General features: G+C 44.4%; 3 protein-coding genes and 1 long non-coding RNA gene across 21 annotated transcripts; 3 read left to right on the top strand and 1 right to left on the bottom strand.

Moving 5' to 3' along the window:
* Positions 1 to 5,516: 5,516 nt before the first annotated feature.
* Positions 5,517 to 15,941, top strand: LOC120665519 (uncharacterized protein C1683.06c-like). 15 transcript variants are annotated; one of them, XM_039945099.1, is made up of 13 exons: positions 5,529 to 5,881; positions 8,592 to 8,771; positions 8,936 to 9,046; positions 9,766 to 10,101; positions 10,875 to 11,051; positions 11,142 to 11,429; positions 12,009 to 12,131; positions 12,984 to 13,181; positions 13,275 to 13,510; positions 13,606 to 13,810; positions 13,922 to 14,227; positions 15,265 to 15,601; positions 15,753 to 15,941. In XM_039945099.1, the coding sequence occupies exons 1-12, from the start codon at positions 5,669 to 5,671 to the stop codon at positions 15,553 to 15,555; spliced, it is 2,664 nt and encodes an 887-aa protein (XP_039801033.1). In that variant the 5' UTR covers positions 5,529 to 5,668; the 3' UTR covers positions 15,556 to 15,601; positions 15,753 to 15,941. The 15 variants fall into 15 exon arrangements, 13 of the variants coding, with proteins under 13 accessions (XP_039801045.1, XP_039801044.1, XP_039801043.1 ...); XM_039945103.1 differs by adding an exon at positions 8,255 to 8,378 and having other exon boundaries at positions 5,532 to 5,881; positions 8,524 to 8,771; positions 15,265 to 15,892; XM_039945106.1 differs by adding an exon at positions 8,255 to 8,378 and having other exon boundaries at positions 5,584 to 5,881; positions 15,265 to 15,892.
* An 8,031-nt stretch (positions 15,942 to 23,972) lies between these two features.
* On the bottom strand, positions 23,973 to 26,437 carry LOC120665518. Of its 3 annotated transcripts, none has more exons than XR_005671194.1 (3): positions 25,807 to 26,437; positions 24,658 to 24,968; positions 23,973 to 24,534 (listed from the first exon to the last, which is right to left on the bottom strand). It is a non-coding gene; the product is annotated as an uncharacterized LOC120665518 (long non-coding RNA). The 3 variants fall into 3 exon arrangements; XR_005671195.1 differs by having other exon boundaries at positions 24,886 to 24,968; positions 25,807 to 26,436; XR_005671193.1 differs by having other exon boundaries at positions 23,973 to 24,968; positions 25,807 to 26,436.
* Positions 26,438 to 38,059: 11,622 nt separating this feature from the next.
* Positions 38,060 to 65,974, top strand: LOC120665515. Of its 2 annotated transcripts, XM_039945094.1 has the most exons (10): positions 38,060 to 38,167; positions 39,657 to 39,992; positions 58,050 to 58,226; positions 58,314 to 58,601; positions 58,959 to 59,081; positions 59,656 to 59,853; positions 59,952 to 60,187; positions 60,272 to 60,476; positions 60,591 to 60,896; positions 65,505 to 65,974. In XM_039945094.1, the coding sequence occupies exons 1-10, from the start codon at positions 38,060 to 38,062 to the stop codon at positions 65,745 to 65,747; spliced, it is 2,220 nt and encodes a 739-aa protein (XP_039801028.1). In that variant the 3' UTR covers positions 65,748 to 65,974. The 2 variants fall into 2 exon arrangements, with proteins under 2 accessions (XP_039801028.1, XP_039801029.1); XM_039945095.1 differs by lacking the exon at positions 58,050 to 58,226 and having other exon boundaries at positions 38,061 to 38,167.
* Positions 46,180 to 48,986, top strand: LOC120665517. The gene is made up of 3 exons (XM_039945096.1): positions 46,180 to 47,955; positions 48,025 to 48,204; positions 48,289 to 48,986. Exon 1 carries the CDS (start codon positions 46,395 to 46,397, stop codon positions 47,631 to 47,633), a length of 1,239 nt encoding a protein of 412 aa, XP_039801030.1. The 5' UTR covers positions 46,180 to 46,394; the 3' UTR covers positions 47,634 to 47,955; positions 48,025 to 48,204; positions 48,289 to 48,986.
* Positions 65,975 to 71,730: the final 5,756 nt, after the last annotated feature.

Below are 71,730 nucleotides of genomic sequence, written 5' to 3'. Positions count from 1 at the left end.
AACTGAGTGTGGATTGGATACAACAAAAGGTCTTTGTCTTGATGTCTCAACTAGATGGAATTCGACTTACATGATGCTGCGAGATGCTTTATACTACAAGGCTACATTCATGAGGTTGAAATCATCAGATCGACGTAGGTATGAGAAAATCACTCCATCTCCTAATGAATGGTCCATGGCATTGAAACTCTTTCAATGCTTAAAGAAATTTTTTGATCTCACTGAACTTCTCTCTGGTACTTTATATCCAACTGCAAATCTATTCTATAGAGGGTTTTGTGAGATAAAGATCTTACTTGATGATTGGTGTGATATTCAAGATACCACTATTAGTGCAATGGCTACTTCTATGAGCAAAAAGTTTGAAAAATATTGGAAAAAGTCCAGCAGCACCCTTGCTGTTGCATGCTTCCTAGATCCTAGGTATAAGAAAAGGCTAATAGAATTCTACATGAGAAAATTTCATGGTCATGCATATCAGTCCCATGTTGATGAACTTGTGGATGTTATCAAGAATTTGTATCAGTTTTATTGTGCTTCACAACCATCAATTTCAAGGGCTAGATCGGGGAGTGAACATATGTCTAGTGATACAATAGATATGTTAGTGGATAATAATGATGAGGAGCTTGAAAACTACTTATATGAGTCAAGTAGACCAGATGGGGCTGAATTGAGTGAGCTGGATAAATATATGGCAGATGCACCTTTGAGAATTAGTGGTCAGTTTGATATTTTGGCATGGTGGAAGAATCAGGCGGATGAGTATCCTATTTTGTCCCAAATAGCACGAGATTTGCTGGCTGTTCAAGTATCAACTGTTGCATCTGAGTCTGCATTTAGTGCTGGTGGCCGTGTAATTGATCCATTTCGCAGCCGTCTGGATCCTGAGATGGTTGAAGCTTTAGTATGCACAAAAGATTGGGTTGCTGCAACAAAAAGGGGTAACAATAACTCCTTAAATTTAGTTCTTGTACATGAATTTTTCATAATTGTCCTTTGCTGATTTTTATCTTTGTTTATCAGATAAAAGAGTTGGTTCAATTGTTACTGATTTAGAAGTTATAGAAGCCCTTGCTGCGAAATTGACAATTTAGGTTTACTGATTTACTATATTGAATATATTATACTACTTATGCTACTGAAGTATTGATGTAGATTTTGTAATTGCAATATTATAGGATGATGAAGTCGCAGATAGTGATGAGGAGGCCCATGCAGACGACTTGGACTTTGGCTTGGACATCTAGGTTTTTGGATTGGCTCATAAGATGTCTTGCTGCTGCTGTTCAAGCTAAATGGTGTATCCAGTGTTCTTGTGTTTGTGTGTGTCGGTGTGTGACTGTTTGTGGACAGTGGACCTATTCACCTATTATTTGTATGAGTGTGGATTTTTGTTGTGTTGACTGTGATGGCATGTTATCGGTTATGACAGTACGAGACTATGTCATGTTATTTGTTATGTGAAGGCTTAATGTTATGTCGTGGTGCTATTTACCTATCTACGGATTATAGTTTTGCTTCCTTATGTATTATGTATGTATGGTTGAATCTATTGCGTCGAGTTCTACGTTTGAAGTGGTTACATGCATTGATGTTCCCGCTTTTAAATACCGCTTCCCGACCGTTATCGACATGCTTCCGATCGAATTATTTCGATTTCGTTTTCCCGTGTATTCGATTTCGTTTTCCCGACCGAGCTCTCCCGTTCCCGTACCCGTTCCCGCATAAAAATATGAAAACGAAAGTGGTTAGAGTATTTTCCCGATGTTTCCGACCGCTTTCATCCCTATACGGCTGTATGGATATGTTCAAACAAACTACCCTATTAGTAAAGAGACGGAGACGATGTGGCAGTGTGAGAGCCTCACCTTCAATTTCTCAGCGGCTCTCCTCTATCTGGACCAGCACGAGCATAATTCAGAGACAATTGGCAAAAAAAAATGAAAAGCCTAGAGGATCAGCATCAATAAAAAAAATTAGTAGCATATATGTGATGCACCGATGCTCACCCAGAGTACCATGCGAGCGGCGAGAAAACAGGAAGGAAGGGGACGGGAGGATAATACGCGACAGCCAGTGGGGGCACGATCGAGGCTGTGACCGTCAGGGCAGAACGCAGTGGAGGGGAGAACGACGCGCACACGAATCGAGCAGCTGGGCCGCAGCTCCCGATTTGAGCTGCTGGCGCGGGCAGGTCAGCAGTCCGGCCACCGGTCCAGCGGCCGCGCTCCTCGCTCCTGACCCGCTCGTCCCGGCCACACGAGCGCTGCTCGAGGATCCTTAGGGTCCGCGCAAGCCGACTGCGCTCCGGCTACGCGAGCGTCGCTCTTGGGTCGCGCTCCCGCCGGCTCTCGGGGCTGCCCTCCGCTGCCTGCCCTCGCCGCCCGCCGCCGCCTCCAGGTGCCGATGGGGTTGCGCGTTGGGGGAAAAGAAGCTGGGTTGGGTTGGTGGTGAGGCCTGTGGGGGTTACTGCGTTTGGGCGGTGGGCCGTGGGCAGGTTTTTTTTATCCGACCGACCGGACCGAACCGCCGGCGCCCGGTTCCGGCTAACCGGTCCGGTTTGACCGGTTACCGGTAAAAACCGGTCAAACTCAAATTTGAATTCAAAACCCGCAGTTATACCGGTTTCGGACGGCTAACCGGCCGGTTAGACCAGTTTACCGGTCCGGTTTGACCGGTTACCGGTCGGTTTGACTGGTAACCCGCTAAATTCAATTTTTTTTCTTTTTTTGTTTAAATTCAAATATCCGCAAAGTATACTAAATGAATGTTTGTATAACATGTTTTAGCCTAAATGAACCCTCCAACACTTTTTTGTACTACTTTTACATTGTATTTGTATACTTTTGTATGCACGTTTTTTTTGTTTAACTTCAAATGCTCGCAAAGTATACTAAATGAACGAATATTTGAAAAAATTTGACATCATTAAATTCGTCGCAACTTGAAGTATTTTAAGATTTTTTGGGGATTTTTCCATTTTTTAGAATTCAAATTTAAAATTTGAATTTGGGCTGGTTTAAAACCGGCCGGAACCGGAACCGGTCCGGGCCGGTTAGACCGGTAACCGCGGTAACCGGACCGGTTTCGGCCGGTTTGGTGAACCCTGGCTGTGGGCGGGTCAGGCGCGCGGGGTCGAGAGCCTTGTGGGTCGTTCGCGTGAGCTTTGGTGGGTTGGATGCTAGGTGTAGATGCTATTCTACACATAGGGTGTAGAATACCACACACACACACATATATATATATATATATATATATTTGTAATTAATTCATAGCTAAAGTTTGTGTGATTTAATTATAGTGAAAATTTTATGATGGTCTAGATATTACATTCTTAAGCTGTAGTAAAAATTTCATACTCATTAGATCATGCATGCTTGAGTTATATATTTTTTTAGGTAAACATTTGAAAAATTGTAGTAAATAACAAACAAATGATAAAATGGAAAATATATTTTTTTGGACTCCACATGAGTAGATCTATATAGTAAAAATATTATATGGTATAATACGGTACAAAGTTCTTGCAGTAGATTTAGATATATATATTTTTTTGTAATTAATTCATAGCCACAATTTTCATCATAGAATTATGGTCAAATTTTTATTATGAGCTAATCGTTACATGCTTGATCTATAATAAAAATTTGATTCTCATTGGTTCATGCATGCCTGAGTTATAGATTTATCTAGGTAAACATATATAAATCTATAACTCAAGCATGCATTATCCAATGAGCATGAAATTTTTATTACATGTCAAGAATTTAATGTTTAGCCCACCATAAAATTGTCAGTATAATTGGACGACACAAACAGTAGCTATGAATTCATTATAGAAAAGTATATATTTAAATATATAGAAAACATTTTGTACTAAAGTATATTATATAATATATTCACTGCATAGATCTAATCAGGTGGAGTCCAAAAAAATTAAAATTTCTATTTTACAATTTTTATATGATTTACTATAATTTTTCAAATATTCAGCCAAAAAAATATAAAAGAAAAGGAGGAAAACGACCTAGGAAAACCAATCAAGGAGATAATATGTCCGGTATTGCGAGTTCGAGGAGTCCAAATGGACGGTTTTGTGGTCCAAGGAGGAAACACGGACTCGACCCATAGTCCAAGGATGTAAAAATGACTTTTTCCTTTTCCCTAACGTTTTGAGCTTTCAGGGTGTAACTCAGCTGGTAAGGAATTTTTGTGGAATCTGCCCAACCTGACACAAATGCTTCTATTAGCTGGATTTATTTTATAAATTAAACATGACTATTCTCTCAGTGGTAGGGTAGGCGTCGAACGCCTTTGACAGCAAGACGCATCTCTTGCTGTATTTCATAAAATATAAAATTAATTGCACAAACCCTTCTTAAAGAAAAATAGGACAAACAAATGGTAATTTGGTCTTTCTTTCAACCTAAAGTCTGTACTCTGTAGCATGGTGTCAAAATCAAGATTCCAACGCATGATTTTTCGTCTTTACAATATTTTTTTGAGGGGTTTGTTTCTATAATTGTAACCAATAAATTCTGTGCTTTTGTGATTTGTACAAATGATTGCAGTTGCCTCCTATTCGATTTGATTCTACTCTTGTAGTGCACATAAAACCGATATTATGTACTCCTACTAGATAGAGACTACCTTGGAACTCTAGTATGACTTTGCCTCTGCGAAATTTAGCACATGAGCCATGCCTTCGGTTATTGACTAGTGGTCAGAATAGCACACGTCAGTGACTATGTTGACACCAAAAGTCGAATACACGTGTATGAAATGCTGCTTTTATAATACTACATATTCCATTTTACAAAAAATAATAATTTGTTTTGCGACAGGGCGGGAGTGATAAGATCAATCTCAATAGAAATATTATATGAGTGCTATGAGTATTAAATTTGCTGACATGGTAGAATTATTTTTAAAAGAGAGAAGGAGAAGTTTCATGAGATATGAAAGAAGTGTCATCACCGTGATACTCTCGGCTCGGTTTTCACAATCTTAATAATTGTGCAATAACACTATTTACTGAGGCTGGCCTAAATTTCGAGGGGGAAAAATACAGGTCCTGATAATCGGTTATTTGTCATCATCCACCAGAACTGAATTTAAGACGTCAAGTTTATTGGAGGCTGGACAAACAATCATCCAATAATTGTACATGCGCGGGCCAGTCGTTTCGAGCCCGGACAGGCAGTGCCGGAGGAGCACAGTGGTTGCCATACCTTGTTTATTTCACAACAGCCTAATACTCTTATAATTTTAAGCTATCTTTATTCATTTGTACTACGTTGCCGCCGTGGATAAGTATTAAGCGCTGATGATCATTGACTTCGCCATACCTTAATTTTTCTTCGTCGTCCTCCACCACTGTGGACAGGGACCGGAATAGCAACCTCGCCGGCCGGCGGCATGGGCAGGGATGGCAGGACCACCAAGCCACGGGAGGCACGCGCGCAATAAACATGGTGGCCTATCCTTGTGCCCACAGGCCAGCGCTCGCGCCCTCCTACTCATTTCCTGCCCTCATTTAAAGCTCGGCCCGGTGTGTTGGCTCAGCTCGCACGTCTCCCGCCTGCCGCAGCCAATCAAGCTAGCCCTCTCCATCCTCTCGTCGCTCGGCATGACTTGCTCACGATCGAGCTAGCTCGATCATCTGATGGTGAGCGGGTGGACGAAGAAGAAGATGACGACGATGTCGCTCCATAAATGGAGGGCGGCGGTTCTGGCGGTCCCCTTCGTCGTCGCCGGCTGCGCGGCGGCGGAGGCTGGTGGTCCGCGGCGGATCCTGGTGGACACGGACACGGACACCGACGACCTGCTGGCGCTGCTCTACATCCTCAAGCAGAACCGCTCCGAGTTCGACCTCAAGGTAACGTTAAACATTGTGAGGTCTTATTAGCAAGTGCTAGATCGAGTTTTTCGACATCGTGCAGAGCGAGATCGCTGGAGACAGGACTCCAAGGTCACACCATGGATCAGCAACGCACAGATTTGTATTACGCGTACAGGTCTATCATTCTGACCATCTTCAGCTCGATCCCAGTTCTCAACGAACCCTTCCGTGCTTATAGCTAGTTTCCATACGTACAGGACTCCTCACGTTCTAGCTTCAGCTCGATCCCAGTTCTCAACGAACCCTTCCGTGCTTAGCTAGTTCCCGTACGTACTTAAAGAAGTACTCCGTACTAGTAGTACTCCTTGTATTTGGATATACTCCACTATATTCGTTCCAAATTACAATTTGTTTTGACTTTTCTAAATACATATATTTTATTATACACCTAAATGTACATGCACTTAACCCCCTACTCATTGCAGTTGGACTACTTCACCCCATATTATGAAACCGGTTATTTAACACTATTAACTTTGTGAAACCATTCACTTAACCACCTTTCCTGAGTTTACTCAGTGGTTTCGTATACGTGGCGTGGTGAGGCGGATAGAAACACCGAGCTATATCATTTGATACGTGGGGTCCGCTTGTAAGTGACACCTCTTCTTCCCTCTCTTCTCTTCTATCACCTCTCTCGGTCTCTCCCACCCTTCGATGCCTTTCTCCCCCTCATCCTCCGACAAATTTCCCTCGCCTACCTCCTCCACGTTGCACTCATTGGCTAGTGCCGGGCCTTCTCCCTCATCGTGCCCACGAGTGCTGAGCTATAAAGAGAGCCCAAATAGGAAATTTACTGTGTACCTCTAGAATATTCAAGGAATATAGTTGTTAGGGTGCATAAAGGTGTAATTTACGAAGGATTAGGTGAATGCCCCCTATAAATACCCATGTACTGTAACTAATGGGTCATATAATATAGAGCTCGCTAAGTATTTCTCTGAGTTCCGAAGGTGTATTTGGCGGTTCATTGCGTCTCGTTGCATTCTCAGAGGCTGTTGTGGTGCTTATCTGCTTCGGAGGGTACTTCCCCGTCCGCGGCAATGGCTGCAACTGATGGGCGATGCCGCGTTCCGAGGGGGCAGCAAGGGAGGCGACTCGGCACCAGCTGTGGTAGGCGAGTCGGCGTGAAGGAGGTTGGAGAAGAAGAGAGGGGGGAAGATCGAGAGAGATGAGCGAGGGGATAAGGTGCCACTTATAAGTGGGCCTCACGTGTTAGATGGTCGACCTCAGCATTTCTACCCAGCTCCCTTCTTAGCACACCACATATACAAAACCACTCGACAAAACTAGAAAAAAGGGTTACATGAATGACTTTCGCAAAGTTAAGGATGCTAAATAACCAGTTTTATAGTTTAGGTGGTGAAATAGTCCAGCTGCAACTGGAGGGTTACATAGATTTCTTTAGAAAAGTAATGAAGGTACAATCACCTGACAAGCCCTGCAAGCTAGGCTGCAGCTAGGTGAGGTTGCATATGGAGTGCATGTTTGCATGATCGCATTACATTCCCTAAGCATGTCCTTTCGTACGTGCCAACTGTTGGCCGTCAGGCAAATGGCCAATCCTCCAGTGGGCTGGTATATAGTGAAAAAAAAAGTTCAATTCTGTAAGAATCTGGAAAAAGTTCTCCGCATTTAAAACGAATCTTTGAATGGTTTCTTCACTACTTTAGCCTAGTTAGAGTTCTCAACACTGAAAAGCCCAGTTTTAGTTCCGAAATGTGGGCTCAAGGTTGGGCTTTCGCGTAGGCTCAGGTACACACATTCATGGGCCTTATCGTTGATGGGCCGGCCAGGTGAGGGTGGGGGATGGCATGCCGCCGCGGCGCCGCCGCAGCCGGCCAGCCGCCAGGCCGCCGGTCACCCGCGCGGCCGGCTGGTGACGGTGCGAGTCGGAGTGCCTTGCGAGGCAGAAGCCGGCTGCGGGGCACCACATGTGGCGGCGGCGCGGCGCGGCCTCGGCGGCAGGCGAATCCAAATGCAGTCGCTATGGTGCGCTTTGCCTGCGCCTCAGCGTTTTCTCAACGAATACCAGTGGCACCCGCGGATGGACGAGGACCGCCGCCGGAGCGGGGTGCTGCAGAGGCCAATCGGTTGAAGTGGCAGAATGGTGAGATACCGAGGAGGCCTCTTCTCTTCTTCACCATCCCCGTCATCCCCCGCGAGGCAAATAGAGCTGCGATGTTACAAATCAGATTGGGATCTTGTCATATGAGGATAATGCACTTAGTCAGCTACTTTGCCGCTTGATTCTGCTTATTTCTGATGATATGGATGGTGGACTGGTAGTGATGGTGGACTGTTGTAGACTTGTAGTCCCTAAAAGAGTGTGGTGGTCCTCTATTGCAGTAACCACGACCACGATGGTGCTGTCAAGCTTTGTTTGTTGTGTTGATGTCAGAAGAGGTTGTGTCTGGAGGCTTTGTCAGGCACCACTAAGCTGGTATAGGCTTTGCCAGGCACCGCTAATCTGGTATGTTAGTTGCATGTTTCTGTTTTGTTTCACTTGTTTGTTCCAGTAACCTCGCTGCATGTGTGAGTTGAATCTTCAATGTTTCTGTTATCAGACCCTAGACATTGCTTTATATCACTATGTCTGCTTCTGTCCTTTTTTCAAGATAAACTTCAGAGCCGGGGCAACTTTTCCTGGACTCCATTTGTTCTAAAATGCATGATACATAAGCAGGCAGTAACCATCAATGCGAATGCGTGGAGCGATGCTGGACATGCTGTGAATCATATGTATGATATGCTCTATATGATGGGCCGTGATGACATTCCGGTTGGAGTCGGTGGTGATGGTGGAATATCAAATTCTGACACCATACATCCAAATGTCGGTGGTTATTTACCATTGATTGATCAGGTATGAACTTCTATTTTACCTTCCATTGTAACTTTGTAATCTAGAGACCTACCTCTCTTTCAAACGAAGAGAAGACTATTCATTTCTCAAGAAAGGGGATTTATCATTTATCCTATTGTTTTCTTGTTTAATTCCTAGACACTAATATGAACGCTAATATTTAGGGCATGTCAAGAATAGGAGGCTGCCGGTACAGGCAAGCTATTCCACTAGAAGGTGGTGGACGGTTGGATGTAAACACAAACTTTGGAATCAGAAGGGGTTTCCTTCCACAGGTAATGCATCGCTTATGTGTTCCTCTTGTCGATGACATCTCTCAGAATGAAAATGCAGATGCTAGCAGAGTCAGTTGTTCTAAAATTAGTCAATTACTTCATCACTGCATCATCTGACAGCTTATTTGATTTTCTAAAATAAATACAATAAAGTTTGGCAGGTGATGTGCTGCTATCACTTGAAAAAGATCCTTGTCCATATGGAACATGTGTCAAACACACTTTGGTATTTGGTCCTATGTTCCCTTTTATTTTCACTAGTTTAGGCATTTCATGCTGCTAAATGGAGTTAAACTATTTTTTTGAAAACTATACAGCGGGGGAAGCCCCTGCTGTGGTATGGAGTTAAACTATCACCACGAATTATATACCTTAAGAGCTTGCTCTGCATTATGGGTCTTGATGTCTTGGGCAATCATTCATGTTTAGCTGGTGTCTGGTTGGTTTTAACTTTGAAGATGACCTGATCACTAGGAAGTTATTCGCACTCAGGAACAGCTCAGCATTTATATTTGCAGTCTAGGCAAGACAGGCTGAGGCAAAATAAAAACCAATTTAAGAATACTTGTTGCAATGTTCAGTGATCACTTTAGTGTGCTTCATGGAAGACAAATATGTCTACTTTGATTAACTTTTTGTTTTTGTTTTTGGCAAGGACTACTTTGATTAACTTAGTATTTGCTATCACCTCTGTGTAACTATTTTAATCTGTAAAACAGGGTCACAGAAGATACACACCACTTCACCAACCTACAGCACAACAAGTAATGATAGGCACAATATCTGCTGGCCCTACAGCTGTTATTCTCATAGGAGCACATACGAACTTTGCCATTTTTCTCATGACACATCCACACCTGAAAAGAAATGTGGAGCACATATACATTATGGGTGGTGGAGTGAGATCGAAGAATCCTACAGGTTGCTGTCCAAAAAATGCTACCACATCATGTATGCCAGAGCAGTGTGGTGACCATGGTAACTTGTTTACTAGTTACTCTACTAATCCAAATGCAGAATTCAACATATTCGGAGATCCTTTTGCCGCATACCAGGTATAAGCTTTACATTCGAAGGACAATATCTATCATACACTCTTCATGGAAGTTTGAAAGTGGATGTTGTAATTTCATTTCAACTTCTGCATTTCTTAATTTGGGCCCCTATTTCTCATTTATCTTTTATTTTTTATTTTGTCTACCCTCTATGACAAGTTTTTTTCTGAGATTATAAATCACTTGTTAGTTGTCACTTTGGTACTCAATTTAGTTTTATGGTTAAGTGTGCTGTAAACTCTTGTGTACCTATATTTGCTTAATCTTGCATATATAAAATTCAATAATGCATGAATCTATGTTTAGTTCATTTTTATTTCACTCCAAGTAACAGATCAGCTAATCAGCTATAGTGGATTCCTCATATGCCAGTGTGATAATTAACCAATCTGCCACCAGATAAGTCATGCTCCCTTTTAAGCCATCACTTTAAAAATTCTATCCCCTTCATGCCATTGCTGCCACTTCACTATTAATTTTTCTACCACGTAAAGCATAAAGATCATTTTTACTCCTCATTATTTCCCAGAAATAAGAACATAAAAGAAGACAGGCCCCACTATGGCACTACAATGATATTCTTCTTGCTCTCACGCTCATATTCTTGCTCTCCTGTTTACACTTGGACCCCCCATCATAAATATCCTTCCCTTTTTATTGAAAACCCAGCCCACCCCACCCCACACACATATGGTGGCAGGTTGTAGATTAAAGAGCTAAACAATAGCATAGGATGTTTTTTTTTCAATTAGCTAACATATAACCCTCATCAGGTGTTTCATTCTGGCATTCCAATCACACTGGTTCCTCTTGATGCGACCAATACAATTCCAATCAATGAAGAATTCTTCAATGAATTCCAACGTCACCAAAGTACCTATGAGGCACAATACTGTTTCAAATCTTTAAAGATGGCTCGAGACACTTGGTTCAATGATCAATTCTACACAGTAAGTTCATGCCATTTACGTCATTTCATTTTCCACATGTTTTTTTTTCACTTTTCCTTGTTATTTTATTTTTTATTTTCTCTGGTTTAGAGCTATTTTATGTGGGACTCCTTTACTTCTGGTGTTGCCATCTCCAGCATGCGCAATGATAAGAACGGTGAATTTGGAAATGATTTTGCTGAGCTTCAATATATGAACGTTACAGTTATAACTTCAAACAAACCATATGGTGTGCATGATGGCTCAAACCCATTATTTGATGGCCGCACCACTCCCAAGTTTGGTCTTCAAAAAGGCGGAGTTCATAGTGGTCATGTTCAAACTGGGATTACAGATAGCTTCTGTCGAATCAAGGGAAGTAATAAAGGAAGATGTGAGGTACTCCAATATAGCCAAATTGTCTTGGACAATTCGACAATTCTTTTTCCCTGATAAAAAGCTGTTGCTGGTATTGATTAAATTTACAAAAAATTCCATTAGCTTCCCTCATGTGCATACCTTTATTATCTGTTATATGATGCATCCAAGTAGTCAATAGACAAAATAGGTATTTGTGATCCATGCATACTTAACTACAGATCAGCACACACAAAAAAAAACTGCCGCTGATCTTGGGAGGAGCCATGGTCCCCGCTGCTCCCTCCCCCCCCCCCCCCCCCCCCCCGGCTCCGCCACTGATTGTGGTCACTTTGGACCTTGATGATAAATTTAAAAAGTTTAAGGACCCTGACATGCAATTTCAAAGTTTATGGACATGGATGATATCCCATAACAAGTTTAAGGACCACTCATGCATTTCAATTATTTAATGAAGAAGACATTCTGCAAACAGTGCAAATGTTTGCTATTTAGTATTGGACATTGGAAAACCTACTCTTTCACTTTGCAATTGTATGAGATGGATGAAAATATTACTCTGTAGGGGGAATGCAATTTCTGATCAATTGCTTTTCTTAGGATGGATACACTAAGGAAGTCTCTGGTCCAGAATCAGTCAACATTCGTGTTGCAATGAAGGCTAAGCCAAACGTGGATACGAATAGCTCTTTGGACAGGGAGTTTTTCAAGAGCTTCCTTGAGGTACGCTTTTCTGTCTTTTGGCCCATGTTACAAGGTTTCCATCGTATGTTCTTGCATTGTACCTATTTTGCGTCTAGTATGTAAGTTGAAATGATCTAATAAGCTTTTTCTTTATTTATCGCATATGCCAGTTGCATTTTTCTTTTCAAGTGTTGCATTTCTCACGTTTTTGGTAGTGCCAAACTATTTACTCAACATCATCTTACCATTCACAGAATTACACCACCATTAGCCTGTACTTTTTTCAACTTGGTGCTTCCATTGGATAAGGTTACTCCCTCTGGATCAAATAGATGTATTTTAGAGTTGGGCACAAGAACTTAGAAGGTAGTTGAAATGACCATCTTATCCTCATCTACTCCTTCTAAAGTGTTCCTATTAATTGTTATATGCATGGCCGTTTAATTAGGTGAAACAACAGTGGAAATGAGACATGCATAGGAAAACAAGTTAGTAATGATGATGCTAAGAAGGGATACTGGAAAAAATGGGCCAAATCTGTCTATAAGTTGTAGAATGATATGTATTTTGAAGATAGTAGAAGAGGCTAAAACAACATCTATTTTGTCCTAGAGGGAGTGCTAAACTTAAATCTTGTGATCAGTAGTCTACTAATAATATAATGGAACCTTATTGAACATCTTATTTTGCCCTGCAATCTTGCATGCGCTTTAGCCTTTGGTGCTCAGCTGCTCTTTGGGTAACTGTTTCCGTCACACAAAGTTTTACATGAAGGAGTTAATGCACTTACATGCATGATTGTTAACCTATGAAACTATAAAACGTTGCTCCAAACATTCATCAGCATCATTTATGTGGGTTCTACACTTATAACTAAACTATGACATGCAGGCACTGAATGGTCTGGAGAACTCTGGCAGTTTTGACTTTAAAGCGCAATTCCCATTTTACAGAGAGATTCTTTACAAACCAGACTTTGAACACAAAAATTTGGGCAGACCTGTTATTGTTGACATGGACATGAGTCCCGGAGATTTTATGTCCCTAATATACCTCTTGAAGGCACCTATTGAAGTAATAGATGTAAAGGTATGGTTATCAGGACTCGCACAGTATCCATTTCATTTAAACATTGGTCCTGTATTTATTTCGGCAAATGTAATTTTAATATAATGGTTACAGGGGATTTTAGTTAGTGGCAATGGTTGGGCAAATGTTGCAAGCATTGATATTATTTATGACATTTTACATATGATGGGTCGCGATGACATTCCTGTTGGACGTGGTAATACCACTGCATTAGGTACTCCAAGTCTTGGTTGTCACTATGTCAGTATTATTCCCCAAGGTAGTGGAGGACTTATTGATTCGGACACTCTCTATGGACTAGCTCGATCATTGCCAAGAAGTCCTAGAAGGTATCTTTTTCTAGTCACCAGATGAACAGCATATAAGTTAGTGCACATGGCCTAGATACTAAAAAAAATGAAACATCTATGCTTTCCATTTTTAGGTATACTGCTGAAAATTCAGTAAAATATGGTGCTCCTAGAAACACTGACCATCCAGAACTTCGGCAGCCATTGGCTTTTGAAGTTTGGCAAACTATCAAAGAGCAGCTTGATCCAAATGAGAAGATCACTATTCTTACCAATGGACCTCTTACAAATTTGGCCAATATCGTGCTCTCTGACAGGGATGCAATTTCTGTAATAGAGGTCAGCTGTTTGAAACCTTCTTCTTCTATGCAGTTCCAACTGTATTTTGATCTATGCTAATTTCAGTTTTGTCACTGTTAGTATTGATATGCAAATGTTCCTTGTATGCAGAAGGTTTATGTTGTTGGAGGCCATATCGTAGATAAGGATGATTCCAAGGGAAATGTGTTTACTGTTCCGTCAAACAGATACGCAGAGTTTAATATGTTTCTTGATCCGCTAGCTGCGAAAACAGTCCTGGAGTCCTCTCTGGATATCGCACTGATTCCTCTTAGCTGTCAAAGAAAAGCTGCTTCCTTTGCTTCTATCCTAAAAGCTTTAATGCATGCTGATCACACTCCTGAGTCAAGTTTTGTGCACCGCTTGTTGCTTTTGCTGCATGATCTTCAGCTGAAGCATCGGCTTTATCGCCACATGGTAAATATCTACAATTCCTTCTATTTTCTCCAACAACTAAATCTTGCCAAGAAAAGGAGAATCGTAGGAATTTTATTCATTTATACAGTATAAATGACTCCAGAAGGATTCACAGATCCATACTCTGCAATGCCTTGCAAACGGAACTTGCCTATTGGGCGCCCTAGAGCATTTAGCTGACTCAATCATCCAATTAATAGCAGGGCACTCAAATTTTCGGTCGAGAAAATAACCAAGAGCTTACCTTCTTTTTTGCTTAGATTAATCTGAACCGAGCTAATTTCCAATTTAATGGCCAAGGAGTCTCATAACTGGGGATTATTGTTGAGTTACTGCTTGATTTCCTGCCCTACACCAGGCATTTTTATTTCCTCAGATTTTCTTTCAAACATTCAGCAACTATCAAATACTAGCATCTAGATGATAGAGTGAACAAAAGTACCAAACGGGTGCCTAGCCGGTTTGGTTAGATGACCTCAGTAGCTCTCCTTAGGTCCTGGGTTCGACTCCTGGTGGGAGCGAATTTCAGGCCGAGGTTAAAAAAATCCCCTCGCCTGCCTACACGTCAAAGCACATAGAAATAGGTTCCGGCTCACCCCAGCCCGCTCTCACACAGAATACGGTACGAGTTACGGCGCCCCTGTGTAAAGGTGGGGTAGGGGCTCGGGGGTTTTCTCGGCCTGCGTGAGAGATCTTCTTACATTAATGCTCGGGGGGCAGCTTGCCCCTCGCAGGTCAAGATATTTCACCTTTGTTTGTGTGTTTTATTAGCTTGTGGCGCTCCTGTTGTAATGGTTTAAACTTGTTTCTTTACTATATTTTTCTTCACTAATAATATGATGCGCAACTCTCCTACGTATTAAAGGAAAAAAGGATACTTTCACCTAGAGCTTTCTAGCATTTGTATTCCTTGTCCCAAGACCTATTTGAAACAGAGCCTAAAACTATACCTACGGAAAAATATCCTATCCTAACTTTCGTAGTTGATTCACTACTGATTGCGCTTTTTGGGGTTTATATCATCGTAATTATTATAGGATATGTTTCTGGGAGAAGTCCTTGGTGCTGTTTACTTGGTGGAGGGATTGAATATAAAACCATATTTGCGACCAAAGCCAATAAGCATTGTTGCCAACAGCACAGCAAGTACGAACGGGCAGATTTTTGTCGACAAGCTGAGTGCAAGTTCAGTGGAAGTATTAGCTGATTTCAGTACTGAAGAATATTACAGTCGGCTCGCCAATTCTTTAGGCAACAAAGAGCAATCTGCCGTTATTGGTAGTTTTGAAGAACAGACTGCAGTCTGGAGCAGGCCACCTCAGAATTGAACATACAGCATAGCTCTTGTGCAGCAGTGCTGGTGAAGCACAAACAGTTAAGTTTGATTCCAGAGTAATACCTATCTTGCATTCTTTTCTCTCTTTCTTCTTAAGTCTTAACACTAAATTTGAGCACACAAATACACAGATACATTAGATTTATCCTGTTTATTTCGGCACATGTAAACATATTTATTTCTCTTCAGGTGTAACGACCATCATTGTTCAAGAGTTTATGTTTATTTACCTTCTACCTCTGGGAGATAAAAACCCGCTTACAGGCCTTGTTTAGATGCATAAAAGTGAATCTGTAAAGCACGGTAGCACTTTCGTTTGTATTTGGTAATTATTGTCCCGTCATGGGTTAACTAGGCTCAAAAAATTCGTCTCGCAAATTATAGATAAATTTTGTAGTTAGTTATTTTGTTTAGCTACATTTAATACTTCATGCATGCGTTCGAAGATTCGATGTGATGTGGAATCTTGTAAAGTTTTGAAATTTTGGAGGAAACTAAACAAGGCCTTTCCCAAGTTTGGTTTGTTCCTTCCATTTTCTATTGGCCTCTTTAAGAAAACGACGAAGCATTAAAATATTTGATCCCATGATCAAATGTTGAAATTACTGAGGGTTCCAAAGCTATAGTGTTTCAAGATCGTGGTGTTATTTTGAACAATTGACTCTGGTCATTTGTCTCAGCAGAATGAAGAAATTACAGTCTTGATTATGTAGCAGAGGCTTGTGCTGGTGCACAGTGCACTTCAGTGTATATACTTCCACACATTTTCTTTTTCCTAGAGGAATGATGAGACATCTAACACTTGAGAAAATTTCCTATTTGATATAGAAAAAATGATTTATTTTTACTTTGGCCCTAAAAAAATTTCCCTTCCTTATTTAACACTTATTTTAACCTTTTTTTTTCCTGAAAATGATCCCACCGTTAATTCCGTTAGCCGCTGCCGTCTATCACCCGGGCCATATTGGGGAACATGCCAATTATTCAAGAGGCAATTCCCTGCAAACCATTAAAAAAATTTCCAATTCCCTCTCTACCATTAAAAAACTTTTCATTTCCAACCAGCCATTGACTTAATTTTCTTTGGACTCCTATGCCACTGTCGTTAGCTTTTGGTAGAACAGTAGCTAACGGTAGCTTAAAAGGTCCCTTTTGCCCCCTCTTACATGTGGACCCTGCACGTCAGTCTTCTTCCATCTCTCTCGCTCGCTCCTCTGGCGACGAGCACCGCGCCATCGCAGCCCCTACTGGCCGCCACCGCACACGCACACGGCCAGGCCGTTGCTGACCGCCATCGTGGCTACCGAGAACCATAGCTACCCCTGCCTCGTTCCCCCCCTCGAGATTCAGATTTGGCAGCTCCACCACCCCAATTTTTTTTGGAATGAACGGCATTCGACGAATACATTTTTATTAATATAGTAGAAAAATATAAGACTACGATCCTAAAAAATTATAAATAAAAAAATAAAAAGAAAAAAAACAACAAACTCGCTCCACCACCTCAAATTTGCAATGCCTCCCCCGCTTGTTTTGGCCGGAATCGACTGCGCTGGTTCGTGACGCCAGCACGCTGCCTCACATTCCGTGCGCCCGACAGCTCACCTTCCTATTTTGATCCGGGTTTCGTGCTCGCCACCACCGCATTCCGATGGTCTCTCCCCTCCCCGGCTGCCGAGGAGTGGGACACCGCGGCGGAGGTGGTTGAGCGCTGGGAAGCCCCTTCCGCCGGCGACTGGACGGTGGAGGACGCTGAATAGTACCTCGCCGCGGCCGCCTGCCTCGCTGACGCGCCGGGCCCGCGCGTCAAGGCCACGCTGCAGGCTGTGATGGCGCGGCTCGAGGACGAGTTCGGCCACCTGCTCATCCGCGGGGCCTCGCCGCTCGCCGCCGAGGATCTGCAGGCGCAGCGGGATGCGAGCGCGCGCAGCTCGAAGGAGGAGGAGCAGGGCGGCGAGCGCGAGCAACGTGGCATGCGCAGCGGCGGCGGCGGCCTCCGGGAGCGGGAGGGGAAGAAGCCAAGGAGGGCGGCGGCCTCCGGGAATTGGGTTGGGGCGCAGCGGCCTCGCCACGGCAGGGCAACCAGGCAGCGGGGGCCCGCGCGAGCGGGGAGAGCTTTGGGCGGCGGAGGGAGGCCAGTGCGTGCTCATGGCGGGCGGGCGGGGCGAGGTAGAAGGCGAGAGAAGGAGGGAGGGAGGTTGGATGTCGAGGGAGAAGACTGACACGCAGGATCCACCTGTAAGGGTAAAACGGATATTTTAAGCCACTGTTAACTGCCGTTCCCCTAAAAATTAACGGCAACGATATACAGGGGACAAAAATTTGGAGCAGCGGCTAGTATGGCACTGTATCTTTCTAGTGGTGTAAAGCAAATTGAAAACTTTTATAATGGCTCACAAAAAATTGCCTCATTATTTAAGATAACATATCACGTGTAAACCAATCTCTTCGTACAAACCGTGTAAACTTAAATCTGGATCATCGGATCAACTTTTTTTTAAAAAGACTAACAGACAAAAATACTCTGACCGAATTACTCTTTTGGTCTTTCCCATTCTCCTCTACCTTCTCTTGCGTACAACTCCCTGACCCGCAATGGAACATATCTGGTGGAAATCACAACCTTCGTAAAAACTCGTGCAAATCACGACAAAAAAGTCCTAAATTCACCAAAAAATCACATGTAAATGATATAAATGATACACAATCTTGTAAAATATCTTATTTCTATATCTTACAAATGAAATCGAGTTTGGACAATATATTTTATAAGATTGTGTATCATCATATCATCTACATGTGATTTTTTGGTGAATTTAGATGACTTTTTTGCCGTAATTTGCACGAATTTTCACGAAAATCGTGATTTCCACCGGATATGTTGCCGACCCACAAAACCGGCTTGGGCCGACGGCGGCGATTGGGACCGGCGGCCTGAGCAATGGGAAAAATAGATGCGGAAGACGTAGATCCGGACGGCAGGGTCCTTTGTTAGGCTACCCGCACCGACAAACTGTAAACCGTCCTCCAGTTCCAAAATGCAGTAAAAAGAGCTACAGCGGCACCCTCTATGTGATATGCTACCGAAGCGGAGGCCACCGTTTTCGCCAAATCGAGCGGACTCCGCGGAGCACGCTACATCGCGGACGTGGCGTAGGGCCCGCCTCGGCCGTTGCTGCCCCGCGGCCGGGGCCGCCGCTGGGAAGCCGAGGAAGGGAGCTGGAAGAGGGAAGGCGGAGAGGAAAGGGAGGAGAGGAGAGGGAGGAGGGCCCCAGCGGCCGAGCTTGAGATCGTGCAGGGGAGGGAGGGAGGAGGGGCGCCGTCGGCCGAAGTCGAGCTCGAGCGCGCCGATGGAGGGAGCAGGGGCCTCCGCCGCCGCACTGGCGAGGGGGAGGGAGAAGCACCCGCCGCTCGAGCAGGGGCAGGTCGGCCTCGGCGACGACCGCGTGGGCGAGCGGGCCTGGCTGCCGCGCGCAGCGGCTCCGCCCAGCAGCGCAGCGCGCGCCGCCGCGTTCCGCCCTCCACGACGTCGCGTGCCTCTCGCGGCCAGGCCACCATAGCCCGGCCACCGCGCCGCGGCCGCTTCCTTGCCACGCGCCGGAGAAGGAGGGGAGCGGGAGAGGAAAGGGAGAGGCCCGCCGCGCCGCCGCGCGCCCCGTGCCCGGCCACCGCGTGCCGGGTGCCCGCGTGCGCGCCGCCGCTGCCAGGCCGTGCCCGCGCGCCGTGCCGCCAGATCCTGCCGCCGTGTCGCCCATGGCCGCCGCGAGGAGCTGAGTGGGAGCAGGGGAGGCGCCGCCGCCGTGGTTGCCGCAAGCCGCACCTCCCCCCGCGCGCCGCCGCTTCTAGGCCCCGCCCGCGCGCGCGCCAGCCTGCCCACGACGCGTCGCCCTCAGCGGCCGCCACTTGCCGGACCGCCCGCGCGTGCCGGTCGTGCCGCGGCCGAGCTTCGCCGCCCCGCCGGTCGATCCGCCGCGCCGCCTGTCGCGCCGCTCGCCGGCCGGAGGGAGCAGGGAGGTGGGTGGGGCGACGGGGTGGGTGGGGAGCAGGGAAGGGTCCATGCCAGTCGCCGGCGGAGGGAGCAGGCAGGGAGCGGCCGGCCTCGCGTCGCCGCGGCTCTCCGCCTCGCCGCTCGCCGCCTCGCGCGCTTGCCGCCCCCACGCGTGAGCAGAGAGGGAGGTCCGGTGGCTTGGCCGGAGAGGGAGGCCGGATAGAGAGAGAGAGCAGAGGGAGGGGCAGAGGAGGGCGGAGAAGAGGAGGAAGAAAATAGAGAGAAAAGGAAAAGAAAAAAAATGAGATGATAGTTGGGATGAATGGATAAAATATGTGGTAGTTGGGATAGAATAGAGATATAGAGAATGAACGAGTGCAGCGAAACTGGACATAGAGGAGAGAATATTGATTAACAAGACAAAATATTCTTTTTAAAGGATGGATTTAGAGTACCACGAGTGCAGATAGCTTTAGGCGTGTGGGTCGGGTGGAGGCGCGCCGTCAGGCGTGCGGGGTGGATGGAGGCGCGCCCTCCTGCGCCGGCGACCCCCGGCCACGCGGCGACGAGCCTCGTCAGGGCGAAAGGGTGCCGCGCCGCGGCGGTGGTGGCTGGCCCTAACGGCCGTGGTTGGCGCACGCAGCTTTCCCCTCCTACTGCGGAGACTGCGCCCAGCGGCCGCGTCCTCTTCCTGCAACAGGCCACTGCGTGCCTCGTGCGCAATAGAAAGTGCGAACAAATATCCTCTTGTTGGGATATTTGGTTATAAATGATGTAAACAAATTGGTGCAAATTTGACTAAAGATGATGCAAAAAAATCGATGCAAAGAATTAAAAAATTGATCAATGTATTCATATTCATCAATCAAAATATAAAAGATGCAAAAAATCTTTGGAACAATACAATTACCTGGTCTACATGTGCAACAGAAGTGCTATAAGTGAAACATACGAGGGGCGAATGCCTCTTTTCAAGTGCATTTAATAGTGTTAGCCTAATATGTAACAGCAATGTCGCTTTAGGGATGAAAGATGAAAGTTGAAGTGAGTGTCAATGGAGTAAGGGAAATAAATTTTGTAGAGCCAAGGAAGAAACAAATTACTTCTTGGTGTCAAATAAGAAATTTTCTCGTCCGGATTCTCAAGGGCTAATTTCTGGAAGGGGACCCCAAGGCAAGTAGCTGCTTAGAAATCAATCGGGAAAATTAGATTCATACCATCAAAAGATCCAAATTTTAGATATATAGCATTAAAAGAATCAACTATAGATATATACCATCAAAACATAACACTTCTTAGAATCTTACCATATCTGTGAACTCCACGTTACCTGTGACCATAGTACCCTTGGCCCAGCGTCTTCCTAAATGGTTAACTAAGCTTCTGTGCAGTTGTTGAACTCTTTTTGTTACGCAACAAAGAGCGTGAACTTCTCTGCTCCTCTAGTCCTAACTGTTGCGCTTCCACCAGAGTTACTGATTTCTCTTCTTGTTCCATCTTGCAAATGTGCTCGCTGTTCCTGCCTTCCTCTATTTTCTTTTGGGAACTACAATGCACAATCAGAGTAAAACTTGCAAGCAGCGCAAGTCAGGCGGAGGGTGAGGGAGTATCGGCCGCTCGATGGGCGTGTCGCCGACTCGACGGAGCGACCACATGGAAGATGCTCCACCTGCTACTGGAAGCGCATAGCCGAGGGGAGGGCAGGGGAGGCAGCCGTCCCCAGAGCGTTCGTAGAGAAGATGCACATTGCCAGTCGCCCTATTTCTTCGCACGGGAGCGTTCAGAATGCTAGGCATGCATTTTAGGCTCAAGGGCAAAATCGGAACTTGGTAAATATTGGATGTGCCAAAAAAGTTAAAGCTAGCAACAGAAGCTAACGGAGTGGTAAATATCAGTAACTTGCTATCTTTTGATGGTATATGTCTATAGCTGATTTTTTTTGATGGTATATATCTTGAATCTTTTAATGGTATGAATCCAATTTTCCCAAATCAGAATGGCAGGCAATAACCTTGTTTGGTTTCCTGGAATTCCAGAAATAGTAACACTTTGACCGCTAATGCACTCTGCAAGGTATCAGTTCGTTTATCTCAAGGCAGACAAGATTGCTCATTGCAGATTGACATAAAAAGAACAGCGTCAACAAATCAAGCTGAACCATAATGAATTCTAGACCTCATGCGCTGCTCTACGCAATATTCTTGTTCAGTTTAGAAGAGGGGTATAATAAAGGACTCTTCCATGCCATATAAGATAGGGATTCAAGTGTGTAATAATGATTATTTCTCGATCACTCGCTTAACCCATTTATATTTCATTTCTTTTGCTTCAAAATCCAGATTAGTTCAATTGAATGAGTTTTTTTAGGTCAACCTAGTGGCGCTACAGAAAATACTGATGATCTACCCAATAACACATTTCTACCAGCGTTCTGCGAACTGCCTATAGCTCAGCGTCAGTGCAAATTGTCTATTTCTATTAGCGGTTCCACATGGGATTCGTTTAAAGACCTGCAAGTAGAAATTATTTTTCCACGCGAATCTGTGTAGAAACCACCCTTCTTTTTTTTTTACCATCTACTTCACCAGCACAGTTTGCACCCTGAGCCATTAAACTTATTCGAGATTCTCACCTTGGTTCATAACTATCCAAGAGAGCATCATATTTTTTGAAACGTAAGAGAGAGAGCATCATATTGTTCCTATAAATTCATGTGATTTTAAGTTAGAATGAAAGAGCTGGATAGTATAAGAATCCGGATGCTCATTTGAAGAGTTTATGGATCCCGATATATACATTGCAAGACAATATACACTCCAGGCAGACTCTATTTTACACCAATCACATATTTCATTTTTGTTTAGCCAGATCCCAACGACAAAGCCAATCATGCTTGTGGACCTTTTGCTATAGATAAGCACTTGTTAAAAAACGACTATATCTTTGTGGAAAGAGGACCTACAACTGAAGCAACTATAATAAGGACTTAACTAAATTACGGCCGGCCGTAATTTAGCTTTTCACTACGGCCTGTCCATTTTGAGAACATGTGACCTGCTCTTTCCTTTTTTTAAGCAAAAACTGGCATCCATTGGCGGGAGCACAACTATGGCAAGGACAAGGACAGGAAAGATGACATCAACACATGCAAAATCTATCTCATACTTAAAAAAGCTATAATTTTACAACCGAGCATCAAAATTAAAATCTGATTACACCATTACATTGCCCCCAACAAAAGGATCAAAACAAGATCTCGCTTCAATATATTTTGATGATATTTTTCTCGTACAGGTCCAAAAAGCACTTTTGTTAAAAGTTGAAAGTATATCATAATGAACTCCGAAGCAATTTAGAACAAATGTACAAACAAATAAAACAGATTGATCAAAAGCAAATTAGAATAAATATATAAGCAAATAAAACAGATTCACAATAATATTGTTTTCATTAATCAGAACATAGTCACTAGATACACCTTGCTTATACTTTAGCTTCGCTGCATATGACCTACAAATATAATGTAGTGAACTGGTTAGGTATCAGGGTGTTTGATTTCAGGCTAAAAAGAGACATGAAAATATTATCAGCTATCTTAGAACACGAATATCAAGCAAAAACATAAATGATGAGGCAACTTAGAACACCATACTGTCATCTAGCATATTAACCCTCCCCCCAATGAATAGAACACATACATAAGGAATCATAATACATTTCGAAACAAGAAGGGACTGTCCAAACACAAGAACCACATGAAAAACACCCACAAAATCGAATCCCCCTAGATTGGAGCACACGGAAAAAAGGATCACTTAGACGAGGGAGGAGGGGTGTAGGAGAGAAGGCTCACCATGGCCAAGTAAAAAAATGCTAAAATCCAGGGCACAAAAATGCTTGTTGGTTGAGCATAAGTTGGATATACGAAATAAAAAAATGATATGTAGGAATATAGGAAAATGCTAGAATTAGAATGCAAATATGCTCAACTAAAATGAATAAATTGCTTGATGATTTAGCAAAACTTGCCATCAAATTAATCTGAGCGGGGTAAATGACATTGACTACAAATCTGTTCTTCCTTGAAGACATGAAGTACTGATAGTCCCTTTGTCCCATTTCGCATCCAACAAAGCATGATTAATCATCATATATTCAAGGACTAAGCCTATAACTAGCACGTGCAGACCTCACACGGTGCCACCATTTTTTTTTTGAGGTAACACGGTGCCACCATTGGTAATCACCTGATTTCAACAATAAGCATTGCTTGGAATGACTGGGATAATGCACTGTCTAGACAATTTTCTTTTCATCCTAAACTACACCCTTCTAGTCTCCATCTTATTAACGTATACATTGGCACTTTTAACCTAGAATCACCTACTAGAAATCAATCGAAGGGATCCAAACAGCAATGCTCAAGCAAAACTCCACTAAATTATAAGAGCAGATAGACAAGTTGCAACTGAGCCATGGAACAAGCTGCGATACGAAACATAAACGGATTAAATTTACAAGGACCCTAGAAGGCCTGGACTGACCTGGATGCTAATCAATTGCAGAGCAACTGCAGGGTTAAATGACATGCTCAAAAGCACACTGATCTAACTTGCTAATCTTGATTAAAAAACACTAAACTGCTCAAACAAGCTACTTATATTAGCAGTTACGGAATAAATTAGAGGATGTGAAGCTGAGAGCTATATATCCGGATGCATCACTCACACCACAGGATGGCAGCAAGACCAACGGCGGCCTCGAGCATCTCGAAGACGAGCTTGTTGTCGACGACAGGCGGCACCACCTTCTCCCCTGCCTGGACTGTCCCTGCTGTGCAGCAGCATGGCCACCCGCACCTCGGCGCTCGTCGTTGCCGCTAAGCCGCTCGGCGTCTGCCCCCATGCCGACGCCGACGAAGCGGACGCCGCGGTAGCCGAGGAACTCTGCCAGCGTGCGGGGGACGCGGTCGGCGTGGAGGAGCTAGAAGATGAGGCAGCGGTGACCGATGCAGAGTTGTAGCATGACGACGAGGCACGTTAGAGTGATGATTAAATGCATAAAAATAGCCTTATAGCCAAAGAGCATGTTAGAGTGATGATTCACTGTGGAAACTTGCATGCATAAAAATAGGCGCATCAGGTTTCAGATCCTAAACAGTATTGTGTGGCCGAAACAAGAATTAGAAACATGAAAAGAATAGCATTATTCAGAACCATATTATTGGCTAAAACAATTGTATAATTTGCCTAATCTAAAATAACAATTGCCTAATGAAGTACATATTTAGACAAATGAATGCAAGAAATATACTTGCTCTCACTACATACGTACTTATTTACTTGAGCTGGTTCATAATGCACATCATATTTTCTTAATGCTTTGTACTTGATCTCCCCTGCTGATAACCTGGGATCCTGCAATGTAAGAATAGAAAAAATAAAAAATGAATTAGAGAAGAAAGAATACTGTAAAAATTGCCCAACGATTTGCAGTGTTTTGCCTTTGACCTTACGGCAATATTGCTTGATCATAGTACATTTATTTGCCTATTCTCGTATCTATTATTACTTTCTAACCGTCTCATGAAGTTTGGTAGATAATAGGATGCACCTGTAGGTATATCATACTGGTGGTGTCTCAACTATGAATCCTTAATAACCCAACTAATCTTGCTGCCTCGGGTCATGCAGCTACATCGCCAAATGTAAACAACCCACCAAGATCAAAAAAGTTAAATGAAAAAAAAAGAAACAGCAAACAGCAGAATAACTGCTTAGAAATTTACCTTAAACTGAACACATTATCACTCTGATCTGCCTTGTGTCAGGAAAACTACATTGTTGTCTGGCATGTTGTTTACCCTTTCCTAAAAAAGGAAGAATGTGTATATTGCAGGAACCATGGATTTGAATGAGCTACCCCTTGAATTTGATTATGACTTCCTAGATGAAGCTAATATAAGCCCTTCCTATTGCACTCAACCACCTTTTGGTGTGCGAGGTCACAATGCAATGAGCAGGATGGGCAAAACCATCAAAACCAGAATAATGTTGATAACACACTAGTTGCTGATGGTAGCATCCAAAATGCAAAATGCAAGGGAAATACTGGTGGTAGAAATTTGATTAGAGAAAAGCAATAATTTGCCTAGATGATAACATTTTTTTGCCTAGTTATAGTCTACATAACTGCCAGCCATGTTGGAAGCTGAAAAAAAATGTATTGATGTGATGAGGCGGTATGTAAAAATACCTGATGATGTGTCAACCATATTTAGGGTTGTCAGCCATTTGTTTTGGAGGTGTTTCAGTTGTAACTTTCACTGATGGCCAGCGTGGGCTCTTCGATTGACTTCATAATATCAAATTCGGGTGGCGTATTCCAAGAACTCCACTTGGCCAATGAATTAGCTGCATTACTTCCACTCAAAACTGCAGCCTTGTCCCATTGCATTTTATACATGCTGCTACAAGTGTTAATTTGTGTTGCAAATGTTCTTGTCTTGAACTGCTGGGTTTTGCACTTTATCCAGCAGCATAAGCCTTGCCCGTCTGAGGTCAGCATTGCCTAATTTCTGCCATGCTTGGATCTGATCTGCTGGTAAAGATGCTGGTTGATCTTCAAATGCACCATTCCCCTGTGCTCCACCTTTCTCAACCCCTCCAATGGTTTGTTTGCCAGCTGTTGTTGGTCCCCTGGTTGCATCCTCTTAAGTCATCTTATCAGTGGGGCAAGCTCTTCATTATCTTCAGCAGATGGAGCATCCTTTTTGGGGGTTTCGTCGTCAAATCATCTAGGATGCCACCTAAAAAAATGTATAAAAATTGCCTCATGCGGAAAGGGAGGCGCTGAAAAAAATATACCATCACTACTACAAAAACGTTGATTTGTCCCGGTTGGGAAACCGGGACAACAGCGGTTTCCCAACCGGACATGCGTTCCCGGTTGGGAAACCGGGACAACAGCGGTTTCCCAACCGGGAACGCCTGTCCGGGACAAAAGGGGGTGCCCTTTTGTCCCGGGTGTGGCAACCGGGACAAAAGAGGACCTTTTGTCCCGGTTGGTAACACCAACCGGGACGAAAGGTGCAGCTAGCGCCCACGTGGCTGGCGCACCCTTTTGTCCCGGTTGGTGTTACCAACCGGGACAAAAGGTCTCTTTTTTTCATGTTTTTCTTTTCTCAATTCTTTTTCTATTTCAATTATACTTTTGCATTTCAATTAAACTTATGTATTGGAATTCAGTGTGTATGATCTCCACTAATATATACATACATATAGTTACTTATATAATATTTGTCCTAGATAGTTTTCATATATAAATTAATTCACTTATATATATATATGTATACACATATCTATACATGTGAATTCCTTTACATATGAAAATGTCTAGGACCAATATTATATATATATATATACATATATATTATTGGAGTGCTTATATATATAATACATACATACTCCATCATATTTGCATAGGTATATTCGTTCTTAATTACATAGTAGAATTCGCCTTTTGGAAATTTAATACATAAATACATACTCATAAATAGAAATTTAATACATAGACACACACATACATATTTACATAGTTATATTCGTTCTTAATTACATATATACGCGTATATTGTTATATTTGCTGTGATTGTCAATATTAGATATTCCATCATAGTAGAATTCGCCTTTTGGATCGAGGACTTGCTCAACAATAAATTCGGAGAATTGTTCTTGAATCGCCATAATCTTTTCCTCCAGTATGAGTTTATCGCGCATCTCCCCGACCTATGGAAAAAGGGGATAATTAATTTCGACTAATTAAAATACGAGTTCAAATATTAACAAGTTTTTTTACTTACTTCCTCCTCCCAATCTGTCCAGCCCTTTGGAGGACCTACCAGACCATGGATGTTCTCGCATACATAGTATGCGCACAATACAGTGCCTAGTTTCTGCCTCATACACTTTAAGAGAGAAGAAATTATCAGGTATTTACATGAATATATAATAAAACTAATGAATCGTGCAACGAATCATCCAAGCGCGTACCGAAAAATCTGTCTTGATCTTCAATTCCTTGTCAAATTTGCCTGGATGATTTTTAGCGAATTCTTTCCAAACCCTGTGCATGATTAGAACAATTATAGTCAAGTAACAAAGTGATTCAAATTATCGGTCATGGACGGAGTAGTGGTAGAATTACTTTTTCATCATGTTAAGAAGATTTTCGTATTGTTCTGGAGGTCTCCTCAATGAGTCCATAACCACGAGTAGGCTCTTCTCGGGAATTATGACAATTAGGACAAAATGTTCACTGCAAGATTATACGGAGACAGTTCTTGGTAGTTAAGGTTTAAACAATTCGATTACAGAATAGAAAGAGTTAGACGGAAGGAATCACTCACACAAAGTTGTAAGGAAACAATATCATTTGCTTGTTGTGATGAACGCTTATGTACTTGAACAAGTTTTGGAATATGTCATCGGGATTGTCACGTAGAAGCCTCCAATTACAAGTAATTGGGTCGATGAAGCCGAGGTGAGAGTATCCCTTTCTTCTGCAAGTATGTATCTCCATTCTACATGATACCGAATAAATCAAGAGATCAGTATGTTGAGATCATGCAAAACAATACGTAAGGAGAGTAAAATACTTACAGAACCCACAAGCCGACCATAGAGATGTCGAGGGCCTCCTGATGGAATAGTTGGTAAATTTCTTCCCAGTTTATCCATATAATGGCCTCCCCCCGTAAGAAATCGTCATCTTTAATCTTTGCGCCCTGCATGAAGATGCAATCGGCCATCGCACGCATGTAGTGCTGGTGCAGCTTATACATTTGCGTTGGAAGCACAGACACTACTTCGGGGGGTACAAGAGTTTTGCCGATCTCAAACGTCCATTTGACGACCACATCGGCCTTTGGAATATCTTCTCCCCCTGCAATCTGAGCGGCCGTCAGGTTTGATTCTTTCAGAAATGTAACAAAGTCTTGTTCTTGCGTCGTCTGTCCCACTTCGAGAGGCTCTATTGATTGTTTCTTTTGGGCTCCGAGCTGTGGAACGTCGGACGACGACGACTTTGATTGTCTCTTCTTTTTCTCAGTAGTTTTGATAATTGTGCGTTCGTAGTCTGAAGGGGGGTCTCTCGGAATGAATTTTCTCTTATTTGCTTCGCACATTCCCTTAAAAAATTTCAAATCTATCGGATTTATCACTTTCTCGGGCTCCGGCTTCGGCTTCGGCTTGAAGTGCTCTTTAACTATTTCTTGAGTTATCCGATCGCATTCTTCAAGGCTCATGTCCCAGGGTTTAATAGGAGCCTCCTTGGTTTTCTTCTCCTTTTCCTTCTTCTTCTTTGGAGGCTCCTTAGCCGGTGCAGCTACCTTCTTTGCCGGCGGCCGTTTCTGCTTCTTTACCGGCGGCGGAGGGGGTGACCATGGAGGCGACGGTGACGCTTGAGTGTTCATCGGCGCATGAGATGATGGTGATGGAGAATGTGCCGGTGAACCTTGCCGAGACAGTGCTGCCCTTGGGGAGTTTTGCGGAGATGCCGGTCTTGGAGAGGCATGCTGAGATGCCGGTCTTGGTGTTTGATCATCCGACTTTAGGACAATGTAGCGCTTATCCCATAGGATGTAGCCATGAATGGCTTCTGCTAGTGTCCTCTCCCCATCGCCTCCAGGAATATCAAGCTCGAGCGTCTCCCAACCCTGGCACACCTGCTCCACGCCAACTCTTGTGTATCTAGGCGGAATTTGTTGGCCGTGGTACACGTCGCCTGGTTCGGTTGGCATGGCGGTACCGTACGCAACAGTGAACATTAAGTTCGTAACGGCAGTCTGCAGGTCACAAGGTGTCCGGTGGGTGATCTCATCCACTGGAAATCGCTGCGGGGCCGACGCTTCAACTGCGGCCTGGATCCCCATGGGCTCGGCGATGGCGACGTCTGTGGAAGCGCAGCTGCTTTTCCGCTGAGACAGGTGATCGGCTGCGACACTAGGCTCTGGAGGCACCGTTTGCGCTTGCTGTTGCTGGCTCATTGCTACGGCCACTTGGCGTTGAACCTCTTCCTCCAGTCTTTGATCGTGTGACATGAGCCGTTCCTCTAGCCTTCGCAAGTGCTCCCGCTCATCATTCTTTCTTTTTTGCCGGCTTCTATATGAATCAATGTAATCCCTGAACCCATACTTCCACGGAACCACGCCTTTGCCTCTTGTGCGGCCCGGATGCTCTGGATTCCCAAGGGCGTAAGTCAGCTCGTCCCTTTCTCTATCCGGCTGGAATGTTCCCTCGGCCGCTGCTTGTATGGCCTCCTGTAGTCTCTGGGCTGCTCGCTGGATGTTTGGCCCATAGATGCAGTCACTAGTCATTGGGTCCAAGCTTCCCCCGTGACCATAAAACCAGGTCCTTGACCTTTCAGGCCAGTTCATGGTCGCAGGTTGGATGCCTCTGTCAAGCAGATCCTGCTCCATCTTCTCCCATTTGGGTACTGTAAGCTTGTAGCCTCCTTGGCCTAGAGTGTGATGGTACACTTTCTTCGAGGCGTTTTCTTTGGCCTTCTGCACCTTCTGAAGCCCAAGCTCTGAAGACTTGTATTCCACAAATGCATCCCAGTGACCCCTGAGCTTTTCGAGCTCGCCGGTAAATACGGGTGTGGTCCCGGTCTTGATATATTTCTTCGTCAAAATTTTCTTGAATGATCGCAGCTGTTCGGCCATCTTACTCAGGGTCCAGCGCTTGCATATCTCTTCGGATTCAGCTGGAACCGTGAAGTTTTTCTTAAGCTCCCGCCAGCACCATTCTTTTTCTCTTTCGGGTACCGCATCCCGTTCCTCGCTTGGATTGGAAGCTTTCCAGAGCCTGAAGCTGATCGGGATGTGGTCCCTGACTATACATCCGGATTGTCTTATGAATTTTTTGGCGGCAGCTTCTGCAGCGATCGGTTCGCCATCTGGACCAACTTCCGTTATAATGAACCGCCCTTCCAGTTTTTTTGTTGGGCCTCGCTTCGTCTTTTTCTGCTGCGACGATGATCCAGACGGCTATAAAAAAACATTCATAGTATTCATATAGATTCAGATGAAAATATGATTGTCACTACAAATAATTATAGTTGTGATATGTACATTATCACTTTGTTCAGCAGCAGCGTCATCCTGAACAGATGGTGCCTCAATTCCATCACCGGACATATTCAAATATATGTCGGTATTGCTGCCATCATCAGCTTGTTCAGCGACATCTCCTTGACCTTCGCCAATCATATTCAACAGGAACTGTTCGTCTTCCGCGTCTGTGTGTCGCGGGTCCATCGTAACTAAAATATGAATACAAATAAAACCCTTAAAAAATTATCTAAATAATCCACTCCAGAAATTTGCGGCTGGGTATGCCGAATATAGAAAAAAATTGAAGCTAATACGCAATATAGTTGACGATAAGTTGCATAACAAATCCATAATCGCACCGTTCGGCTGCTGTTACAGCTGCCACCGCCATTTTGCGCTGCCTCAACACGCGCTGTGGAATGGTGCGAATAATAATCGGTTGCGGCCTCCTTCGCACTGATGCTGGGGTACTGGCACTGGGACGGCGAGGGGCTTGCGGCTTGCCCCTGCCGGAGTTGCCTTGGCCGAGTTGGGGAGGTCATCAGGATGAGAGAGCCGGATGCCGGTCGCCGGAGTGCCGCCAAAGCCAATCCAGGGGATAGGCGGAGGGCCGAGGGCCAAAGGCGAAGGGCTCAAAGCCGAGGGCCGGAGGCGCACTGGGGCGAACGCGGAGCCGGGGGGGACGGGGGCTCAGGGCGAGCTATGAGCGGAGACGGAGAGAATGATTCTTTTGCATTTGGGGCTTCCTTGCTAGGCTTTATTGAATTGGGTCCATAAGTTGTATATGATACTCTCTCCATGTCAAAATAAGTATAGTTTTTTGCATCCAAATTTTGTCCTACAAAGAATGTAGTTTTAGCTTGTAATGAGATTCATCTAATTAAAGCAATACTAATTATACCATGAAAGCATTGCATAGAAGAATGTATAGAGCGAATCAAATATTTAGTAGATATTATTTTGGCACACTTGAATGATATATTGTTTCGGTTGCTTCTTGTCTCTACCAGTTTCAACAGGGAGCATTGAGTGTGCTTTTTCTACCTTGAAGATCATCAAAATAGGACTGCGCAATACCAATACGATGAAAGACGAATTAACAGCTCTCAAGGGATTGGATCCTAAGGACTGTTAACAATAGATGGAGAGCCTACAAATCTAAGTTGAAGAAACAGTATTTCAATCGTGAAGACAGGTCTCTAGATGAAATCATAAAAGGGAAACCACCAACTGTAAATGAACATCAATGGAGAGCTCTTGTTGGGTTTTGGTGCCAGGAATCACATAATAAGGTGATATCAGTTTACAGAACAATAATATCAAATTCCAAAGCGACATAAAAAATAGTGCTTAATGACTCTTCTATCTTTGCTGAAACTATGTGCCACGAACTCCCGATCTACAAAAGAACAGAAGAATACCCACACAACAGGGCGGCGGCGCGGCGGCGTGCAGTGGAGGCCACCGACGAGGGCGTGCGCGCGGAGTGGAGGCCGGGGGCGGCGAAGACGAGGGCGGCGGACGTCAACGGCGGCGGCGCTCGCAGGGACGACGGCGCTCGGTGACGTGGGCTCGCGCGGCGGGGCTCTGGGCGGCGACGTCGACGGCGGCGGTGCTCGGGGAGCTCGAGCGGTGGGGGGAGCAGGGGAACGGATGGCGGGAGGGAGGAAGGGCGAAGGAGGGAGGAAGTTAGGAAATATATGGGGGGGATTTTGTCCCGGGTGAAGCCACCACCCGGGACAAAAGGACCTTTTGTCCCGGGTGGTGGCTTCACCCGGGACAAAAGGGGCTTTTGGGCGGGCCGGGAAAATTCGCAGCCCGCGGCCCACCTTTAGTCCCGGGTAGATCTACCACCCGGGACAAAAGGGGCCGTTTTCCCTCGTTCCCGCCTACTGTTATGTTTGTTTTTGTTTCTTTTTACTTCTCTTTTAAAATTGGCTTTCATTTGTTAATTCAGTTAATAAAATTATGATTCCAAAAATTATGGAACAAAATTTCTTATCTCTATATAAACTTGATTCGCGCAACAAAAATAATTAATTTTCATTCAAGTGATTGGGTCAATGAAATATCTAACTTTTTTGAAATCATATTTGTTATTTTGACCATGCAAAAATATATTAGGTGATTTTTTTTTCAAACTGTTGCTTTTCGTCAGAAAGTGGATTCTATCACGATATTAACGTTCAAAAAGTGAATTTTAGATAAAATTAAGCAATTTCATGATATTAATGAGTAGTGTGTGAGTTTGAGAGATAGTGTGTTAGTGAGATTGTGTGTGTTAGTGAGAGAGTATAGTGTGTTAATGTGAATGTAATTTCATGAAATAAATAAAATTTGTTGAGTAATCCATTATTGAATGAAAATTATAATTGAGTCTAGTAATTAAGTGAAAAATATATAAAATAATATATATAACACATAAAGTATAATTGTACAGTACATATATAATAAAAGTATTCGAATTGCGATTATGTTTTTATACATTAATATAAAATGATTCAAGTACATGAAGGATTAGCGGTAACAGACTTTCTCTTCACAAATGTCCCTTGATTATGATCACGGCGCAAGTATGGAGCATCATCATTGGCTAGCAGGATGCATGGATCATCAAATTCTCCGAGTCAATTATCTTCTGAGAAACTGCGTTGAGGAAGGCACATATCTTCACGATGGTTAACCGGACGTTATCAGGCAGAATCCCCCGCAGCACAACCGGAAGAAGTTCGGTCATAAGCACATGGCAGTCATGGGACTTGAGATTTGTAAATTTCTTCTCTGCCAAATTTAAGATTCCTTTTATATTGGATGAGTATCCAGATGGAACCTTTATACTGCTCAAGCAGTCAGACATGGTTTCTTTCTCTTCCTTGCTAAGAGTATAGCTGGTAGGACTTAAGTATTGTCGTCCATTATCTCGCTGTTGTGGATGTAAGGCATCTCGTTCTTCCATACGTTGCAATTCTTGACGTGCTTCTACTGTATCTTTTGTCTTTCCGTACACTCCCAAGAATGCTATCAGGTTGCCGCAAAAATTCTTCGTGAGGTGCATCACATCAATTGCATGACAAACATCTAAGACTTCCCAATATGGTAGCTCCCAAAATATAGATTTCTTCTTCCACATGGGCGCCATTCCATTTTCGTTCGGAACAGGTTGGCTTCCAAACCCCTTTCCAAAAATAACTTCTAGATCTTTTACCATGTTGAAGACGTCTTTACCACTACGGTGCATTGGTTTTGTTCGGTGGTCCGCTTGGCCTTTGAAATGCTTGCCCTTCTTTCGTACCGCATGCCTGATGGGAAGAAACCAACGATGACCCATGTATACAACCTTCTTACAGTGAGTCAACCATATATTATCGGTATCATCTAAACAGTGTGTGCATGCTTTGTATCCCTTGTTCGAATGTCCTGACAAGTTACTAAGAGCAGGCCAGTCATTGATCGTTACGAACAGCAATGCTCGTAGGTTGAAGTTTTCCTGTTTGTATTCATCCCACATCCGTACACCTTCATCGCCCCAGAGCAATAAGAGTTCTTCGACCAATGGTCTTAGGTACACATCAATGTCATTTCCGGGCTGCTTTGGACCCGGGATAACCACTGGTATCATGATGAACTTTCGTTTCATGCAGAGCCATGGTGGAAGATTGTACAGACAAAAAGACACAGGCCAAGTGATATGACCACTGCTCATCTCACCAAAAGGATTCATGCCATCCGTACTCAAACCGAACCTTATGTTTCTCGCATCCAAATCAAACTTAGGGTACGTTCTATCTATTTTTCTCCACTACGACCCATCAGCGGGGTGTCTCAACATCGAGTCTTTCTTGCGTTCCTCTTTGTGCCATCGCATCAACTTAGCATTATCTTTATTTCTAAACAGACGCTTCAAATGTGGTATTATAGGCGAATACCACATGACCTTCGCATGAACTCTCTTCCGGGGAGGCTCCCCCTCGACATCTCCAGGATCATCTTTTATAATCTTGTAACGCAATGCACTGCATATGGGACATGCATCCAAATTCTTGTACTCGCCTCGGTAGAGGATGCAGTCGTTGGGGCATGCATGTATCTTTTGCACTTCCAGTCCCAAAGGGCAAACAAGTTGTTTGGCTTCATACGTTGTGGCAGGCAATTCATTGTCCTTAGGAAGCATTTTTTTAACAAGTTTGAGTAATTCACCAAATCCCTTGTCGGATACACCATTTGTCGCCTTCCATTGCAGCAACTCCAAGGTGGTGCCAAGTTTCTTAAATCCATTTTGACAATCTGGGTACAATAACTTATGGTGGTCCTCTAACAACTTCTGGAACTTCAACCTCTCCGTTTCACTCTCACAGTCTGCCTGCACATTGTGCAATGCCTGCCCCAGATCGTCGCTGGGATCATTTTTTGCTACATCTACTTCGGGCTCTTCCATGGGAATATCGTCATCGAATGCACCGATTCCAGCATTCCCGAGAAAGTGGTCGTCAAAATCTTCTTCATTGTCTTCCATGGTAACCCCCTGTTCTCCGTGCTTCGTCCAACAAACATACTTCTTCATGAAACCATTTGCGAAAATGTGGCTGTATAGGATTCTTGAAGATGAGTAATCCTTGTTATTGTTGCAATGAACACACGGGCAGCACATACAACCATTCTGCTTGTTTGCCTCAGCCACAGACAAAAAATAATGCAGGCCATCAATGAATTCTTTCGAACGTCGGTCAGCATTGTACATCCATTGCCAGTCCATCTGCATTTTAAATAAATCGATTTGAATTCTTTACACGTATCGAATAAATAAAATATATCAAACCTAAATTAAACTAAATGTAACATAACATGAATAATTAAAAGATATGCAATATCCATCATACATCTTGATTAATTAAAAGGAGTACTTAATCCATTACAGAACTTAACAAAGGAGTACTATACATGAAATTTAAAAATTCGGTCAACAACACATAGGTTTTCAACTGTCCTTGCGTTGGAACGCAGAATGTTCTAACGGATTTCTTGCTGGCGCAGAAGAAGATGGCGGAGCTGAAACCTCCGAGTTTGGTGGTGACGAACCGTAACGCCGCAATAAATCCTCAAGATCAAACGGAGGTTCCTCGCCCCTTGCCATGCATTCTCTATATTCTTTTTCCAAATAACGGAGCGCTGCCCTATGAAAAGCACTAGGTTTTTTGGATCGACGACCTACTCGAGTTGTGCCCTTCTCTCCAGAAGGACAACGATCACCCCCACCGGCGCCACTCCCTCCAGCTGCTGAAGCCATATTTTACTGAAAAATACCTTTATTTTCCACAAAATTATAAATTCTTACCATTACAAAGCAAAAATTATTTACTATTACAATTACAATGATCAGATTAATAACTCTTGCAAATAACAATGAAATCATATAAAAAAGATGAAATGTATCATTAATCCTCAAGAAATCTCTAATTAATTGAAAGAAATCTCTGTAACTTCTAATTACTTTGACACCCTTCAGTTCCAGGAGTACACTCTTTTCAATATCCATAAACCCTCTAGAAGAAAAATAAACCTTTATTTTTGAAAATGTATATGTCAGTAACCTCAACCCTGTGGTGATGACACTGCCTTTCGGGGGGACACGGTGCGGTACAAGAATGTCACCAATCGGCCAGTCGCAGCACCAACATTTACGATTAATAGGCACAGCACTTGGCACAGGCAGCATGCTCGTTGATATGCTCTCAGTACAACAACGGGCATGCTGACTGCGACAAATGCTGTCTTCTTATCAATCGGAAGTGCTGGTGATGCGACCAACCGATTTGCGACGTCCTTATAGCGCATCGTGTATCCCCGAAAGGTAGTGCCATCACCGTTGGATGGAGATTAACGACGTATACTTGTTACGAAATAAAGATTTTTTTAGCTTCTAGATGGTTTCAATGTGAGCCTGATTAAATACATCACTAGAGTGTCAAAATAATCCATTCATAATACAAAAAATTATAATATACTCATTTCATTAATTCATTCATGAATAAAAAAATCAACTATCCACAATATGGTCATATATACAAGTACATCACATGAAGTGTCTACAATCATTCTAAAAATTTCTACTATCCACATACTCATCTAAATCTAAAAGAAAATCACACCTACATATGCAATCTAGCTAAATGTCCAAGAAATGAGCTAACTACACATTTTCTCTATTTCTAAAGCATGAAATGAGCTATACAATCCAAGGAAGAAGAGAAAAACAAGCCCCAAACCTTTAGCGCCGATGGATGGATGGGGAATCAAAGATCTTCACAAATATGGTGAAGAAATGAGCAAGAACTCCTCTATCCCGAGCCAAAAACAGCAAGAAAATAAGTGAGCTGAATGGCTCGGGCGGGGGGAGAGGGAAGGGGATAAGGGGGCCAAGGCCTTTTGTCCCGGTTGGAGGAACCAACCGGGACAAAAGGGGGACCTTTTGCCAAACCGACACACAGCCTAAAAAGAGTTTGTTCTTGACACATCAGGCCGTACACACTAATGACTATCAATCCGAATACTAGACCGCCACCCATGTGCTCGGGCAAAAAAATCCTTGGCCACCTGCTCCAAGAAATGAGATGCCGCTACAAGCTTGTCCTGCAATGTATGTCGCTGAAGGATAGTCCACGAACGGAGCAAGTGTGTAGTCAAGTAGATAACCTGCAAAAAGGAAGAGTTTTTGTTATCAAACACCACAGCGTTTCTGCATCGCCAAACAGACCAACATAGGGCTGCCGCGCCTAGAAGAACTAGTGGTTTAAACTCCTTGGGTATTCCATTAAGCCAGCTCCCAAACATACTAGTCATATTTTGTGGTTTAGGGATGCCCCAGGCCGCATAGACCGAAGCCCATACCATACGCGTGAACCGGCAATCTAAAAATAGTTGTTGAATCGTTTCATTTTCATGACAGAAGCAACATTGTTGGTTTCCTTGCCAGTTCCTTTTAACTAGGTTGTCCTTTGAAAGAATGACTCCTCGCCTGAGATACCAGAGAAATATTTTTATCTTCAGTGGGGTTTTTAATTTTCATAATCTCTTATTTAGGTTGGGGACATTTTAACCGATTAGACCCAGATAATGTGATTTAACTGAAAAAACACCTGTCTGGTCTAAGTTCCATTTGAAACCATCCCTTTCCTGGTTTAGTTTAACAGATGCCAGGCGTGAGGCTAAATTGTTCTACATTACCAGCTTATTCCCAAATAAATCTCTGCGCCAAGATAGATTAGGAATGTAACAGCGCATCTAGCCACTTCAACTTGACTTTATTATCTAAAGAACTATCTATTGCTCGCATTTATCTTTTTTCCTTTGATTTTTTGTTTAATACCTAATACTAATATGTAGAATAAAATTTAGGGCATGACAACAGTAGGAGGCTGCCGGTATAGGCAAGCAATTCCACTAGAAGGTGGCGGACGGTTAGATAAGGACACAAACTTTGGAATCAGAAGGGGTTTCCTTCCACAGGTAAAGTATCAGTTCTGTATGTTCATTCTCGTGTACATTTTCACACGTATTTCAAAATGAAAATGCACATGGTATCTTAGTCACTTGCTGTGAAATGGTTCTCTTCATTGACATATCATGTGGCAGCTTCATTTTATTTAACACATATGTACATTAAATTTAACAATTGATATGCTGCTGTCATTTGATAAAAGATCCTTACGCATATTAGGTTTGCTAGAGTTGAAATTACATTAATTGTAAATGTTAATTACTTGCCTTAATAGTTCTTTCTGAATTCTGCTTGTATATTATTGAGTTGCATGCAACAACTGGGTCAACCAAAAGGGAACATATCTGGTGGAAACCACAACTTCGTGAAAACCCGTGCAAACCACGGCAAAAAAGTCGTCTAAATTCACCAAAAAAATCACACATGTAGATGATATGATGATACACAATCTTATAAAATATTTTGTCCAAACTCGACTTCATTTGTGAGATATAAAAATAACAATTTGAAGCCAGAAAGTTGTCTAGATGATTTGTTAGAAATTTATTATTTTTATATCTCAGAGACGAAGTCGAGTTTGGACAAGATATTTTACAAGATTGTGTATCATCATATCATCTACATGTGTGATTTTTTTGGTGAATTTAGATGGCTTTTTTGCCATGGTTTGCACGGATTGTCACGAAGGTTATGGTTTGCACTAGATACATTCCCCAACCAAAGGGAACATATCTGGTGGAAACCATAACTTTGTGAAAATCCGTGCAAACCACGGCAAAAAAGTCATTTAAATTCACCAAAAAAATTACACATGTAGATGATATGATGATACACAATTCACATAAACTGACTGGAAAAGATAGACAATTCACTTAAACTTCAACACTCCTCTCATATGCAGGTTCCCTCATACCTCAAATGTGGAACACAGAAATCAGGTGCGACAAAGAAAAATTGAGGACTGAAATGACCATTTTGATAGTTAAGCAACCAAATTTAGCCTTGCACGAAAGTTTAGGGATGAAAATACCTATTATGCCTTATTTATTTAATCGTGTTCACCAGGATTAGAACTCGAGACCTATATTCAACATATATTTGTTGTTTATTAGGCTAAAACAACCACATGATTGTCTAGTTGACCTTTTAGTTATTTGTTGGACCCTAAACAAAGCATACCGTAAAGAGTAACTACTAAAAATATTGAATTGTGGCCACTAGAACCTACCAATGTGTCTAAATATCTCTAGAAATTGGTCATATTTTAGTGTATGATACTCTGATTTGTTTGGAGTTGATAATATGACAACTAGTGGGAAAAGATTTGCAGTTAGGAACCGACCTGATGCAAGAAAATAAACAATTTTAGGCAAACTGATTGCCAAATTGCAATATTCAGTGATCGCCTTAGTGTTTGTGGAAGACATGCATATTTACTTTTATTAATTTAGTATTTCTTACCAGCTTCTACTTACTATATTTTAATCTGTAAAATAGGGTTACAGAAGATATACACCACTTCAGCAACCTACAACACAACAAGTAATGATAGACACAATATCTGCTGGCCCTACAACTGTCATCCTCATAGGATCACATACAAACTTTGCCATTTTTATCATGACTCATCCACAACTGAAAAGAAACGTGGAGCACATATACATTATGGGTGGTGGGGTGAGATCAAAGAACCCTACAGGTTGCTGTCCAAAAAATGTTACCACCTCTTGGACACCACAACAATGTGGTGACCATGGTAACCTATTCACAAATTACTCTACCAACCCAAATGCAGAATTCAACATATTTGAAGATCCTTTCTCTTCATATCAGGTATGAGGCTTAGATTCACAGGACAACCCCATTTTTACCCTTCTAATTGAAATTTGAAAGCGGATTTTATATTTCATTTGCATTTCGTAATTGGGATGGAGCAAAGGTAAAATTACATATCAATTGTTCTTTTCATATCAGGTCCCTTTCCCTTTGAATCAAGTCACATTTGTAGAACTTCTAAGGAGCAATGGTAAAATTGCATATCAATTGTTCTTTTTATTTTTTTTCTACTCGGCGTAGGAAACTCACATGTGGATTATAAATCGCATGCTTGTTACTTGCTTACTCATGTCAATAGTTAAGTGTGTCATGAATTCTCACATACTTGTCCTTAGTTCATTGTTGTTTCACTCCAATTAGCATACCAGCCTTAATTGATAGCTAAATTAACATTAATCACCTATAGGGTACCAATTTTGTCAAATGGCCTGATGGCCCATAAGAGAGGGTGAGTTATTTGGTGTCAGGTTGCATACTAACTGGTGTTAGAAATAATCCTTATGTTTGCTTACTTACCTAGTACTAGTCTAGTTTGGTTAGCATAAGTTTAGTTTACTGTTTTTTCCTTGGTCAGCAAGGTCCTTAGCCATCAAGTAACTCTAGCACCAGCTGGGTCTCAAGGTGCTGGACAGCAGCTGGGTCTCTATATATGTCACTATATGCAATCTAAAGGGTAAGCTTATGCTTCAAAGAACCTATCCTCTCTGCTAAGTTTCTACAGTCCCAAAACAGAATTGTGTGCTGCCTAGACACTCCCTGTTTCCCTTCCTGTTCATCCTATAGTTGCTGCTACCTCCAACATTTGGTACTAGAGCTGAGGTTGTTGATCCATGGCATCAGCTCCAGATGGGAATGGTCCAGGCCACAGCCCTATGCGGCAGAAGTATCGTCACCGTTCCCCTTCCACGACTCGGTGTTAAAGGTGGCCAACCGGGCCGCACGGCACGGGCACGGCCCGAGCACGGCCGGCACGGGCACGGCACGCCGGGGCACGGCGGCGCCGCCGTGCCGTGCCGCGTAGTGCTGCCGTGCCGACATCCTGGCCCGGGCACGACCCGCCGTGCCGTTGGGCACGCCGGGTCCGAGCGGCGCGGCGGTCTGCACGGGGCGGCGGCGGACGACCGGCGACGGCGGCGGCCGGGGGTGACGGCGGAAGCGGTCGGCGAAGGCGCAGACAGAGGCGAGCGAGCTGAGGTCGAGCCGTCGAGGGGATGCAGACCCGCGTGCCGTGCCGTCTCGGCTCCGGCCGTCGATGTTGCTGAGGAAGGGATGGAGGGAGGACCGGAGGAGAGAGGAGGCTCGATCAGCGGCGGCCGGGGGAGCAGCGCTGCGGCGGTGGTCGGGAGGGGCGGAGCAGCACTGCGGCGGCGGCGGCCGGGAGAGGAGCGGCGCGAGAGAGAGCGGCGGCGCGAGGGAGAAGAGGGAGCGGAGCGCGAGAGAGAGAGAGAGCGGAGGCTGTGCGCTTAAACGGGCCGCAAACGTGCCGGCTCACTAACCGGGCTGGGCTCGTGCTAGTGCCGCGGGCCGCTTTGCCGGCCCAGGCACGGCCCAGTGCTTGGCACGGGCACGGCACGGGCCCGAACGGCCACAGGCCAGGCCGTTCTCGGGCCGTGTTTTCTCGGGCCGTGCCCGTGCTGGCCCAGTGGGCTCGGCCCAGTTGGCCACCTATACTCGGTGTGAGTGGGGCCAAGACGAACCAGGCGTGGTTGTTCAGCGCATGGTGAAGGAAGTGGTTGGCACGTTATTCCCGTAGATGATACGAGACAACCATGAGGATTGGAGCCTCCTCATGTAGGTGAAGCTGGAGGCCCTCTACGATGTGGTTGAGCAAGGCGATGCTGATCGTCAGGAGGATCGCATGGCACTTGACGCCATTCTTTCCACCATGCATGCAGAGATGATCCGTACCTTGGTGGTGAAGAAGACGTCCAAGGAGGCATGGGAAGCGATCAAGTCGATTCATGTCAGCTTTGATATTGTGCCCGCAAGTGGACGACTTCTGCTTCGCCTCTCCGGCTTGATGATTTCGCTGAACATCTACAGCAAAACCATCGATGAGCAAAGGGCTGTTGAGAAGCTTTTGCATGTTGGCCCCAAGAAGTATTCGGAGATTGCAATATTGATCAAGACTATACTTGACACAGCAGACCCATGATCGAGGAGGTGACTAGGCAGCTGAAAGCTGTAGATGACCATGATAACATGCCGCTGCAATTAGCCCTAGAACAGTTATTGTTCTCCGGCCGCAAGCCCTACTTCACCGAGGAGTAGTGGCTCGCACAGATCAAGTAGAGATGTGACGGCGAGGGGACCTCCAAGCCGCCCAAGTCCAGTGGCGGTGGAAAACGTCACTCCCCTGGTGCGCGAAAGAAGCAGACTCACGTGCCTGACACCAAGGATAGAGGCAACAATGACGACAAGGACATGTGCCTCAACTTCAGTTATTTTAGACATTGGGCAAAGGAATGCCGCCAGCGCGGGCGCACCTCACCCAAGCTGATGGGGACAACGAGGAGACCGCACTCCTTATGGTGCTTGTTTGTGTGCTCTCGGTGGCGTCGGAGGGCGTGCACCTCAAAGAGACATATGGGCCACCAATCACATGATGGGATGTGTGGAAGTCTTCTCCGACCTCGATCAGTCCGTGGTCGGCTCCATCAAGTGTGGCATCCAGGGCTGTGGCTCTTCGTCTTCATCGACAAGCGTGGAGTGCACAAGGTCCTCACCGGTGTCTATTATAACTCACGGCTCTGTAATTGCATAGTGAGCCTTGGTCAGCTGGACGAGAATGGCATGACGATTCACAACAACGATGGCGTGTGTCACATTTGGGATTAGCAGCAACGGCTGCTCACCAAAGTGTAGCATGGCGCCAATCGTCTATACGTGTTGCACCTCGACATCACGCGCCCTAGCTGCCTTGCCGCTCGACATGATGACGACGCATGGTGGTGGCATGACCAGTTCGGACATATCTCCTTCGATGCACTGTGGCGCATGTCTCACCACAAGATGGTGCGCGGGCTGCTAGAGCTCAAGTGTGTGGACCAACTCTGCGATGTCTGAATTACCACCAAGCATCGTCACATGCACTTCCCCATGCAGGTGAACTTTGGAGCAGAAGGATGCCTCGACGTCGTCCATGGAGATGTCTACGGTCCAATCACACCCGCGACACCCGGTGGACGACGCTACTTCCTAGTGCTAGTTGATGACTTCACCCGCTGAAAGGCGACACAACAGTTTCAATTCATCGCATTTAGACGGCGGTAGAAGCAGAGTGCGGAAGGTAGCCGCCCGTTATTCACATCAACAATGGTCATGAATTCACCTTTAATGAGTTTGCACACCACTGTGAGGAGCACATTGTGCAGCGCCATACAACCTACAGCAAAACGACATTGTTGAAAGGCGGAACCAGATTGTGGTGGCAACAACGTGCGCTGCTGAAGCAGCAAAAGCTACTAGCGGGGAGGGGGGATTGGTTGGGGGGGGGGGGGGGGGGGGGGGGGGGCAGTCACGATGGTAGTGTACCTGCTGAATCGTGCTCTCACAAAGAGCCTATATGGCTTGACTTCGTATGAGGCATGGTGTTGTCTGTCAAAACCCACCGGCGAGTAGCGACAAGCAACACAAAGAGCCGGGAGGTCGCCGGGGCGCTGGCAGGCACTGCTTCCTCGGACAACAGCTCGCAATCCGGCACACGTCGAAGATTCCGGAGAATGTAAGGCGTGCCACCTGACCTATACCTGATCAGGAAGGTGCGAACGTGCTTTAAACGATTTGCCTGCATGCACAAACACGTGTAAATATTAGTCCGAGCCGTGGTCGGCTCCCCGGGACGACTCTTGCATCAGCTTTCAAAGAACCGATCAAGTCCCGGTGTCAGATCTGATCTGTATATCCGGATATCAGTGGATAAAGCAAATAACTATGAAAACTTGCTTCAATTGAATCTAACTAATCCAACCCACGACAGTAATAGCTTCACCGCTAGATCGGAACATCCTACATGTAACTAGGCCTAGCGAGTATAACAGATAACTAAACCATAATAAAAAATAGAGGCCTAAGAACTAGCAAGAGCCGATTCCCGGAACAATCCCTATCAAGGCTAAAACAAAGCATCTATTACATCACCGGAACATCCAATCCGTTTGCAAGGCCTAACCTAGCGGATATTGAGCTAATCCTTATAAAATAAGAACAAACCATAACAGATTGGATCTACTAGATAGAAAAGAAGCAAGATGTTATCTTTACACAACTAATCCTTTGCAACGAGAATTAGCTTAAGATCAAAGCATGAACGCATAGAGAAAACATGATATTTGTAGATGGTAAACAACAAGAGCATGATAGATATACTAAAAATCATGCTACGAACATCAAGATAACTAGCATTACTCGCCATCAAAAACACTTTAGTACGAGTAATACCAAGGTAAAGGCAAGAACAATGCTGCCCTGATCACAAGAAGACGATCAAGGCAGAATGACGCTTACTTGGATAAAACCCTAGAATTAAGGGCGGCGTTGCGCCAAGGTGTTGTTGCAAAACGTGATGACGTTCTCTTCCTTACGAATATCATAGAGTACATATTTATAGTCCGGAGACTTGGGAAACAATCTAAACCTAACGCGTCCAAATCAGACTCTATCTTTAATCCAAACTAAACTAAACCTAAAGATACATGGCCTGCACGGCCCAAATACTCATGCAGGAGCCGATTCTCAAGCCTTATTTAATTCTTGCTTCAAGCCCAACTCGCTTGCGGCCCATTAATTAACCGTGTTAATTTATGGCGATAACACATACCCCCTGGTTTTGGCAATGATAATTCCAAAACCACTCCGTTGCTTCTTCTTCCCGTTAATGCCCATTAAAACACACTGCAACCAACAAGGAAGACTCAACGTCTCTGCAACTGGCTCCTCATAGAATGTGAAACTGCCGATCCATCTTCCATTTTTTTTACTATTTAATCTCATCCCGAATCGACTCCTTTCACGGCAAACTCATCTTCCTTCCAAAGCCATGTAGCGCAGAAAACCCCAACATTCAGTAGCCATGGCGATTTCCTCCTCCTCCGGCTCCAACTCCATCGACTATTCTTCTTCCCCTTCTTCTTCAAACCACTCTGCCTCCTCCCTCGACTCCATTCCTGAGAGTCGGGAACTGACGCCGGAGTACGACCCGGCGGCGGCGTACGAGGCGCTCGCTCCTCTGCACTGGGATGCAGAGGAGTTCGACTTCGGGATCGCCTCTGAAGACGACGAGCCCCAAACCGAAGGCGAAGACCTCCGACTCCTGTTCCAGGAGGAGCTGGAGAGCAGCAGCGAGGAAGGCTTCTCCTGGGATGGAGCCGATTCCTCCTCGGAAGAGGAGATCGGCTCCTCCTCCAGCGGCGATGACCCGATGGGAGGAAACCCCTACCAATTCCTCGGGTCCTTCGAGGAGGACAACGAGGAAGAAAGTAGCGGCGGCGGCGTCCGGAGCAGCGACGCCGAGACCGACGGCGGTAGCAGCGCCTTCGACGGTGCCAGCGACGACGACGACGACAGCGACGGCGGAGATGCGCCGGCTCGAAGCCCCAAGCGCCGTAGATACTAGGTACCTACGAGCGGTAGATGTAGGTAGTACTGTAGAAGTAGTATTGTAAAGCCGAAGGATTCTCCCTTTGTCAAATCGGCTCTTTTGTAAAAATCCAACTTTTAATGAAGGTTATTATCCCTTAATCTTACTTGTTTGAATTATCCCCCAAAAAGCCGATGGCACCGCATCAGGCTTCATTAATATCCAAGAGCCGATAAAATTCAAACTGGAAGCAACCCGCACAAGAACAGAACACCACTTCCACTTTGAACCCAACTCGAAATTGATACTCCAAATCCGAGGGCAATTCGAAAATCCCACTCTATAAGTTCGAGCAAAGACTCTCCAAGCATCCAGAATTCGAATCAGAACCCGCAGAACAACCAAACCCTAAGTCAGCAGATCTGAACCATGGTGGACTCTGCAGCTCAGACAACGAATTCTGCAACTGATGATGCCGCAATCTGCGGCCTGAAGGTAATATTCAGCCTGCCCTTTTAACTTTCTTCAACTCGTTAAGCCTCCAACAAATTAAACTCTGAAATATGACACCACATGTAAATTTCTGAATCTCTGAACTTCAGGTGTCAGACATCCTTCTACCGCATCCTTCCAATCCCAAATCCTTTTGTCTTGGCCCACGAACTTATGAAAATCCCACAGATTTAATCTCTTGTGAAGCAAATAGGACCCCTTTCATAAGTCAAAATATTGATCTGAACTCCTGGGCCGACTGCCTAAGAGCCTGGCCCAATCCACCTGAAAGCTGGACTACATGGTATAACAGAGTAGCAAAAGCTCATATGCCTTTGTGGCAGGAGTTAAACATAACTGATGCACTTAGTTTATCATTGTCTCCTCTCGACAAAGATGAAAACCTTCTGAAGACCATCGGCTATTTTTGGTCTGACGCTCTGAACTGCTTTCTCTTTGGTCACGGACCCATGACCCCTACTCTGCTGGACGTTACCATGATTACTGGCCTTGACATCGAATCTCCCAATCCTGCTGCTCACAGAATGGTAGAAGTCCCCTTCAAACTCTCATCCAAGGCAGACTGCACAAACTGGAGCACTTACATGAACCAGCACATGAAGACAAAAGGCTCAGTAACTAAAAAGGAATACACAACCTTCTTAAATCTCTGGCTAGAACATTTCATTTTCTGTGGTCCTTCCTTAGCTCAAACTAAGAATTACCTCCCTTTGGCCTACCATCTGGCTCATGGCAACCGCACCGGCCTAGGTAAACTTTTCCTTGGAGAAACATACAGATATCTCCATTTGATGACAACTAATTTGCTCAACCAAAAGAAACTCAAAACCAGAGGCCCTTGGTGGTTTATTCAGTTATGGGCACAACTCTACTTTCAGCATCAGATCCCAAATTTTCAAAGTCTAACCAAGAATTCCTTCCCTGATGAGAATGGCAATCCAATTAGATGCAATAGCTATGGCCAAGCTCTATTCAGTCTTCCTGGCAGTAAACTGAACTCAACAGATGCAGCAAACTGGTTTAGAACTTTCTACAAAGGCCTAGACAATCCCCTTTATTTTCCATTCACCGAATCTGAAGCCTTTGAGAACCCAACTGCCTTCAGGCTGGATAGTTTTGCCGATGACGACAGCACTCGGCATCTATATTCTCTAATGATCCGACTTGACTTCCTTCCTGTCAGCATAAGCACTTCCAACAGAATCATCAAACCAGGTTATGAAACCTATCAACCGGTCATAGCAGCTCGGCAATTCGGCCTAGGACAAGTCCCTCCCCACTTCCATATTCACCACTTGGTGGAGAGTAGAGCCGATCTACCTGACGGTCTTACCAGTTCAAGATGCTACAGCATGTTTGAAAATCTCCACATTCCAATACCAGCTGATCTATCTTTCAATTCCTCATCAATCAACTTTAGCACATGGTGGGGAATGTGGAAAACTCATGTATTCAGAAAAGCTCTAGGTCCTCGACTGCAGCAAATTGATCCTGAATATATGGTCCCCGAAGAAGAGGTACTGACTCTATGCACTTTTTCTTTCTAAATTCTCCACCCCTTCACTTGGCTAATCCTTGCTCACCTCTCTTACAGCAACAAGATGGTCCAGAACTTGTGACCAGTAACGGGGAACCATTCCACTTTCTTCCAACTGCCCCTGATGTTATTTTTTGCAAGGGATCGCCGTCGATGAAGAAAGTAATAATGACTGTTCAGCCAGACATACTACAGTCAGCTTCCAAGCGGAGACAAATTTCTGCAAATGTTGCCCCCGAGTCCCGACTAAGAAAAAGAAGATCATCGCGAGACGAATCATCAAGAAAACAGCACAACCTTCCCCGAGTCCATCAGAATCTAACTCCAACCAGGTAATTTACCTTTCCTAAAACTTCTTCCTTATGCATATATATTCTGGTTGACCGTAATTCTATTTTCAGGACATAGTCGAAGACATCCCCAGTACTGAAAGGCCAGAACAACATGAATCATCTGCAACTCCTGATGCTCTGGTGGAGACGCGTGACGAATAGGCCAACATAGCTAATGCCCTTGTCATTGCCTCAAACTCAACTGGAACGATCGCACTTGGTCTGACCATTACTTCCTTTTCAGAACAGGTAACACTACAAGAGCCAATTCTAAATCAGCCGATAACTCCATTAATGCACTTTGCCCCCAAACTAACTCCAATATTTTCACAGGGCTTTGATATTTCAAACTTGCTCTCCTTTGACCCAGCATCAATGGGTCTGACTACCCCTGGAGCAAAAGTACCAACTCCACAGCAATCGGCTAACCTGGCAGATCAGCTTCAACTCATCAAGGGTCTGCTCTCTGCTCTAATCAGTACCCTGGTCGATGACTCCAGAGAAATACAGAAAATCCTTGACCAGATAGAATCCCAACTCCCAGAGTCACTTCGGGTCAAGCTTTGGCCAGCCGACCATCTTCCCTTCTTTCGGGCAGAAGTGAAAGCAGCGCAACAGAGAATAGAGTTACGTCATTCTCAGATCCCTCTGAAAGCCGACATTGCTCAGAAATGCAAACTGCTCAACCAAAAGAAAGCAACTCTGGATGCTAAAGCTGACATCTCCGAGAGTACAAGGCGACTCAACCTCCTAGAAAAAGAACTGATGGAACTAGAAGAAAAGGTCTGCACCACCCGAAGACTAATCCAAGAGGAGAAAGCCTCGATTGCAAGCTCCAAGCAAGAAGCCCAGGAAATGACCATTAGCTACGGGCAGAGTTTGCAGAGATAAGCACATTAAGCCAACAGATAGTAGTAGGTGATGACAAAGATGATGAAGCGATTATCGCAAGAGCCGACGCCGTACGCGCAGAAGCCATCCATGCCATAGAAAAGTTCCTGAACTAGTAGAACAATTCAGAAAATATTTAATGTTGCCTGTTAAACTTGAAACTTGTACTCATTAAAAACATCTTAAGTCGATGGTTGCACATCGGCTGTCTTGCTCCTCATATATATATATATTTTTACTGGCCAACTCAACGTGTTGGCCTTTCCTTCTTTTTCTTTTTTTACTGGCCAACTCAACGTGTTGGCCTATTTCATCATTTTTTTTCCGGCCAACTCAACGTGTTGGCCTTTTATAATGCAGCCAGATGGATCTCAACGGCTCTTATCACTCGCCTTCCCACATGCTCGGGAAATACTTCTTGAGGTGTTGGCCATTGAGCGCCACAGGAAACTTGACACCATCTAATTCCTCAAGCATGTATGCATTTCCAGGCAAAACCTGATCAACCTTGTACGGTCCGTGCCAAGTTAGAGACCACTTGCCATATTTTCTATTTTTAATTCCCAATGGTAACACTGCCTCCCAAACTAGGTCTCCAACCTGGAATTCTTTCGGCTTGACCTTTTTGTTGTATGCACGAGCAACTTTAGCCTTGTTTTCCTTAATCTTCTCAAGTGACCAAAGTCTTAGCTCTGTAAGATCCTCCACATTATCGTTCATCAAGGCTGCATACTCTTCAGCCAATAGATCATTCTGAAACTCAACATGCCTTGATCCGGTCGTGATCTCCCATGGTAACACAGCGTCTTGACCGTAGACCAGATGGTATGGTGACGTCTTGATGGATCCGTGACACGAAATTCGATATGCCCACAAAGCCTCTGACAACACCTCATGCCAGCGCCTAGGATATTCATCGATCTTCCTCTTGATTAGCTTGATAAGGCTCTGGTTGGATGCTTCAGCCTGGGCATAATATGGGGATGATCTGATCAGCTTGAACCCCATGTCAGCGGCAAACTTTCTAAATTCCTCCGATATAAAGACCGATCCTCCATCGGTCGTAATGGTTTGAGGAATCCCGAACCTATGAATGATGTGCTCTTTAACGAAACTGATCACATCTTTCGATACCACCGATCTCATGGGTACCGCCTCTATCCATTTTGTGAAATAATCTGTAACAGCTAACACCCATTGGTGACCTTTGCTAGACGGCGGGTTAATCTGGCCGATCATATCCATGGCCCAACCCCTGAACGGCCATGGCTTAATAAAAGGATTCATTACTGATGCCGACACCATCTGAATTTTGCCGAATCTCTGACATGCCTGACATCCCTTGTAATATTTGAAGCAATCCTCAAGCATGGTAGGCCAATAATATCCCGATCGTCTAATCAGCCATTTCATCTTATGAGACGATTGATGAGTACCGCAGGCTCCTTCATGAACCTCATGCAAGAGCCGATTCAACTCCGAAGGCCCCAAACATTTAAGCAGCAGTCCTTTCAAAGTCCTGTAGAACATGTCATCCCCAATCAGAACATACTTCATAGCTTTGAGTCTTATCCTTCTGGGTGCCCCCCGAGCCGAATCCTTCAAATAATTGAAGATATCGGCTCTCCAGTCTCCAGGTTCTAGAAACTGAACCTCCACATCGACCCCATCGACTGTTTCCTTGTATCCGGAAGCCATCTGTGCCAAGTCATTGGCTTCACTATTCAAAGTACTTCGTATCCAGTGGAAATTAATGTACCTGAATTGTGACATCAACTCATGGCACTGCATCCATATTGGGAAAAGAGCCTCGCTCTCACATTTATATTCTTCTGTGAGCTGAGAAATCACCAGTTTCGAATCCTCAAATATTTCCACTGCTTCTGCACTAGCTTCCAGGAGTAATTCCTCCTCTTGCGAACGGCCTCATACTCTGCTAAATTATTGGTGCATGGAACAGTCATCCTGATAGAAAAAGAATAAGTCACCCCTCGAGGTGATACCAATAGAATTCCCACGCCGCACCCATCATCGCATGCCGATCCGTCAAAAAACATGGCCCAAGCACGTATAAACAGTGCAGCCACATCGGTGCTGATCCTGTCTGCCACAAGATCCGTCAGTGCCTGTCCTTTGACTGCCTTCGCAGGCTGATATCGGATATTGAACTCTGACAACGCAAACATCCACTTCCTGAGCCAGCCTTTCAGAACTGGAGCCGACAGCATATACTTTATAACATCCGATTTGCAGATTACAATCGTTTCCGCCGAGAGCAAAATATGACGAAGCTTTGTGCATGTAAAGAATAAACAGAGGCAAAGCTTCTCGATCTCGAGATACCTGGTCTCGGCATCTAACATGCGCCTACTGAGGTAGAAAACCACCCTCTCCTGGCCGTCGTGCTTCTGAACCAATACCTAAGCAATGAAAGTGTCACCCAAGGACAGGTACACGTAGAAAGGCCTATCTTGCTGGGGTGGAACCAACACTGGAGGCTTCGATAGATACTCTTTGATTTCATCAAAAGCCTGCTGTTGCTCTACCCCCCAGCGAAATTCAACATCAGACTTGACTTTCACCAAACCCATGAACGGCTCGATGCGCCCAGACAGATTGGAGATAAATCGTCTGACAAAGTTAATTTTGCCGATGAGCTTCTGCAAATCTTTCTTCGTAGTAGGCGGCCTCATTGTCCTTACAGCTTCTTGACTTTTCAAGCCGATCTTGATTCCCCGCTCGTGCACCAGGAATCCTAAGAACTGACCGGCCGATACACCAAAGGCGCATTTCTTTGGGTTCATTCTGAGCCCAAACCTTCGAGTCCGCTCCAAGACCTGACGCAAGTCTTCCAGATGTCCCCCAGCTGACGTGGACTTGACCACAACATCATCAATGTAGATCTCTACCAATTTGCCGATGAGATCATGAAAAATGTAATTCATAGCGCGTTGATACGTTGCACCGGCATTTTTCAATCCAAAGGTCATAACCAAGTACTCGAACAATTCGACCGCGCCTGGTACTCTAAACACGATCTTATGTATATCCTCTGGGGCCATAAAAATCTGGTTGTAGCCGGCATTACCATCCATAAAACTCATCATCTTATGACCGGCCACTGCGTTGATCAATGTTTCCGCAACAGGCATCGGATACTCATATTTTAGTGTTACTCTGTTGAGGTCTCTGAAATCCACACAGACTCGCTATCGGCCATCTTTCTTTTGCACAGGGACCACGCTGGAGATCCACTCCGCATACCGACATGGCCTGATGAATCCTGCATCTAGCATCTTTTGCACCTCTTTCTTAACCTCCTCTAGGACTTCGGCCTTCATCTGATGTGCTGGTTGCTGGAACGGCCGAAATCCCTTCTTAAGTGGGAGCCGATGCTCGACGATGTTTCTATCCAGGCCGGGCATCTCAGTATAATCCCATGCGAAACAGTCCCGGTACTCCTTCAACAGTGCTATCATCTGCTCACGCAAGATCGGGTCTAACCTTTTGCTGATAAACGTCGGTCGCGGCTTATCCCCGGGACCGATATCAACTTCCTCCAAATCGTCAGCTGACGTAAACTCGTACCCTAACTTGCCGTCGTCTGAAAGATCAACATCGACAGCAAACACAGGGAAATAACAAGAAAATTTTTCCGGCCAACCGCACGGGCTGGCCGTTCCTGTATTTCCATTATCATTCAAAACTGAATGCTCAGCAACTGACCAACTACCAGAGCAGACCATTGTTTGTACATAATGTAACAATTTTAACTCCAAATACATATTACTCATTTTTTGGGGCTGGTCGCTGGGACCGGCCTCTCTAATCTTGCTGGATTCCGTAGCTTGCCAGGATGTGTTTACTCTGTGAGGCCAGTGGATAAGACCAACCTCAGCCCATTTTTGTCGCTTCAATCCGATCGTAGTCTTCCAGCGCAATCCTTGAGATCGGCTCTTGCCCTTCTGCGTCCCAGGCATTCATGTCTGCGAGCGAAACCTCGCTGGAGTCATCTGCACGGACCACCTCTACTTCATCACCATCCCACTGGACCAAACACTGGTACATCGTGGAAGGAACACAACAATTGGCGTGGATCCAATCCCTACCAAGAAGCACTGTGTATGTACTCTTACTGTTGACGATGAAGAACGAGGTTGGGACGGTCTTGCAGCCAACTGTCAACTCCACATTGAGGACACCCTGTGCCTCCGACGGCTGACCATTGAAATCATTGAGCATCACATTGGTTTTGATAAGATCAGCAGTGGAACGACCCAATCGGCGCAGCACTGAGTACGACATCAAATTGACTGCGGCGCCAGTGTCGACCAACATCCTGTTCACAGGCTTGCCGTCGATGAGGCCCTTGAGATACAATCCCTTCAGGTTCTTGTAGCTTTTCTCCTTGGGCTTCTCGAAGATGATCGGCTGTGGGCCGAGATCCAGCTGCGCGACGGCCAATTCCTCCGATTGGGGCGCCCGAAACTCCGACGGGAGCACAAACACCATATTGACATCAGCCGATGGCTTTTCATCGGCTCTTGGCTACTTGGGGCACCACTCCCTCCTTGGAAGATGCCTTTCCACCCTTCGCGGGTGCCTGACTTGCTTCGCGAGATCCGGACGCGCTTTCCTTAGCACGTCGAGGTACCTTGCTTCTGCCTCTTAGAGATTGTGTAGACGCTGCACTCGGCGCTTCTGTGAGCGGCTGAGCACGTCAGGATACCATCGTGGACGATGATACTTGTCTTCCTCTTCTAGCTCAAGATCGTCCCTGGATGGCCGCTCAATATGGTCGTCGTGACGTGTTTTGGGCCCCAAGCGGTGGAACACCGACGTCTCGCATTGATGGCGTCCCCGAGGCCTGCACTCCAAGCAATCATCGATAGTAGGCAATCGGCTCATGCCGGAATTCCAACAGTACCTGAAGAACGGGCAATGCCAATGGTCGCGTATAGCCTGGCGTCTCCCCAGCGTTCTCCCTGTGCGATGCTCATACTCCTCCTCTTCTGATTCATATTGGCGGCGCAACTTATACTGAAACTGGTATTTTTCCAGAAGCCGATTCGAAGCTGTGAGTTGATTGCGGATGTGACGCACTTGTTCTTCAGTGACATGTTGCTGCTCCGGCTTGTGTCCATCCTGGGGCCGTTTGCCAGAAGCGGCCTCTTTCCTCTGCTCAACACGACAGCGCATGGGTCCCGCCATGTTGATCTGGAACGCCAAGTTCTGGCCCTCAGGTCCAAGACCCGACAGCTCCACCACGTTAGCTTGTGGGAATGGTTGACTGTCCACCTTCATCGTGTGTTGGGCCAGAATTAATCGGCCTTGCTCGATAGCCGATTGGATCTGCCGACGCAGCTCCTTGCAGTCATTCGTGGCATGGGTGAACGAGTGGTGCCACTTGCAGTACAGCCTCCCTTGCATCTCTTGTGCCGTTGGCAGCTTGTGATTCTCTGGGAGCTTCAACTGCTTCTCCTTGAGCAGTAAGTCGAATATCTGCTTTGCCTTGGCCACGTCAAAGTCAAAGCCCTTCACAAGCCCCTTCTATTTGACCCACTTGCACGGGACGGGGTTTGCCCCCCGGGTCCACTCTGCCACATCCACTTCTTGTTCCTCGCCAGAATCATCGGAATCACCTGCTTGGGCCATATTGATATGGCGCTTGAATTTTTCCTGGTACAGCTCAGGGTGATAGTGTTCATACGCCGTAAGCTTCTACACCATGTGTGCCAGCGACGTGAATTCCAACTGAAAAGCCAGATCCTTGATCGGCTTAGCGAGCCCCAGGACAGCCAAATCGACTGCCTCCTTCTCTGTGATGAGCGATGAGTAGCATCGATTCTTAACTTCTCTGAAGCACTGCACATACTCCGACACACTTTCCCCTCGCTTCTGCTTGACTTGGGCGAGGTCAGCAATCCCGGCTTCAGCAGCTTCTGAATGATACTGGGTGTGGAACTGATCTTCCAGCTGCCTCCAAGTCCGTATCGAATCTAGGGGCAGTGATGTATACCATCCAAAAGCTGAACTCGTGAGAGACTGGGAGAAGAAACAGACTCTTAGAGGATCCGACACTGAGATCATCCCGAGTTGCGTTAGGTATCGGCTCACATGCTCGATAGAGCTAGCCCCTTCTGACCCACTGAACTTGGTGAACTCTGGGAGCCGATACTTAGGTGGCAACGAGATCAAGTCATAATCACTTGGATACGGCTTAGAATAGCCGATCACCTTTCTCTTGGGCAGGATGCCGAACTGGTCACTTAGTATTGTACTGACCTTCTCCACACTAAGAACTCCTGGGGCCGAGGGCTCAGCACTCGGCCCGGTAGCGTACTTCGCCAGCCATGCCTGTTTCTCCGCGTCTGCCCCTAAGGCCCCTGTACTCACCAGCTGCCCCGCGCGTGTTGGGTTGATATTGTCAGGCATGTACACGCACGTGTAGCCGTGCGGGATCTCCTTGGGCGGCTCGCTCAGGAACTGTCCCTCCCCGGGGTCACCGCCAATCTTGTAGACGACGTAGATCGGCGAACTCTGCGGTCCTGCTGCCGTGAGCGAGTATGATACTGGCGGCCTAGATTGCAATGCAGCTTCCCCTCTGTGGCTCCCCAGGACTGGTCCCGATGGGGAGTACTGGTTCTTGATCACCTCCTAGACAACGCGATGTGCCACGCACTCGAGCTCGTTCACCAGGCTTTCTGAGTGCCGATGAAGCGTGTGAGCCACCATATAATTCATCTCCTGGCGTAAGGCTTTGGTGCGCTCCTCTGACAGCACGAACAGGTCAACATTGTCAAGAGCGCCCTCGAGTGAGAACCCCTTCCACCTGATGCCGTGGTTGCGGGTCCTCTCGAAAGAGCCGATGAGATCGGCTTCGAACTGAGCTTTGACCTCATCATATTTTTGCTTGTGTTCTGGAGTCAGCTCTTCATACGTGACAGGTTTGGTGACCGGCGGAACGGGTGCTTGGTCTTGAGGTCCAGTCATCTCTGCGGCGGGCGTTGTTGTTGATGAGTGTCCCACCGGGCGTGCCAGAATGTGTTGTCGGTAAAAACCCACCGGCGAGTAGCGACAGACAACACGAAGAGCTGGGAGGTCGCCGGGGCGCTGACAGGCACTGCTTCCTCGGACAACGGCTCGCAATCCGGCACACGCCGAAGATTCCGGAGAATGTAAGGCATGCCACCTACGACCTGATGAACAGGCACGTGCACGTGACATGCGATGCCATCTTCAACAAAGAGGCGAGCTGGTATTGGGAGGCTGACGGCACTGCTTCACCTTGTAGCGACTTCATCATCATGGAGGCTGCTACAGGGGGAGCAGGATCCCATGTTTAAGCACCACCAGGAGTCACGCATATGACTTACGGATCTCCTGCTCAACCACCATCTCTATCACCTTCGCCGTTGACACCAACTCCGACCTCACCACCGACTGCACCGGAGTTCATGTCACCACTGGCCAATGACGATGAATGGGTAGATATGCATCCCATGAGGACACACCCCTACGGTACCGCGTCATCAACAACATGATTGGCGTCGCTTTGGTTCCCGGTTAGGCGGCGTGTGAGTTCGATATGATGAGGCGTCTATGTGCCGCAACCCCGCAACCACCTATGTTCATCGTCCCCGGGCAGGAAGGCAAATTGTTGCGCCTGATGAAGACACTCTACGGGCTGCGCTTGGAACACGCACCTTGGAACATGCACCTCGATGCCATGCTGAAGAACCTTGGGTTCAAGCAAAGGGCACCATGGTCACGCTGTCTACAAACGTGGCCATGGCGGAGCACGCCTGCTCATCAGTGTCTATGTCGATGATCTGGGGATCACCGTATCCAATACTACTGAGATCAACCGCTTCAAGGATGAGATGAAGGCGCAGTTCCTCATGAGTGATCTCAGGCTCCTCTCCTTCTACTTAGAGATTGAGGTGTTTCTAGAATGACAGAGGAATCGCGTTGATCCAGAGGAGCTACGTAGCGAGCATCCTCAACACCACCGGGATTAAAGGGCTGCAATCCAGCGCCTACACCCATTTAGGAATGACTCAACCTGAGTCATGAAAGCACGGTGGAGGAGGTCGATGCCATGGTGTACCAGCGGATCATCAGGAGTATGTGGTACCTCGTCCACATGCAGCCAGATCTCGCCTTCTCGATGGGATATGTCAGTTGCTTCATGGAGCGTCCCACCATGGAACACATGGGCGCCATGAAGCGTATGCTACGCTACATCACTGCACAATTGGTTAGCTACTCAGATATTGATCTTTTTGGCGACATCGACACATGCAAGAGCACTTTTGGTGCTTTGTTTGTCCTCGGTGCTAGCCTAGTCAGCTGGCTATCGATGAAGCAGCGGATCATTGCTGTCTTCTTGTGAAGAAGAGTACGTTGCGGCAACCACTGCGGCAAGACAAGCCATCTAGCCAACATGGTTGCTCGGTAACCTCAAAGGGAAGGAACCTGCCACCGTGAAGTTGAAGATAGATAGCATGTCCGCACTGGGACTCAGCAAGAATCCGGTCTTTCACGAGCAGAGCAAGCACATCGACGTGTGGTAACACTTCATCTATGAGTGCTTGGAGAACGGGAGCAACTTTGCTGAATTTGTCAGCACCAAGGACCAATTTGCAGACATCCTAATGAGGGCATTAGGATGAGTTCGCTTCCATGAGCTCAATGCAAGGATTGGAATGGTCAAAATCCAAGATGGATACAAGGATTAGGGGGAGACTATTAGAAATAATTCTTGTGTTAGCTTACTTACCTAGTACTAGTCTAGTTTGGTTAACAAGTTTAATTTACTGTTTTTTCCTTGCTCAGCAAGGTAAGTCCTTAGTCAACAGGGTCAGACCTTGGTCAACAAGGTCCTTAGCTAACTCTGGCAGCTACCTTGGACAACAACTAGCAGTAGTCAAGTTGATTTTTTCAAGGTGCTGGGCAGCAGCTGGGCCTCCTCTCTATATATGTACTTATATGTAATCTAAAGGGCAAGCTTATGCTTCAAAAAACCTAGCCTCTCTTGTAAGTTCCTATAGTCCCAAAACAGAATTGTCTGCTGCCTAGACACTCCCTGTTTCCCTGTTTCCCTTCCCGCTCATCCTATAGTTGCGTCTACTACCAACAACTAAGTTAATCAACATAATAGAAGGAACTTTTTAAGATAGCTAACATATAAAAGATATCAGGTGTTTCATTCTGGGATTCCAATCACACTTGTTCCTCTTGATGCAACTAATACAATTCCAATCAACGAAGAATTCTTCTATGAATTCCAACAACATCAGAGTACTTACGAGGCACAGTACTGTTTCAAAGCTTTAAAGATGGCTCGAGACACATGGTTCAATGATCAATTCTATACAGTAAGTTAATACATCAGTTACTCCATTTCGTTTGGAACACGTTTTATTCTGCTCATTCTTCCTTATTATTTTAATTTTCTTGTTCAGAGCTATTTTATGTGGGACTCCTTTACTTCTGGTGTTGCCATCTCCAGCATGCGCAATGAGAAGAACGGTGAATTTGGAAATGATTTTGCTGAGCTTGAATATATGAACGTTACAGTTATAACTTCGAACAAACCATATGGTGTGCATGATGGCTCAAACCCATTATTTGATGGCCGCACCACTGCCAAGTTTGGTCTTCAAAAAGGCGGAGTTCATAGCGGTCATGTTCAAACTGGAATTACGGATAGCTTTTGTCACACCAAGGGAAGTAATAAAGGAAGATGTGAGGTACAATATTGCTGAATTACTTTTAGGGCATAATGGTATGGTACCATTCTTATTTTTGTGATAAAAAAGTTGGTGCTGGTATTGATTAAATTTAAAAGAATTCCATTAATTTCCTTCCTTTACATGCCTTTATTATCTTGATATGATATCACCAGGCAGCCAGGGGTGGCTGATAATTTTGTAAAGAGAGTTTGTTCAATTAATTAAAACTCAAGTTTATTTGAATCTACATATAAAATTTGATGAATAAAACATTATGAGATTAGTGAATGTTGCTGATAAGTTACTCATCTGTTTTACAAACGAATTATATGAACAACCAAGTCGTCTTAGCTTGTAGACTAATTTGTTTTTTAGGATGGATACACTAAGGCAGTCTCCAGTCCAGAAGCAGCCCACATTCGTGTTGCTACGAAGGCTAAACACAACATGGATAAGTACAGCCCTCTGGACAGGGAGTTTTTCAAAAGCTTCCTAGAGGTAAGCTCTTCTGTCTGTTGGCACTTGTCAGAAGACTCAACTCATGTTTTATCATAGCTCAGTGTCTAGTATGCCAAGTTGAAATGATGTAATAAGCTTGATTCTTTATGTACCAAACATGCCAATTGCATGCATGCCCTTATATTTGTATCGTTAGTCTAAATCTTTGTCAGAGTTTTGAATTTTTCATTTTTGAGTTGCTGAATCATATGTCAATTTAATCAGCACAACTTACCAGCAAATCAGGATTTACTACTTAACATCATCATATTATTCACAGATTTTACATTACTGTGAGCCTGTATCTTTGCAACATAATGCTGAACTTTTCTTTCATTGGGTAATAGATTAGTAGTATATGCTTATAGCGGGATCTTATTTGACAAGTCATGTTTTACATGCAATACTGCATGCACATAAGCCTTTGGTGATCAGGTGCTCACTAGGCCGGAACTTTTTCCATAGTCTAAAACGGTGCTCACTGGGGATTTCATATTCCGTTACACAGTGTTTCTGTAAGCACCCATCAGTTATTTATGTGACTTGGCCTGTTATGACTAACTGTGATCTGCAGGCATTAAATCGTCGTGAGAACTCTGGCCATTTCAACCTTAAGGCACAATTTCCATTTAATAGAGAGGTCCTTTACAAGCCAGACATCAAAAACAAAAAAATTGGACGACCTGTTATTCTTGACATGGACATGAGTCCTGGAGATATTGTCTCCCTTATATACCTCTTGAAGGCACCTATTGAAGTGATAAATTTGAAGGTATAATTATCGGGAACGGCACAGGGTTGTGCTCCAGTGCAATTACAGATTTGGTTCTTTATTTTATTTACCGAACGCATTTCATTACAACTTTATAGGGGATTTTGGTGAGCGGCAATGGCTGGGCTCATGTTGCAAGCATTGATATCATTTATGACATTTTACATATGATGGGTCGCGCTGACATTCCTGTTGGTCGTGGTAATACCACTGCATTAGGCACTCCAACTCTTGGTTGTACCTACGCCAGTATTATTCCCCAAGGCAGTGGTGGATTTATTGACTCGGACACTCTTTATGGACTAGCTCGATCGTTGCCAAGAAGCCCTAGAAGGTATCTTATTACAGTCACCAGTTGATCTGCTTACATATTGGGGCACATGATGGATACTTGCAATTTTACGTGTTCCATTGCTAGGTATACTGCTGAAAATTCAGTAGAACATGGTGCTCCTAGAAACTCTGACCATCCAGAACTTCGTCAGCCATTAGCTTTTGAAGTTTGGCAGTCTATTAAAAAGCAGCTTGATCCAAATGAGAAGATCACTATTCTTACCAATGGACCTCTTACAAATTTGGCCAATATCGTGCTCTCTGATAGGAATGCAAGTTCTGTAATAGAGGTCAGCTGTTTTAAGCCTTTTGGTTCTGTGACTTTCCAGCTGTAGATCGATCTATTCTAATTTGAGTTTTGCCACTATTAGTATTAATATATATGCAACGTTCCTTCTATGCAGGAGGTTTATTTGGTTGGTGGTCATATCAGAGATGAAAATGATTCGAAGGGAAATGTGTTTACTATTCCATCAAACAGATATGCAGAGTTTAATATGTTACTTGATCCCCTAGCTGCAAAAACAGTCCTGGAATCATCTCTGGATATCACACTGATTCCTCTTGTCTCTCAAAGAAAAGCTGCTTCCTTTCAGTTTATCCTTCATGCCCTAAACCATGTTGATCACACTCCAGAATCAGGTTTTGTGCGCCGCTTGATGCTCTTGCTATACGACCTTCAGCAGAAGCATCGGCTTTACAACCATGTGGTAAACATCTGGAATTTTTCCTATTTCTCTGCTAAACCAAATCTTGAGCATTCTGATTCTTTTTTCACATCAATCTATTTTCCTCCAGAACAATTCACAAACTTATAAACTGATTCAAACTGAACTTGCCTACTGCGAGCCCTAGAACATCCCAAACTTTTTCTAGAATACGCAGCATCCCAAATTTGGCTACAGCATTCAGGGTCGATGGTGTGTTCCAAATGAAAGCAGGGTACAGTCAGAGACGAACTTGCCTTCTTTACTCAATATTTAGATTCATCCAACCATTCTAGCTTCCAATACTGCCGCAGTTAAATCTTGAGAATCATTAGCGTTTCTTTTTGTTACATCAGAGCCTCAAGAACAGTGTGATAACTGGATGGTCTCGTTCCTGGTCCAATACTGGTCATTTCCAACATATTTTTTTTCCTTCAAACATTCAACAACAATGAACGTGTTTTTAGGGAAACAAAAATGAGCTTCTAACAAGTTGTGATAGAATCTACATCTCAGTGAACAAAGCTGCATGAAAAACATACTTTCACCTATTTCTGGGCACCCACGGGTTTCCTGCTATAATAGCAGGTGGTAACAGGGTACTGGCTGCATCTCGGTTTGGGTCCCTTGGTCCCAACCAGGGTTCACGGTTCACGTTACCGACCCGGTCCGGCCAAACCGGCGGGGTCCGGTACCGGTATACCGGACCGGTTTGGCCGGAAACCGGTCCAAACCGGTCGAAGTCAAATTTGAATTTAAAATCCGATGTGCAAACGGTTCGTACCGGTATACCGGCCGGTTAGACCGGTTTACTGGCCAGTTTGACTGGTTTACCGGTCGGTTTGACTGGTAACCCGCCAAATTCAAAAAAAAAATTGGTTTAAATTCAAATGCCCGCAAAGTATACTAAATAAATGTTTGTATAACATATTTTAGCCTAAATGAACCCTCCAATCCTCTTTTGTACTACTTTTATATTGTATTTGTATATTTTTGTATGCACGCTTTTTTACTTCAAATCCCCGCAAACTATACTAAATGAATGATTTTTTGAGAAAATTTAACACCATTAGATTCGTCGCACCTTGAAGTATTTTTAGGAATTTTTTTGGGAATTTTTCATTTTTTTGAATTCAAATTTGAATTTTGAATTTGGGCCGGTTTGGTACCGGCCCAAACCGAAACCGGGCCGGACCGGTTTAACCGGTAACCGGTCAAACCGGACCGGTTTCCCACCGGTTTGGTGAACCATGGTCCCAACTCCTATGTTGCACTTCTTAAAAATTATTAAACAACGTCAGAGTACTGTTGACCCTTTTTACGGATCAACACACGAACGCGCTAGGTCGCGCTACGCGAGGAGGGGCTCCTTGCAGCGCCTCCTGCGTGGAGCGGTCAGATCGGTCAGAGTGACCGGTCAGACCGGTCACCGTGCAAAACGACGACGACTCGACTAACGCTTGCCCGGGAGGGACCTCGTCGGGGCAAGTGCGCGTAGGGTTGCCCTAGGCTTTGCAGGCCAGCTAGGGCGTCCTCAAACGCCATGGAGACGAGAAAAGAACAGCATGTCGAGGTTGGAAAAGTTATGGTAAAAAGAATAAGATAAAAAGATAAAAGATGTGTTTTTGATAGGTTCGATTGGGTTGTCTTCTCAATCGGCCGTGACCCTTTATATTTATAGGGTGGGGAAGACTTACCCCGCAAGAAATTCTGTTTACAGATTTAAATCTATTAAGAACTCTAATTACAGTCAGATTCCTCCTAGACCGGTCGGACCCACCTGTCAGATCGGTCGGTCTCCTGCCGGATCAGCTACAACACCAGACCGGTTAGACCGCTTGGTCAGACCGGTCAGACCGGTTGATGCCAATTTTGGCTGTCAACATATGCCCCCCTGTTTTTTGGTAAAGTTTGCTTGCCAAAAAACATTCTTCTGAATCAAAATTGTCTAAGGGCGACGATTAGCAATGCATCAATGCATCGGCCATATATTATCTTTAAACATGCTAAAATAGCCGAAATAAGAGAACTAGCAAATGTAACAATTTCTAGCTTAAGATCAGCAAACTATTTCGGCTTTATATTCTTTAGCATGTTCAATAATAAAATCTTGAGACGGCCAATGCGCCCGATTATACAAATCATAGCCCATTGGTAAAGCATAAAATTGATAGTCATAATATGGCAGACAAGGATTATGACCAAACCATGGATTAAACACACCTGAATATTGAGTCCATGGTACGTGCATCGACGGGATAAATGATGAAGACCAATACGATGATCGTTGGTGCTTTCTTGATTTTGGTGGTGAAGAATTCCTTCTTCGTTTGCCTTCCAATTGATTATTTTATTTTTATTCAGATATCTTCTTGTATTTATCCAGAAAGTCCTCAAAGGTCAGCTTGGTCATATTTTTTACACCACCAGATTTTTTAGGTTCAGACCAGTCTGATGAACCGGTCAGACCGGTCCTGTCAGAACCGATTTGGTTGCTCTTATCTTGCCCCCCCCCCGGCCGAACTTGAACATTGTTCGATTACATTGTTTGAATCAGGATCATCATTGGGGACAATTTTACTAATTGAGCTATCCGATTGCTCTTCAACAACCGGCATTTCTTTATCTAGTGTCAAATCTGAATTTTTATTTAATCGTCCAACTTTTTTGACACGATAAACTTGGTTGATCACCTTGTATTTCTTTTTCTGTATAGACCGATCTTTTTCATCAAAATAGTCATTAATGGTAGGTGATGGTTTACTAATTGTTGGCTCCCTATAGGTAATATAATATGGATACAAATATCTAGGAAGAGACGGCATATATGAATTATAATACTATGACGGATAAAAACAATGCATGCTATAATAAGATCCGCATGGAATATGTATAGACAAAAACGGTATTGAATTAGGAAAATTATTCGGCTGCCGATTTCGATCATGGAATTGCTGTCTTGGAGTAGATCTTGAGTGTTTTGGATGTTTGACCGACTAGCATCATTATTTTGTTTTTTGGATTGAGCCGGAAGATCTCCAAAAAAGGGCTTCGGCTTTTCCTTTTGATGCTTGTGACGGCCTTTGGATTCAACGATTTTCCAAACACCAATCTCGGGTTTTTTTTGGGCTTTACCATCTTAGGTTTTGATTTATTCTGCAAAACCCTAGATGAGCCGGTTAGACCGGTCTTGGAATCGTTCAGACCGGTTGCAGTGCAACCAACATCTTTGCCTTTATTTTGTTGCCCCTCGAGCGTTGAAGTACTAGATGTAGTCTCTATGCTCTTGCCAGGGAATTTTGGGTCAACAAATTCGGCTTCGGACGGCCAAATTGTATCTTGACAAGCAACATCACAAGAAGGAAAATCTTTGCAAGGATTATTAGTCGGCTTTTCAATAACCGACTTTTGAATAATAGGAACTGGAATTGAACTATCTTCTTGATCAATCAAATACTGAACAAAATCAGATAGAGCATCGGATAAAGTATCTGAAGATTGTACCTCTTTTAGTAGATTAATCATGGACGGTGGCTTCCACTCCTTTATCTTGATGACGCCTTGTTCTGTTTTACGATAATAGGATAGAAGCAACCTTTCAGCCGCTTGATCGCACTCTCGCCGATACTCTTGAAGTAGTTCCTCATGTGACGATATATTGCTAGGGTTTGATGGATCGGCCATCATAGCCTGATTCTCGTCCCCAGCGGAGTCGCAATTTATGTTGACATCTTTTACGGATCAACACACGAACGCGTTAGGTCACGCGGCGCAAGGAGGGGCTCCTTGCAGCGCCTCCTGAGTGGAGCGGTCAGACCGGTCAGAGTGACCGGTCAGACCGGTCGCCGTGCAAAACTATAACGATCCGACGAACCCTCGCCCGGGAGGGATCCCGTCGGGGCAAGTGCGCGTAGGGTTGCCTTAGGCTCGGTAGGCCAGCTAGGGCATCCTCAAACGCCATGGAGTCGAGAGAAGAACAACATGTCCAGGTTGAAAAAGCTAGGGTAAAGAGAATAAGGTAAAAAGATAAAAGATGTGTTTTTGATATATTCGATTGGGTTGTCTTCTCAATCGGCCGTGACTCTTTATATTTATAGGGTGGGGAAGACTTACCCCGCTAGAAATTTTGTTTATAGATCTAAATCTATTAAGAACTCTAATTACAGTCGGATTCCTCCTAGACCGGTCAGTCTCCTGCCGGATCAGCTACAACACCAGACCAGTCAGACCGCTTGGTCAGACCGGTTGATGCCAATTTTGACTGTCAACAAGTACATGGCCAAAAAAGTTATTAAACAACGTCAGAGTACATGGCCAGAATTATACATGTCAAATATACATGTGCTAACCTACATACACCCTGGGTAGAATAATATTCTATACCTACTGAACAAAATTTTAGTGGTAACTGAAGTAGACTACCGAAGGGCTATTATGGAACGCGGTTCAGTAGTAACATGCTTTCATTTCAGTAGTTTGAAGTGTTTTGTTCAGTTAATACTGGGAGTATTATTTTACCTCAGGGTGTAGCGTGTGAAAATCTTTCTTAATTTTTCCTAGTTGATTCACTACTAATCCTGTCAATCTGGTGGTATATTCTCAAAATTGTAGGATATGTTTCTGGGAGAAGTTCTTGGTGCTGTTTACCTCGTTGAAGGATTGAATATAAAACCATCATTGCAACCGAAGTCACTAAGCATTGTTGCCAACAGCACAATAAGCACTGACGGGCAGATTGTGATCAACAAGGAGAGTACAAATTCTGTAAAGGTACTGGGCGATTTCAGTAGTGAAGAATACTACAAACGAGTCGCCAATTCTTTAGGCAACATGAAGCAAAAACTACCGTCATGACTAGTTTTGAAGAACAAGACCATAATCTGGAGCAGGCCACCTGTGAAATTGGAGGCATGAACATAAACGATGAATTGTATGTAGTAATGCTGCTTAAGCAAAAGCACAACCGTCCTGTTTTCTTTCGGTAGCAGATCTCTGGCCTATCAAAAGATAGCATACTTTTCGTCCTTAGACTGGTAGGAAAATCCACACTTCCTCAGAGTTTGAGCATGTCTGTACATACACTGATGCAATACATATATCTTTTCAATATTTTTATCTGTTTATTTAGGCAACTCTGTTTCTCATTTATTATAACAACCATATAATTTGTTCAACAGTAGGCTACCTAGTTTCTTTAGGAGAAAGCCTCCTATTTTCTTGCTATTTGACTCTTCAACATGACTAAACATTAAAAAAAATTAATGGGCGCATCATCAAATCGGTGGAGATTATCAAGGGTTCCTAAAATTTGGCTTGTCAGGATCATGGACTACCATAATACACACTTGACTGAATTGGCCTTCCCACTCATCTCAGTCGAATGAGGGCAATGCTGTCTTGTTATTGGAGCTAGCAGCAAATGTTTTTTTTTCCAGAATTGCTCTGGTTCTGTTCTGTCCTTTTTTGCACATATGTTCTCATTCTCGAAAGGAAGATGAGAAATCAAACAGTGACAGAGCCATCACCTGTCTCGGAGTTCTCAAGCGGCTGGTGGGAATGGCAGGCAACACATGATATTATGTTGGAAAAGCATCAATTCAACTATCGCAATGTCCAGATTGTGCAATGCTTCATCGACTGGCACAACGGAGTAGCTCTAATGTTTTCTCCACAATCCTATTTGATCCTTAATTTTTTTAATTTAAAATTATATAAGATTAGAGCCCGGCGTTTTTAGGATCTGACCCTTAAATTATCTATGCTAAAAATTAAGGCCCTTTGCCACCCCTAAGTGCCTGTGCATGGAAAAAAAGAAGAGTCCAATCTAAAAAAAATAGTTGGACAACAATTCAATCTATTATTTTATTATTTGGCCAACAAACCGAGCCTCCACGTTCGCTCTTAAGGTCTAAAAATTCTCACATTAATCGGAGGAAAAAAGAAAAATTAAAATTACACATCACCGCCATTACGAAAAAATTAGCTTAAAATATCCCTATACATATTTATAAATTACCCACCAGTGCCATTAATGTATATTTCTATTTATAAATATAACTCTATCCATCGTTTTGCACATCAAACTACGTATCGTGCATACCTATAAGATACTAGCTACACAAATAGCTACACAAATAATTAACATGTTTTACCACACATATATCTTATTGTATTACTAAAATCTCAAATGTACCTTCACGATTATATTATTATTAGTCAAAATAACAAAAGATAATTCTAGATTTTGCACTATATATATTAGACTACCACCCTCCAAACGTTTGTTTCCAACATTGCTACAAGACACTACCGCACTTCACAATTAACACCACAGGCTCAAAAAAATTAACACCACAAGCAGATCAGGAACCAGGACAATATCGATCAGGCCATGATTGGTATAGTAAGATCATCAAGCTTGACACATGAACATAGATTGCTGAAATTCTGAACGGAATCTTATGCTCTGCACTATGGAGATTTGTTGGCTTCCAAAAACCAAAAAACTTCGATCTATTGTTCCCCAACATAAATTAGGCCAAGAACACATGGAGTCATAAACATAGTAGCAACAGATGACCAAGAAGATCATAAACTAGAGAAGCTAGCAAAAGAACAATTGAGTCAGTTGAACTGAGCAGTGGGTATCATTACTGCAAGGGCTGGCAGATAAAAACATGTTACTACTACTGCAACGAATGGTAGTAGCTAATATCGAGAAGATAGGCAGTGACAGAATTAGGGCTGTGCGCTTGCCATGCGGCCACATCATTGATAAAGAAAAAATGTATACAAAAGGAGGCATCACTGCACTAGCAGCATAGAAGCACTCTTGACTACTGAAGCATATAGCATGTGATGAGAAAGATTTAAGTTTATGAATAATAATTAGATAAAAATGTAAGATATATTTAGAATATCAATATTAGCCGCGCAAATGCGCGGGTCATCTCACTAGTTGATGCTATTTTCTCTTCCAAGATAAAGTACAGAGTCTACACCGTTACACCTATCCCTATTAGCGCATATGTATGCACACCCTATACATACGACGCAACTAGATGGACATGGACAGGTTCCACCAACAAGGAGAGCTGACAAAGCTCACTATGCTAGTTGATGGTATTTCCTAAAGGGCTCTACTTTTAGTCTAGATAATTTAAAGACCAGATGTTAAAAGAATCGGGGTCTAGTTTTATATAATTTTGAGCTAAAAAATTAAGAACCAAATAGGATTGTCAACAGAGTATTATAGCCATGGGCCATTACCACCCCTATTCCTCATATGTCCGGTATTTACTTTGATTCACTTGGGCTGTGTTTGAATCGTAATTCGTAGCCAGAAACTTGCCGCGCAATTCGCCGAGGCTGCAGTTTGTTTGACGCCTAAGCATGGACACTCACGCTGTAGCTATCCACGATGTTCTCTCGTTCATTTTCACGGCAAAACTCGCCAATTCGTCTGCCCCACTTTGCGGCACGCCTGCACTTAGCGTGGACGCGTGGTTAACTACATAAACAAACCAAACCGGGTGTTAATCTACTCTCCGTCCCAAAAAAGAATGCAACTCTCGCTTCTTGAGACAAACAACCTAAATTGATTAAATTTATAGAAAATTTTACTAGCATTTATGTCTCTAAGTAGATTTAGTATGAAAATACATTACATAATTAATCTAATGATCCTTATTTCGTAACATAGATATTAATTATATTTTATATAAATTTGGTCAACTTAAAATTGTTTAACTCCTCGGAAAGTGAGAATTCAATTATTTTCGGGACGAAGGGAGTACTTATTTGGCCTTTGGAATGGCTCAAAAAGTAACTTTGAAGTGTTTCAGAATATGCGAACACTCGTAGACACAAAATTGTAATGATATGGAACAAGGGATTCTACTGCCTTAAATCTTTGGTACAATTTCTTTATGTACTTACTTCGAACATGTGAGATGACGCGGAAATCTAAAACAACAATCGCGCTAGTGAGCTTCGTGGCGAGCAAAGCTACACCGGCGAAGCAGCTGTCCGTGCCCACCCCCACCTGACAACCTCAGGTATTGATTTACTTTCTTTTTTCCTTTCTATTTTTTTCCTCTGTGTTTCTAATGGCAGCAGTTATCATTGTTTCTTTTTTTTCAGTTTTTCCTTTTACTTTTCTACTATGTCGTCTTCTCTAGAGAAATTTTCTTGACAAAGATTTTAGGAAAATTATACTTAAAAAATTATATCAAACATTGTACTTAGAAGTTGTATGATGCACTTGTACATAAAAAATTGTCAAAGGAGTCTTTCTGATTACATTTTTATAAAAGTTGTGCTGAAAAATTATCATCTGCAAATTTTTTTAAAACAATGCATTAAATTTATGGTAAAAAGTTATCTCGACAAGTTGTATTTTTACAAGCTTACGCGAACTTATGCATCATAGTTGTGTGAGAAGTTTTCATAAAAATTATGTTCAAAGTTATTTAGTAAAGAGAATGAAGAAAGTTATGAGTAAAATTTGTACATGTTGTGTTACAAAATTATCCTATAAAAAGTTGGTTTGAAAAATTATATGTAACAGTTACAAGTACCGTAGAAGTTATACTGAAAAATATCATTTAGTAGTTATGTTGAAAAAATATTACCCGATAGTTGCCTGAAAAAAGTTGTACATATATATTATAATTAGTTTTCTAAAAATAGAAAATCATGAAGAAAAGAGATCGAGCCCTGGCACGCTTCCTAGCGCGCGTTGATTAGCTGCGCACGAGATAACGTGTAGATTAATCTCGGCTCGGAAGTATTTTCAGGATACCATACATATATAGTATATTCTTTTTTTTTTGCGAATATATATAGTATATTCTTGACAGACTAACCTCAACCGAAATTACTGAAAAAAGTTGTACTTGTATTCAATCTTCATACGAATTGGCCTCACAATTTAAAACTGTCAGGAAAAGTAGTGAAAAGAAAAAAATGGAAAGTCCAAGAAAAATTGGAATTTTTATGCAAATAGCCGACAGGGATAGCACATCACGACATGGAAATAAAATTTCCCCATTTAGCTTTTAGCTAAGAAGGAAATTTGCATCTGCCGCGTATGAGTTAATTAGTTTTGCTGCCATCAACTAGCTAGGGAAACCTGTAGAGAGAAATGTCAATACAACTAGGGAAATTAATATTCTTGTTGGATTTATCATTGTCAAAGAGAGTGTTTTTAGTCGCCCTTATTCTATAAGAGTATCTCCAACAACAGACCCTCTAAATGCTAAATAGATGCTGCCTTATTTCTTAGATGCCACGAAATTTGGTTCAACTTCAGCAATAACCCTCAATTCTAACACATAATAGAGGGTTCTTTAGAAACTCTCTAGGAATAGAGGGTGGAGGGGTAAATTTAGAGGTTTTCCTAAAATAAAGGGCCAAGTAAAGAGTCTGCTGGTTGCATCTTTTTAGCTAAGCTCTCTAAACTTAAGATAGGAGGAATTTCTCTAAGAGAAATTGAAATGCAGATAGTATTAGCTCGTATTTAAGTTAAATAGCTCACATATAATTCATCCATATAACAATCATGGTTTTAAATAGCAGGCTATAGTCCCGCTATAGACTTTTTAGAGGGTCTCCACTATGCTATTTGTATTTGTGCCGCTATGTGTTAGAGTATATTTGGTAGTTTAGATATTGTATCCGGACTGCCATACATATCCGGTGGGGTTGCCTTGCACCCCAAGTCTTGAACTCTTATATATACCGGCCGAGGCCTCAAGCTAATACAATCCATCCATTACACTAATTCTATCCCTTCTACATGGTAGCACGAGATTAGGGTTTGAGATCCTAGACTATCTTCCGCTGTCCTAACCCTAGCGCCGTCGGCGCCCCTCCTGCCTCCTGCGCGCCGCCGGCCGTCCCCCACGGCTCCCATCCAGGGCGCCCCCTCGATGGTCTCCTAGCGCACCCCCGGGGAGGTCCCCCATGACCTCCGCCGGGGGCAGCGCCCTCCATCGCGGTGGATCGAGTTAATCCGCCGCCATCCTCGCGTCTAGCAGCAGCAGATCGTGACGTACCTCGTCACCGCTGCCATGAAAGCTGTCATCGACGACCCCGATCTGCGCTGCCGTGGTGGTAGCCGCAATCTCCTCCGGCGTCCGTGCCCTACCCCATGCTGCCGTGGTGGCAGCAGGGGCCCCGACACAGCGCGTCGACCTCGTCGCCGGCGGCATGCATGACGGCGCCGCCCCTTCCCCGCGCGGGCTCCAGCCGCCGCAAGGAAGGGAGCCGCCCGGCTTCAACCGCCCCTCCGCGGCCCCTCCCGGCGGGGAGCCGCCCGGCGCAGGACCTCCAACGCCGCCGCAGGGTGCCGGCCGCCCGCCTACCTCATCGCCGTCCGTCGTCCCTCTCTCTCACTCTGTTTCTTCCGCTTCAGATGCGGTCGTTGACTGTGATGGGAGAGAAAGAAAAAAGAGGAGATTGAGAGGATTGCGCTACGCGCACCCAGAGGTGCTACATGAGTTGCTGCTGATTTATTTTTTGGTAATTCCTCTATTTTTTACTCGAGCACTGCTCAAGATTGAGTCGCCCACCGTCCGTCGACCGCACGCCTCTACTTCGACATCAGCATCGACTTCACCGGCCTCTTCTTCGTCTTCGACTGTGCGGCATAGCGACATGGACGGTGCCCTAGGGGACGCCCATCTGTGCCGCCCACCTCGTCGCCTCGTCCACACGTCGATCTTCGCCGGCTCGTCGTCGCCTCCACCGATCGGGATGCCTCCACCAACTTCGCCCATCGTCGTCTCGCCTCGCGCATACTCAGTCTGATCACCCGACATGCGCGATCCACCTG

The sequence above is a fragment of the Panicum virgatum genome, chromosome 3N (genome assembly GCF_016808335.1).
Source record: "Panicum virgatum strain AP13 chromosome 3N, P.virgatum_v5, whole genome shotgun sequence".
Classification (NCBI taxonomy): domain Eukaryota; kingdom Viridiplantae; phylum Streptophyta; class Magnoliopsida; order Poales; family Poaceae; genus Panicum; species Panicum virgatum.
The sequence above is the reverse complement of the archived record's forward strand: the minus strand, read 5'-3'. Positions and strand labels throughout refer to the sequence as shown.

Bases quoted from the DNA above. Each gene is read 5' to 3' on its own strand.
- LOC120665519 (XM_039945099.1), top strand. From the start codon at position 5,669: ATGGTGAGCGGGTGGACGAAGAAGAAGATGACGACGATGTCGCTCCAT. The intron at 5,882-8,591 runs GTAACGTTAAAC...ATACATAAGCAG, and splicing joins GCTCCGAGTTCGACCTCAAG to GCAGTAACCATCAATGCGAA. The intron at 9,047-9,765 runs GTAATGCATCGC...TCTGTAAAACAG, and splicing joins GAAGGGGTTTCCTTCCACAG to GGTCACAGAAGATACACACC.
- LOC120665515 (XM_039945094.1), top strand. From the start codon at position 38,060: ATGACAACAGTAGGAGGCTGCCGGTATAGGCAAGCAATTCCACTAGAA. The intron at 39,993-58,049 runs GTATGAGGCTTA...AAAAGATATCAG, and splicing joins ATCCTTTCTCTTCATATCAG to GTGTTTCATTCTGGGATTCC. The intron at 59,854-59,951 runs GTATAATTATCG...ACAACTTTATAG, and splicing joins TTGAAGTGATAAATTTGAAG to GGGATTTTGGTGAGCGGCAA.
- LOC120665517 (XM_039945096.1), top strand. From the start codon at position 46,395: ATGCCTTTGTGGCAGGAGTTAAACATAACTGATGCACTTAGTTTATCA.